Raw genomic sequence first — 72,089 nt, 5'->3', positions numbered from 1 at the left:
GGAAGGGTCTCAAGATTGGAATGGGAAGGAGTTGGCTATCACATCTCATGATAAAGGAAGGGTCTAAGGTTTGGAAGGGGAAGGATTTGGATATCACATCTCATGTTATAGGACGGGTCTCAGGTTTGGTATTAGAAGCATTGAGATATCAAGTCTCATGGTATAGGAAGGGTCTCAGAATTGGAATGGGAAGGAGTTGGATATCACATCTCAAGCTATAGGAAGGGTCTCAGGATTAGAATGGGAAGGAGTTTGATATCACATCTCATGCCATAGTATGGGTCTCAGGTTTGGTAGAAGCATTGGGATATCAGATTTCATGCTATCGGAAGGGTATCGGGATTGGATTTGGAAGGAGTTGGATATCCCATCTCATGCTATAGGAAGGGTCTCAGGTTGGAATGGGAAGGAGTTGGATATCACATCTCATGTTATAGGAAGGGTCTCAGGATTGGAATGGGAAGGACTTGGATATCACATCTCATGCTATAGGAAGGCTCTCAGGTTTGCAAGGGGAAAGAGTTGGATATCACATTTCATGTTAGAGGTAGGATCTCAGGTTTGGTATTAGAAGTATTGAGATATCACATCTCATGCTATCAGAAGGATCTCAGGTTTGGTATAGAAGCATTGAGATATCATATCTTATGCTATCAGAAGAGTCTCAGGATTGGAATGGGAAGGAGTTGGATATCACATCTCATGCTAAAGGGAGGGTCTCAGGTTTGGAAGATAAGGATTTGGATATCACATCTCATGTTATAGGAAGGATCTCAGGTTTGGTATTAGAAGTATTGAGATATCACATCTCATGCTATCGGAAGGATCTCAGGTTTGGTATAGAAGCATTGAGATATCATATCTTATGCTATCAGAAGGGTCTCAGGATTGGAATGGGAAGGAGTTGGATATCACATCTCATGCTAAAGGGAGGGTCTCAGGTTTGGAAGGGGAAGGATTTGGATATCACATCTCATGTTATAGGATGGATCTCAGGTTTGGTATTAGAAGTATTGAGATATCACATCTCATGTTATCGGAAGGATCTCAGGTTTGGTATTAGAAGTATTGAGATATCACCTCTCATGCTATAGGAAGGGTCTCAGGATTGGAATGGGAAGGAGTTGGATATCACATCTCATGCTAAAGGAAGGGTCTCAGGTTTGGTAGAAGCATTGAGATATCACATCTCATGCTATAGGAAGGGTCTCAGGATTGGAATGGGAAGGACTTAGATATCACATATCATGCTATAGGGAGGGTCTCAGTTTTGATATTAGAAGCATTGAGATATCACATCTCATGCTATCGGAAGTGTCTCAGGATTGGAATGGGAAGGAGCTGGATATCACATCTCATGCTAAAGGAAGGGTCTCAGGTTTGGAACGGGAAGGAGTTGGATATCACATCTCATGTTATAGGAAGGGTCTCAGGTTTGGTATAAACATTGAGATATCACATCTCTGCTATCGGAAGTGTCTCAGAATTGGAATGGGAAGGAGTTGGATATCCCATCTCATGTTATAGGACGGGTCTCAGGTTTTTTATTAGAATCATTGAGATATCATATTGCATGCTGTAGGAAGGGTCTAAGGATTGGAATGGGAAGGACTTGGATATCACATCTCATGCTATAGATAGGCTCTCAGGTTTGGAAAGTGAAGGAGTTGGATGTCACATTTCATGTTAGAGGAAGGATCTCAGGTTTGGTATTAGAGGCATTGAGATATCACATCTCAGGCTATAGGAAGGGTCTCAGGATTGGAATGGGAAGGAGTTGGATATCACATCTCATGCTATAGGAAGGGTCTCAGGTTTGGTATAAGCATTGAGATATCACATCTCATGCTATAGGAAGGGTCCAGGATTGGAATGGAAGGAGTTGGATATCACATCTCATGTTATAGGAAGGATCTCAGGTTTGGTATTAGAAGCATTGAGACATCACATCTCATGCTATAGGAAGGGTCTCATGATTGGAATGGGAAGGAGTTGGATATCACATCTCATGCTATAGGAAGGGTCTCAGGATTGGAATGGGAAGGAGTTGAATATGACATCTCATGCCGTAGGAAAGGTCTCAGGTTTGGTATAAACATTGAGATATCACATCTCTGCTATCGAAAAGGTCTCAGGATTGGAATGGAAAGGAGTTGGATATCCCATCTCATGTTATAGGAAGAGTCTCAGGTTTGGTATTAGAAGCATTGAGATATCACATCTCATGCTATAGGAAGTGTCTCAGGATTGGAATGGGAAGGACTTGGGTATCACATCTCATGCTATAGGGAGGGTCTCAAGTTTGATATTAGAAGCATTGAGATATCACCTCTCATGCTATAGGAAGGGTCTCAGGATTGGAATGGGAAGGAGTTGGATATCACATCTCATGCTATAGGAAGGGTCTCAGGTTTGGTATAAGCAGTGAGATATCACATCTCATGCTATAGGAAGTGTCTCAGGATTGGAATGGGAAGGAGTTGGATATCACATCTCATGTTATAGGAAGGATCTCAGGTTTGGTAAAAGCATTGAGATATCACATCTCTGCTATCGGAAGGGTCTAAGGTTTGGAAGGGGAAGGATTTGGATATCACATCTCATGTTATAGGACGGGTCTCAGGTTTGGTATTAGAAGCATTGAGATATCAAGTCTCATGGTATAGGAAGGGTCTCAGAATTGGAATGGGAAGGAGTTGGATATCACATCTCAAGCTATAGGAAGGGTCTCAGGATTAGAATGGGAAGGAGTTTGATATCACATCTCATGCCATAGTATAGGTCTCAGGTTTGGTAGAAGCATTGGGATATCAGATCTCATGCTATCGGAAGGGTATCGGGATTGGATTTGGAAGGAGTTGGATATCCCATCTCATGCTATAGGAAGGGTCTCAGGTTGGAATGGGAAGGAGTTGGATATCACATCTCATGTTATAGGAAGGGTCTCAGGATTGGAATGGGAAGGACTTGGATATCACATCTCATGCTATAGGAAGGCTCTCAGGTTTGCAAGGGGAAAGAGTTGGATATCACATTTCATGTTAGAGGTAGGATCTCAGGTTTGGTATTAGAAGTATTGAGATATCACATCTCATGCTATCAGAAGGATCTCAGGTTTGGTATAGAAGCATTGAGATATCATATCTTATGCTATCAGAAGAGTCTCAGGATTGGAATGGGAAGGAGTTGGATATCACATCTCATGCTAAAGGGAGGGTCTCAGGTTTGGAAGATAAGGATTTGGATATCACATCTCATGTTATAGGAAGGATCTCAGGTTTGGTATTAGAAGTATTGAGATATCACATCTCATGCTATCGGAAGGATCTCAGGTTTGGTATAGAAGCATTGAGATATCATATCTTATGCTATCAGAAGGGTCTCAGGATTGGAATGGGAAGGATTTGGATATCACATCTCATGCTAAAGGGAGGGTCTCAGGTTTGGAAGGGGAAGGATTTGGATATCACATCTCATGTTATAGGATGGATCTCAGGTTTGGTATTAGAAGTATTGAGATATCACATCTCATGTTATCGGAAGGATCTCAGGTTTGGTATTAGAAGTATTGAGATATCACCTCTCATGCTATAGGAAGGGTCTCAGGATTGGAATGGGAAGGAGTTGGATATCACATCTCATGCTAAAGGAAGGGTCTCAGGTTTGGTAGAAGCATTGAGATATCACATCTCATGCTATAGGAAGGGTCTCAGGATTGGAATGGGAAGGACTTAGATATCACATATCATGCTATAGGGAGGGTCTCAGTTTTGATATTAGAAGCATTGAGATATCACATCTCATGCTATCGGAAGTGTCTCAGGATTGGAATGGGAAGGAGCTGGATATCACATCTCATGCTAAAGGAAGGGTCTCAGGTTTGGAACGGGAAGGAGTTGGATATCACATCTCATGTTATAGGAAGGGTCTCAGGTTTGGTATAAACATTGAGATATCACATCTCTGCTATCGGAAGTGTCTCAGGATTGGAATGGGAAGGAGTTGGATATCCCATCTCATGTTATAGGACGGGTCTCAGGTTTTTTATTAGAATCATTGAGATATCATATTGCATGCTGTAGGAAGGGTCTAAGGATTGGAATGGGAAGGACTTGGATATCACATCTCATGCTATAGATAGGCTCTCAGGTTTGGAAAGTGAAGGAGTTGGATATCACATTTCATGTTAGAGGAAGGATCTCAGGTTTGGTATTAGAGGCATTCAGATATCACATCTCAGGCTATAGGAAGGGTCTCAGGATTGGAATGGGAAGGAGTTGGATATCACATCTCATGCTATAGGAAGGGTCTCAGGTTTGGTATAAGCATTGAGATATCACATCTCATGCTATAGGAAGGGTCCAGGATTGGAATGGAAGGAGTTGGATATCACATCTCATGTTATAGGAAGGATCTCAGGTTTGGTATTAGAAGCATTGAGACATCACATCTCATGCTATAGGAAGGGTCTCAGGATTGGAATGGGAAGGAGTTGGATATCACATCTCATGCTATAGGAAGGGTCTCAGGATTGGAATGGGAAGGAGTTGAATATGACATCTCATGCCGTAGGAAGGGTCTCAGGTTTGGTATAAACATTGAGATATCACATCTCTGCTATCAAAAGGGTCTCAGGATTGGAATGGGAAGGAGTTGGATATCCCATCTCATGTTATAGGAAGAGTCTCAGGTTTGGTATTAGAAGCATTGAGATATCACATCTCATGCTATAGGAAGTGTCTCAGGATTGGAATGGGAAGGACTTGGATATCACATCTCATGCTATAGGTAGGGTCTCAAGTTTGATATTAGAAGCATTGAGATATCACATCTCATGCTATAGGAAGGGTCTGAGGATTGGAATGGGAAGGAGTTGGATATCACATCTCATGCTATGGGAAGGGTCTCAGGTTTGGTATAAGCAGTGAGATATCACATCTCATGCTATAGGAAGTGTCTCAGGATTGGAATGGGAAGGAGTTGGATATCACATCTCATGTTATAGGAAGGATCTCAGGTTTGGTATAAGCATTGAGATATCACATCTCTGCTATCGGAAGGGTCTCAGGATTGGAATGGGAAGGAGTTGGATATTCCCATCTCATGTTATAAGAAGGGTCTCAGGTTTGGTATTAGAAGCATTGAGATATCACATCTCATGCTATAGGAAGGGTCTCAGGATTGGAATGGGAAGGACTTGGATATCACATCTCATGCTATAGGGAGGGTCTCAAGTTTGATATTAGAAGCATTGAGATATCAAGTCTCATAGTATAGGAAGGGTCTCAGAATTGGAATGGGAAGGAGTTGGATATCACATCTCAAGCTATAGGAAGGGTCTCAGGATTGGAATGGGAAAGAGTTGGATATCACATTTCATGTTAGAGGTAGGATCTCAGGTTTGGTATTAGAGGCATTGAGATATCACATCTCATGCTATCAGAAGGGTCTCAGGAATGGAATGGGAAGGAGTTGGATATCACATCTCATGCTAAAGGGAGGGTCTCAGGTTTGGAAGGGGAAGGATTTGGATATCACATCTCATGTTATAGGAAGGATCTCAGGTTTGGTATTAGAAGCATTGAGATATCACATCTCATGCTTGCTATCGGAAGGATCTCAGGTTTGGTATTAGAAGCATTGAGATATCACATCTCATGCTATCAGAAGAGTCTCAGGATTGGAATAGGAAGGAGTTGGATATCACATCTCATGCTAAAGGGAGGGTCTCAGGTTTGGAAGGGGAAGGATTTGGATATCACATCTCATGTTATCGGAAGGATCTCACGTTTGGTATTAGAAGAATTGAGATATCATATCTCATGCTATAGGAAGGGTCTCAGGATTGGAATGGGAAGGAGTTGGATATCACATCTCATGCTATAGGGAGGGTCTCAGGATTGGAATGGGAAGGACTTAGATATCACATATCATGCTATAGGGAGGGTCTCAGGTTTGGTATAAGCATTGAGATATCACATCTCTGCTATCGGAAGAGTCTCAGGATTGGAATGGGAAGGAGTTGAATATCCCATCTCATGTTATAGGACGGGTCTCAGGTTTGTTATTATAATCATTGAGATATCATATTGCATGCTGTAGGAAGGGTCTAAGGGTTGGAATGTGAAGGACTTGGATATCACATCTCATGCTATAGATAGGCTCTTAGGTTTGGAAAGGGAAGGAGTTGGATATCACATTTCATGTTAGAGGAAGGATCTCAGGTTTGGTATTAGAAGCATAGAGATATCACATCTCATGCTATAGGAAGGGTCTCAGGATTGGAATGGGAAGCAGTTGGATATCACATCTCATGCTATAGGAAGTGTCTCAGGATTGGAATGGGAAGGACTTGGGTATCACATCTCATGCTATAGGGAGGGTCTCAAGTTTGATATTAGAAGCATTGAGATATCACATCTCATGCTATAGGAAGGGTCTCAGGATTGGAATGGGAAGAAGTTGGATATCACATCTCATGCTATAGGAAGGGTCTCAGGTTTGGTATAAGCAGTGAGATATCACATCTCATGCTATAGGAAGTGTCTCAGGATTGGAATGGGAAGGAGTTGGATATCACATCTCATGTTATAGGAAGGATCTCAGGTTTGGTATAAGCATTGAGATATCACATCTGTGCTATCGGAAGGGTCTCAGGATTGGAATGGGAAGGAGTTGGATATTCCCATCTCATGTTATAGGGAGGGTCTCAAGTTTGATATTAGAAGCATTGAGATATCACATTTCATGATATCGGAAGGGTCTCAAGATTGGAATGGGAAGGAGTTGGCTATCACATCTCATGATAAAGGAAGGGTCTAAGGTTTGGAAGGGGAAGGATTTGGATATCACATCTCATGTTATAGGACGGGTCTCAGGTTTGGTATTAGAAGCATTGAGATATCAAGTCTCATGGTATAGGAAGGGTCTCAGAATTGGAATGGGAAGGAGTTGGATATCACATCTCAAGCTATAGGAAGGGTCTCAGGATTAGAATGGGAAGGAGTTTGATATCACATCTCATGCCATAGTATGGGTCTCAGGTTTGGTAGAAGCATTGGGATATCAGATCTCATGCTATCGGAAGGGTATCGGGATTGGATTTGGAAGGAGTTGGATATCCCATCTCATGCTATAGGAAGGGTCTCAGGTTGGAATGGGAAGGAGTTGGATATCACATCTCATGTTATAGGAAGGGTCTCAGGATTGGAATGGGAAGGACTTGGATATCACATCTCATGCTATAGGAAGGCTCTCAGGTTTGCAAGGGGAAAGAGTTGGATATCACATTTCATGTTAGAGGTAGGATCTCAGGTTTGGTATTAGAAGTATTGAGATATCACATCTCATGCTATCAGAAGGATCTCAGGTTTGGTATAGAAGCATTGAGATATCATATCTTATGCTATCAGAAGAGTCTCAGGATTGGAATGGGAAGGAGTTGGATATCACATCTCATGCTAAAGGGAGGGTCTCAGGTTTGGAAGATAAGGATTTGGATATCACATCTCATGTTATAGGAAGGATCTCAGGTTTGGTATTAGAAGTATTGAGATATCACATCTCATGCTATCGGAAGGATCTCAGGTTTGGTATAGAAGCATTGAGATATCATATCTTATGCTATCAGAAGGGTCTCAGGATTGGAATGGGAAGGAGTTGGATATCACATCTCATGCTAAAGGGAGGGTCTCAGGTTTGGAAGGGGAAGGATTTGGATATCACATCTCATGTTATAGGATGGATCTCAGGTTTGGTATTAGAAGTATTGAGATATCACCTCTCATGCTATAGGAAGGGTCTCAGGATTGGAATGGGAAGGAGTTGGATATCACATCTCATGCTAAAGGAAGGGTCTCAGGTTTGGTAGAAGCATTGAGATATCACATCTCATGCTATAGGAAGGGTCTCAGGATTGGAATGGGAAGGACTTAGATATCACATATCATGCTATAGGGAGGGTCTCAGTTTTGATATTAGAAGCATTGAGATATCACATCTCATGCTATCGGAAGTGTCTCAGGATTGGAATGGGAAGGAGCTGGATATCACATCTCATGCTAAAGGAAGGATCTCAGGTTTGGTATTAGAAGTATTGAGATATCACCTCTCATGCTATAGGAAGGGTCTCAGGATTGGAATGGGAAGGAGTTGGATATCACATCTCATGCTAAAGGAAGGGTCTCAGGTTTGGTAGAAGCATTGAGATATCACATCTCATGCTATAGGAAGGGTCTCAGGATTGGAATGGGAAGGACTTAGATATCACATATCATGCTATAGGGAGGGTCTCAGTTTTGATATTAGAAGCATTGAGATATCACATCTCATGCTATCGGAAGTGTCTCAGGATTGGAATGGGAAGGAGCTGGATATCACATCTCATGCTAAAGGAAGGGTCTCAGGTTTGGAACGGGAAGGAGTTGGATATCACATCTCATGTTATAGGAAGGGTCTCAGGTTTGGTATAAACATTGAGATATCACATCTCTGCTATCGGAAGTGTCTCAGAATTGGAATGGGAAGGAGTTGGATATCCCATCTCATGTTATAGGACGGGTCTCAGGTTTTTTATTAGAATCATTGAGATATCATATTGCATGCTGTAGGAAGGGTCTAAGGATTGGAATGGGAAGGACTTGGATATCACATCTCATGCTATAGATAGGCTCTCAGGTTTGGAAAGTGAAGGAGTTGGATATCACATTTCATGTTAGAGGAAGGATCTCAGGTTTGGTATTAGAGGCATTGAGATATCACATCTCAGGCTATAGGAAGGGTCTCAGGATTGGAATGGGAAGGAGTTGGATATCACATCTCATGCTATAGGAAGGGTCTCAGGTTTGGTATAAGCATTGAGATATCACATCTCATGCTATAGGAAGGGTCCAGGATTGGAATGGAAGGAGTTGGATATCACATCTCATGTTATAGGAAGGATCTCAGGTTTGGTATTAGGAGCATTGAGACATCACATCTCATGCTATAGGAAGGGTCTCATGATTGGAATGGGAAGGAGTTGGATATCACATCTCATGCTATAGGAAGGGTCTCAGGATTGGAATGGGAAGGAGTTGAATATGACATCTCATGCCGTAGGAAAGGTCTCAGGTTTGGTATAAACATTGAGATATCACATCTCTGCTATCGAAAAGGTCTCAGGATTGGAATGGAAAGGAGTTGGATATCCCATCTCATGTTATAGGAAGAGTCTCAGGTTTGGTATTAGAAGCATTGAGATATCACATCTCATGCTATAGGAAGTGTCTCAGGATTGGAATGGGAAGGACTTGGGTATCACATCTCATGCTATAGGGAGGGTCTCAAGTTTGATATTAGAAGCATTGAGATATCACCTCTCATGCTATAGGAAGGGTCTCAGGATTGGAATGGGAAGGAGTTGGATATCACATCTCATGCTATAGGAAGGGTCTCAGGTTTGGTATAAGCAGTGAGATATCACATCTCATGCTATAGGAAGTGTCTCAGGATTGGAATGGGAAGGAGTTGGATATCACATCTCATGTTATAGGAAGGATCTCAGGTTTGGTATAAGCATTGAGATATCACATCTCTGCTATCGGAAGGGTCTAAGGTTTGGAAGGGGAAGGATTTGGATATCACATCTCATGTTATAGGACGGGTCTCAGGTTTGGTATTAGAAGCATTGAGATATCAAGTCTCATGGTATAGGAAGGGTCTCAGAATTGGAATGGGAAGGAGTTGGATATCACATCTCAAGCTATAGGAAGGGTCTCAGGATTAGAATGGGAAGGAGTTTGATATCACATCTCATGCCATAGTATGGGTCTCAGGTTTGGTAGAAGCATTGGGATATCAGATCTCATGCTATCGGAAGGGTATCGGGATTGGATTTGGAAGGAGTTGGATATCCCATCTCATGCTATAGGAAGGGTCTCAGGTTGGAATGGGAAGGAGTTGGATATCACATCTCATGTTATAGGAAGGGTCTCAGGATTGGAATGGGAAGGACTTGGATATCACATCTCATGCTATAGGAAGGCTCTCAGGTTTGCAAGGGGAAAGAGTTGGATATCACATTTCATGTTAGAGGTAGGATCTCAGGTTTGGTATTAGAAGTATTGAGATATCACATCTCATGCTATCAGAAGGATCTCAGGTTTGGTATAGAAGCATCGAGATATCATATCTTATGCTATCAGAAGAGTCTCAGGATTGGAATGGGAAGGAGTTGGATATCACATCTCATGCTAAAGGGAGGGTCTCAGGTTTGGAAGATAAGGATTTGGATATCACATCTCATGTTATAGGAAGGATCTCAGGTTTGGTATTAGAAGTATTGAGATATCACATCTCATGCTATCGGAAGGATCTCAGGTTTGGTATAGAAGCATTGAGATATCATATCTTATGCTATCAGAAGGGTCTCAGGATTGGAATGGGAAGGATTTGGATATCACATCTCATGCTAAAGGGAGGGTCTCGGGTTTGGAAGGGGAAGGATTTGGATATCACATCTCATGTTATAGGATGGATCTCAGGTTTGGTATTAGAAGTATTGAGATATCACATCTCATGCTATAGGAAGGGTCTCAGGATTGGAATGGGAAGGACTTGGATATCACATCTCATGCTATAGGGAGGGTCTCAAGTTTGATATTAGAAGCATTGAGATATCAAGTCTCATAGTATAGGAAGGGTCTCAGAATTGGAATGGGAAGGAGTTGGATATCACATCTCAAGCTATAGGAAGGGTCTCAGGATTGGAATGGGAAAGAGTTGGATATCACATTTCATGTTAGAGGTAGGATCTCAGGTTTGGTATTAGAGGCATTGAGATATCACATCTCATGCTATCAGAAGGGTCTCAGGAATGGAATGGGAAGGAGTTGGATATCACATCTCATGCTAAAGGGAGGGTCTCAGGTTTGGAAGGGGAAGGATTTGGATATCACATCTCATGTTATAGGAAGGATCTCAGGTTTGGTATTAGAAGCATTGAGATATCACATCTCATGCTTGCTATCGGAAGGATCTCAGGTTTGGTATTAGAAGCATTGAGATATCACATCTCATGCTATCAGAAGAGTCTCAGGATTGGAATAGGAAGGAGTTGGATATCACATCTCATGCTAAAGGGAGGGTCTCAGGTTTGGAAGGGGAAGGATTTGGATATCACATCTCATGTTATCGGAAGGATCTCACGTTTGGTATTAGAAGAATTGAGATATCATATCTCATGCTATAGGAAGGGTCTCAGGATTGGAATGGGAAGGAGTTGGATATCACATCTCATGCTATAGGGAGGGTCTCAGGATTGGAATGGGAAGGACTTAGATATCACATATCATGCTATAGGGAGGGTCTCAGGTTTGGTATAAGCATTGAGATATCACATCTCTGCTATCGGAAGAGTCTCAGGATTGGAATGGGAAGGAGTTGAATATCCCATCTCATGTTATAGGACGGGTCTCAGGTTTGTTATTATAATCATTGAGATATCATATTGCATGCTGTAGGAAGGGTCTAAGGGTTGGAATGTGAAGGACTTGGATATCACATCTCATGCTATAGATAGGCTCTTAGGTTTGGAAAGGGAAGGAGTTGGATATCACATTTCATGTTAGAGGAAGGATCTCAGGTTTGGTATTAGAAGCATAGAGATATCACATCTCATGCTATAGGAAGGGTCTCAGGATTGGAATGGGAAGCAGTTGGATATCACATCTCATGCTATAGGAAGTGTCTCAGGATTGGAATGGGAAGGACTTGGGTATCACATCTCATGCTATAGGGAGGGTCTCAAGTTTGATATTAGAAGCATTGAGATATCACATCTCATGCTATAGGAAGGGTCTCAGGATTGGAATGGGAAGAAGTTGGATATCACATCTCATGCTATAGGAAGGGTCTCAGGTTTGGTATAAGCAGTGAGATATCACATCTCATGCTATAGGAAGTGTCTCAGGATTGGAATGGGAAGGAGTTGGATATCACATCTCATGTTATAGGAAGGATCTCAGGTTTGGTATAAGCATTGAGATATCACATCTGTGCTATCGGAAGGGTCTCAGGATTGGAATGGGAAGGAGTTGGATATTCCCATCTCATGTTATAGGGAGGGTCTCAAGTTTGATATTAGAAGCATTGAGATATCACATTTCATGATATCGGAAGGGTCTCAAGATTGGAATGGGAAGGAGTTGGCTATCACATCTCATGATAAAGGAAGGGTCTAAGGTTTGGAAGGGGAAGGATTTGGATATCACATCTCATGTTATAGGACGGGTCTCAGGTTTGGTATTAGAAGCATTGAGATATCAAGTCTCATGGTATAGGAAGGGTCTCAGAATTGGAATGGGAAGGAGTTGGATATCACATCTCAAGCTATAGGAAGGGTCTCAGGATTAGAATGGGAAGGAGTTTGATATCACATCTCATGCCATAGTATGGGTCTCAGGTTTGGTAGAAGCATTGGGATATCAGATCTCATGCTATCGGAAGGGTATCGGGATTGGATTTGGAAGGAGTTGGATATCCCATCTCATGCTATAGGAAGGGTCTCAGGTTGGAATGGGAAGGAGTTGGATATCACATCTCATGTTATAGGAAGGGTCTCAGGATTGGAATGGGAAGGACTTGGATATCACATCTCATGCTATAGGAAGGCTCTCAGGTTTGCAAGGGGAAAGAGTTGGATATCACATTTCATGTTAGAGGTAGGATCTCAGGTTTGGTATTAGAAGTATTGAGATATCACATCTCATGCTATCAGAAGGATCTCAGGTTTGGTATAGAAGCATTGAGATATCATATCTTATGCTATCAGAAGAGTCTCAGGATTGGAATGGGAAGGAGTTGGATATCACATCTCATGCTAAAGGGAGGGTCTCAGGTTTGGAAGATAAGGATTTGGATATCACATCTCATGTTATAGGAAGGATCTCAGGTTTGGTATTAGAAGTATTGAGATATCACATCTCATGCTATCGGAAGGATCTCAGGTTTGGTATAGAAGCATTGAGATATCATATCTTATGCTATCAGAAGGGTCTCAGGATTGGAATGGGAAGGAGTTGGATATCACATCTCATGCTAAAGGGAGGGTCTCAGGTTTGGAAGGGGAAGGATTTGGATATCACATCTCATGTTATAGGATGGATCTCAGGTTTGGTATTAGAAGTATTGAGATATCACCTCTCATGCTATAGGAAGGGTCTCAGGATTGGAATGGGAAGGAGTTGGATATCACATCTCATGCTAAAGGAAGGGTCTCAGGTTTGGTAGAAGCATTGAGATATCACATCTCATGCTATAGGAAGGGTCTCAGGATTGGAATGGGAAGGACTTAGATATCACATATCATGCTATAGGGAGGGTCTCAGTTTTGATATTAGAAGCATTGAGATATCACATCTCATGCTATCGGAAGTGTCTCAGGATTGGAATGGGAAGGAGCTGGATATCACATCTCATGCTAAAGGAAGGATCTCAGGTTTGGTATTAGAAGTATTGAGATATCACCTCTCATGCTATAGGAAGGGTCTCAGGATTGGAATGGGAAGGAGTTGGATATCACATCTCATGCTAAAGGAAGGGTCTCAGGTTTGGTAGAAGCATTGAGATATCACATCTCATGCTATAGGAAGGGTCTCAGGATTGGAATGGGAAGGACTTAGATATCACATATCATGCTATAGGGAGGGTCTCAGTTTTGATATTAGAAGCATTGAGATATCACATCTCATGCTATCGGAAGTGTCTCAGGATTGGAATGGGAAGGAGCTGGATATCACATCTCATGCTAAAGGAAGGGTCTCAGGTTTGGAACGGGAAGGAGTTGGATATCACATCTCATGTTATAGGAAGGGTCTCAGGTTTGGTATAAACATTGAGATATCACATCTCTGCTATCGGAAGTGTCTCAGAATTGGAATGGGAAGGAGTTGGATATCCCATCTCATGTTATAGGACGGGTCTCAGGTTTTTTATTAGAATCATTGAGATATCATATTGCATGCTGTAGGAAGGGTCTAAGGATTGGAATGGGAAGGACTTGGATATCACATCTCATGCTATAGATAGGCTCTCAGGTTTGGAAAGTGAAGGAGTTGGATATCACATTTCATGTTAGAGGAAGGATCTCAGGTTTGGTATTAGAGGCATTGAGATATCACATCTCAGGCTATAGGAAGGGTCTCAGGATTGGAATGGGAAGGAGTTGGATATCACATCTCATGCTATAGGAAGGGTCTCAGGTTTGGTATAAGCATTGAGATATCACATCTCATGCTATAGGAAGGGTCCAGGATTGGAATGGAAGGAGTTGGATATCACATCTCATGTTATAGGAAGGATCTCAGGTTTGGTATTAGGAGCATTGAGACATCACATCTCATGCTATAGGAAGGGTCTCATGATTGGAATGGGAAGGAGTTGGATATCACATCTCATGCTATAGGAAGGGTCTCAGGATTGGAATGGGAAGGAGTTGAATATGACATCTCATGCCGTAGGAAAGGTCTCAGGTTTGGTATAAACATTGAGATATCACATCTCTGCTATCGAAAAGGTCTCAGGATTGGAATGGAAAGGAGTTGGATATCCCATCTCATGTTATAGGAAGAGTCTCAGGTTTGGTATTAGAAGCATTGAGATATCACATCTCATGCTATAGGAAGTGTCTCAGGATTGGAATGGGAAGGACTTGGGTATCACATCTCATGCTATAGGGAGGGTCTCAAGTTTGATATTAGAAGCATTGAGATATCACCTCTCATGCTATAGGAAGGGTCTCAGGATTGGAATGGGAAGGAGTTGGATATCACATCTCATGCTATAGGAAGGGTCTCAGGTTTGGTATAAGCAGTGAGATATCACATCTCATGCTATAGGAAGTGTCTCAGGATTGGAATGGGAAGGAGTTGGATATCACATCTCATGTTATAGGAAGGATCTCAGGTTTGGTATAAGCATTGAGATATCACATCTCTGCTATCGGAAGGGTCTAAGGTTTGGAAGGGGAAGGATTTGGATATCACATCTCATGTTATAGGACGGGTCTCAGGTTTGGTATTAGAAGCATTGAGATATCAAGTCTCATGGTATAGGAAGGGTCTCAGAATTGGAATGGGAAGGAGTTGGATATCACATCTCAAGCTATAGGAAGGGTCTCAGGATTAGAATGGGAAGGAGTTTGATATCACATCTCATGCCATAGTATGGGTCTCAGGTTTGGTAGAAGCATTGGGATATCAGATCTCATGCTATCGGAAGGGTATCGGGATTGGATTTGGAAGGAGTTGGATATCCCATCTCATGCTATAGGAAGGGTCTCAGGTTGGAATGGGAAGGAGTTGGATATCACATCTCATGTTATAGGAAGGGTCTCAGGATTGGAATGGGAAGGACTTGGATATCACATCTCATGCTATAGGAAGGCTCTCAGGTTTGCAAGGGGAAAGAGTTGGATATCACATTTCATGTTAGAGGTAGGATCTCAGGTTTGGTATTAGAAGTATTGAGATATCACATCTCATGCTATCAGAAGGATCTCAGGTTTGGTATAGAAGCATCGAGATATCATATCTTATGCTATCAGAAGAGTCTCAGGATTGGAATGGGAAGGAGTTGGATATCACATCTCATGCTAAAGGGAGGGTCTCAGGTTTGGAAGATAAGGATTTGGATATCACATCTCATGTTATAGGAAGGATCTCAGGTTTGGTATTAGAAGTATTGAGATATCACATCTCATGCTATCGGAAGGATCTCAGGTTTGGTATAGAAGCATTGAGATATCATATCTTATGCTATCAGAAGGGTCTCAGGATTGGAATGGGAAGGATTTGGATATCACATCTCATGCTAAAGGGAGGGTCTCGGGTTTGGAAGGGGAAGGATTTGGATATCACATCTCATGTTATAGGATGGATCTCAGGTTTGGTATTAGAAGTATTGAGATATCACATCTCATGTTATCGGAAGGATCTCAGGTTTGGTATTAGAAGTATTGAGATATCACCTCTCATGCTATAGGAAGGGTCTCAGGATTGGAATGGGAAGGAGTTGGATATCACATCTCATGCTAAAGGAAGGGTCTCAGGTTTGGTAGAAGCATTGAGATATCACATCTCATGCTATAGGAAGGGTCTCAGGATTGGAATGGGAAGGACTTAGATATCACATATCATGCTATAGGGAGGGTCTCAGTTTTGATATTAGAAGCATTGAGATATCACATCTCATGCTATCGGAATTGTCTCAGGATTGGAATGGGAAGGAGCTGGATATCACATCTCATGCTAAAGGAAGGGTCTCAGGTTTGGAACGGGAAGGAGTTGGATATCACATCTCATGTTATAGGAAGGGTCTCAGGTTTGGTATAAACATTGAGATATCACATCTCTGCTATCGGAAGTGTCTCAGGATTGGAATGGGAAGGCGTTGGATATCCCATCTCATGTTATAGGACGGGTCTCAGGTTTTTTATTAGAATCATTGAGATATCATATTGCATGCTGTAGGAAGGGTCTAAGGATTGGAATGGGAAGGACTTGGATATCACATCTCATGCTATAGATAGGCTCTCAGGTTTGGAAAGTGAAGGAGTTGGATATCACATTTCATGTTAGAGGAAGGATCTCAGGTTTGGTATTAGAGGCATTCAGATATCACATCTCAGGCTATAGGAAGGGTCTCAGGATTGGAATGGGAAGGAGTTGGATATCACATCTCATGCTATAGGAAGGGTCTCAGGTTTGGTATAAGCATTGAGATATCACATCTCATGCTATAGGAAGGGTCCAGGATTGGAATGGAAGGAGTTGGATATCACATCTCATGTTATAGGAAGGATCTCAGGTTTGGTATTAGAAGCATTGAGACATCACATCTCATGCTATAGGAAGGGTCTCAGGATTGGAATGGGAAGGAGTTGGATATCACATCTCATGCTATAGGAAGGGTCTCAGGATTGGAATGGGAAGGAGTTGAATATGACATCTCATGCCGTAGGAAGGGTCTCAGGTTTGGTATAAACATTGAGATATCACATCTCTGCTATCAAAAGGGTCTCAGGATTGGAATGGGAAGGAGTTGGATATCACATCTCATGCTATAGGTAGGGTCTCAAGTTTGATATTAGAAGCATTGAGATATCACATCTCATGCTATAGGAAGGGTCTGAGGATTGGAATGGGAAGGAGTTGGATATCACATCTCATGCTATGGGAAGGGTCTCAGGTTTGGTATTAGAAGCATTGAGATATCACATCTCATGCTATAGGAAGTGTCTCAGGATTGGAATGGGAAGGACTTGGATATCACATCTCATGCTATAGGTAGGGTCTCAAGTTTGATATTAGAAGCATTGAGATATCACATCTCATGCTATAGGAAGGGTCTGAGGATTGGAATGGGAAGGAGTTGGATATCACATCTCATGCTATGGGAAGGGTCTCAGGTTTGGTATAAGCAGTGAGATATCACATTTCATGCTATAAGAAGTGTCTCAGGATTGGAATGGGAAGGAGTTGGATATCACATCTCATGTTATAGGAAGGATCTCAGGTTTGGTATAAGCATTGAGATATCACATCTCTGCTATCGGAAGGGTCTCAGGATTGGAATGGGAAGGAGTTGGATATTCCCATCTCATGTTATAAGAAGGGTCTCAGGTTTTGTATTAGAAGCATTGAGATATCACATCTCATGCTATAGGAAGGGTCTCAGGATTGGAATGGGAAGGACTTGGATATCACATCTCATGCTATAGGGAGGGTCTCAAGTTTGATATTAGAAGCTTTGAGATATCACATCTCATGATATCGGAAGGGTCTCAGGATTGGAATGGGAAGGAGTTGGATATCACATCTCATGATAAAGGAAGGGTCTAAGGTTTGGAAGGGGAAGGATTTGGATATCACATCTCATATTATATTACGGGTCTCAGGTTTGGTATTAGAAGCATTGAGATATCAAGTCTCATAGTATAGGAAGGGTCTCAGAATTGGAATGGGAAGGAGTTGGATATCACATCTCATGTTAGAGGAAGGATCTCAGGTTTGGTATAAGCATTGAGATATCACATCTCATGCTATAGGAAGGGTCCAGGATTGGAATGGAAGGAGTTGGATATCACATCTCATGTTATAGGAAGGATCTCAGGTTTGGTATTAGAAGCATTGAGACATCACATCTCATGCTATAGGAAGGGTCTCAGGATTGGAATGGGAAGGAGTTGGATATCACATCTCATGCTATAGGAAGGGTCTCAGGATTGGAATGGGAAGGAGTTGAATATGACATCTCATGCCGTAGGAAGGGTCTCAGGTTTGGTATAAACATTGAGATATCACATCTCTGCTATCAAAAGGGTCTCAGGATTGGAATGGGAAGGAGTTGGATATCACATCTCATGCTATAGGTAGGGTCTCAAGTTTGATATTAGAAGCATTGAGATATCACATCTCATGCTATAGGAAGGGTCTGAGGATTGGAATGGGAAGGAGTTGGATATCACATCTCATGCTATGGGAAGGGTCTCAGGTTTGGTATTAGAAGCATTGAGATATCACATCTCATGCTATAGGAAGTGTCTCAGGATTGGAATGGGAAGGACTTGGATATCACATCTCATGCTATAGGTAGGGTCTCAAGTTTGATATTAGAAGCATTGAGATATCACATCTCATGCTATAGGAAGGGTCTGAGGATTGGAATGGGAAGGAGTTGGATATCACATCTCATGCTATGGGAAGGGTCTCAGGTTTGGTATAAGCAGTGAGATATCACATTTCATGCTATAGGAAGTGTCTCAGGATTGGAATGGGAAGGAGTTGGATATCACATCTCATGTTATAGGAAGGATCTCAGGTTTGGTATAAGCATTGAGATATCACATCTCTGCTATCGGAAGGGTCTCAGGATTGGAATGGGAAGGAGTTGGATATTCCCATCTCATGTTATAAGAAGGGTCTCAGGTTTGGTATTAGAAGCATTGAGATATCACATCTCATGCTATAGGAAGGGTCTCAGGATTGGAATGGGAAGGACTTGGATATCACATCTCATGCTATAGGGAGGGTCTCAAGTTTGATATTAGAAGCTTTGAGATATCACATCTCATGATATCGGAAGGGTCTCAGGATTGGAATGGGAAGGAGTTGGATATCACATCTCATGATAAAGGAAGGGTCTAAGGTTTGGAAGGGGAAGGATTTGGATATCACATCTCATATTATATTACGGGTCTCAGGTTTGGTATTAGAAGCATTGAGATATCAAGTCTCATAGTATAGGAAGGGTCTCAGAATTGGAATGGGAAGGAGTTGGATATCACATCTCAAGCTATAGGAAGGGTCTCAGGATTGGAATGGGAAGGACTTGGATATCACATCTCATGCTATAGGAAGGCTCTCAGGTTTGGAAGGGGAAAGAGTTGGATATCACATTTCATGTTAGAGGTAGGATCTCAGGTTTGGTATTAGAGGCATTGAGATATCACATCTCATGCTATCAGAAGGGTCTCAGGAATGGAATGGGAAGGAGTTGGATATCACATCTCATGCTAAAGGGAGGGTCTCAGGTTTGGAAGGGGAAGGATTTGGATATCACATCTCATGTTATAGGAAGGATCTCAGGTTTGGTATTAGAAGCATTGAGATATCACATCTCATGCTATCGGAAGGATCTCAGGTTTGGTATTAGAAGCATTGAGATATCACATCTCATGCTATCAGAAGAGTCTCAGGATTGGAATAGGAAGGAGTTGGATATCACATCTCATGCTAAAGGGAGGGTCTCAGGTTTGGAAGGGGAAGGATTTGGATATCACATCTCATGTTATCGGAAGGATCTCACGTTTGGTATTAGAAGTATTGAGATATCATATCTCATGCTATAGGAAGGGTCTCAGGATTGGAATGGGAAGGAGTTGGATATCACATCTCATGCTATAGGGAGGGTCTCAGGATTGGAATGGGAAGGACTTAGATATCACATATCATGCTATAGGGAGGGTCTCAGTTTTGATATTAGAAGCATTGAGATATCATATCTCATGCTATCGGAAGTGTCTCAGGATTGGAATGGGAAGGAGCTGGATATCACATCTCATGCTAAAGGAAGGGTCTCAGGTTTGGAACGGGAAGGATTTGGATATCACATCTCATGTTATAGGAAGGGTCTCAGGTTTGGTATAAGCATTGAGATATCACATCTCTGCTATCGGAAGAGTCTCAGGATTGGAATGGGAAGGAGTTGAATATCCCATCTCATGTTATAGGACGGGTCTCAGGTTTGTTATTAGAATCATTGAGATATCATATTGCATGCTGTAGGAAGGGTCTAAGGGTTGGAATGTGAAGGACTTGGATATCACATCTCATGCTATAGATAGGCTCTTAGGTTTGGAAAGGGAAGGAGTTGGATATCACATTTCATGTTAGAGGAAGGATCTCAGGTTTGGTATTAGAAGCATAGAGATATCACATCTCATGCTATAGGAAGGGTCTCAGGATTGGAATGGGAAGCAGTTGGATATCACATCTCATGCTATAGGAAGTGTCTCAGGATTGGAATGGGAAGGACTTGGGTATCACATCTCATGCTATAGGGAGGGTCTCAAGTTTGATATTAGAAGCATTGAGATATCACATCTCATGCTATAGGAAGGGTCTCAGGATTGGAATGGGAAGGAGTTGGATATCACATCTCATGCTATAGGAAGGGTCTCAGGTTTGGTATAAGCAGTGAGATATCACATCTCATGCTATAGGAAGTGTCTCAGGATTGGAATGGGAAGGAGTTGGATATCACATCTCATGTTATAGGAAGGATCTCAGGTTTGGTATAAGCATTGAGATATCACATCTCTGCTATCGGAAGGGTCTAAGGTTTGGAAGGGGAAGGATTTGGATATCACATCTCATGTTATAGGACGGGTCTCAGGTTTGGTATTAGAAGCATTGAGATATCAAGTCTCATGGTATAGGAAGGGTCTCAGAATTGGAATGGGAAGGAGTTGGATATCACATCTCAAGCTATAGGAAGGGTCTCAGGATTAGAATGGGAAGGAGTTTGATATCACATCTCATGCCATAGTATGGGTCTCAGGTTTGGTAGAAGCATTGGGATATCAGATCTCATGCTATCGGAAGGGTATCGGGATTGGATTTGGAAGGAGTTGGATATCCCATCTCATGCTATAGGAAGGGTCTCAGGTTGGAATGGGAAGGAGTTGGATATCACATCTCATGTTATAGGAAGGGTCTCAGGATTGGAATGGGAAGGAGTTGGATATCACATCTCATGCTATAGGAAGGCTCTCAGGTTTGCAAGGGGAAAGAGTTGGATATCACATTTCATGTTAGAGGTAGGATCTCAGGATTGGTATTAGAAGTATTGAGATATCACATCTCATGCTATCAGAAGGATCTCAGGTTTGGTATAGAAGCATTGAGATATCATATCTTATGCTATCAGAAGGGTCTCAGGATTGGAATGGGAAGGATTTGGATATCACATCTCATGCTAAAGGGAGGGTCTCAGGTTTGGAAGGGGAAGGATTTGGATATCACATCTCATGTTATAGGATGGATCTCAGGTTTGGTATTAGAAGTATTGAGATATCACATCTCATGTTATCGGAAGGATCTCAGGTTTGGTATTAGAAGTATTGAGATATCACCTCTCATGCTATAGGAAGGGTCTCAGGATTGGAATGGGAAGGAGTTGGATATCACATCTCATGCTAAAGGAAGGGTCTCAGGTTTGGAACAGGAAGGAGTTGGATATCACATCTCATGTTATAGGAAGGGTCTCAGGTTTGGTATAAACATTGAGATATCACATCTCTGCTATCGGAAGTGTCTCAGGATTGGAATGGGAAGGAGTTGGATATCCCATCTCATGTTATAGGACGGGTCTCAGGTTTTTTATTAGAATCATTGAGATATCATATTGCATGCTGTAGGAAGGGTCTAAGGATTGGAATGGGAAGGACTTGGATATCACATCTCATGCTATAGATAGGCTCTCAGGTTTGGAAAGTGAAGGAGTTGGATATCACATTTCATGTTAGAGGAAGGATCTCAGGTTTGGTATTAGAGGCATTGAGATATCACATCTCAGGCTATAGGAAGGGTCTCAGGATTGGAATGGGAAGGAGTTGGATATCACATCTCATGCTATAGGAAGGGTCTCAGGTTTGGTATAAGCATTGAGATATCACATCTCATGCTATAGGAAGGGTCCAGGATTGGAATGGAAGGAGTTGGATATCACATCTCATGTTATAGGAAGGATCTCAGGTTTGGTATTAGAAGCATTGAGACATCACATCTCATGCTATAGGAAGGGTCTCAGGATTGGAATGGGAAGGAGTTGGATATCACATCTCATGCTATAGGAAGGGTCTCAGGATTGGAATGGGAAGGAGTTGAATATGACATCTCATGCCGTAGGAAAGGTCTCAGGTTTGGTATAAACATTGAGATATCACATCTCTGCTATCGAAAAGGTCTCAGGATTGGAATGGAAAGGAGTTGGATATCCCATCTCATGTTATAGGAAGAGTCTCAGGTTTGGTATTAGAAGCATTGAGATATCACATCTCATGCTATAGGAAGTGTCTCAGGATTGGAATGGGAAGGACTTGGGTATCACATCTCATGCTATAGGGAGGGTCTCAAGTTTGATATTAGAAGCATTGAGATATCACCTCTCATGCTATAGGAAGGGTCTCAGGATTGGAATGGGAAGGAGTTGGATATCACATCTCATGCTATAGGAAGGGTCTCAGGATTGGAATGGGAAGGACTTAGATATCACATATCATGCTATAGGGAGGGTCTCAGTTTTGATATTAGAAGCATTGAGATATCACATCTCATGCTATCGGAAGTGTCTCAGGATTGGAATGGGAAGGAGCTGGATATCACATCTCATGCTAAAGGAAGGATCTCAGGTTTGGTATTAGAAGTATTGAGATATCACCTCTCATGCTATAGGAAGGGTCTCAGGATTGGAATGGGAAGGAGTTGGATATCACATCTCATGCTAAAGGAAGGGTCTCAGGTTTGGTAGAAGCATTGAGATATCACATCTCATGCTATAGGAAGGGTCTCAGGATTGGAATGGGAAGGACTTAGATATCACATATCATGCTATAGGGAGGGTCTCAGTTTTGATATTAGAAGCATTGAGATATCACATCTCATGCTATCGGAAGTGTCTCAGGATTGGAATGGGAAGGAGCTGGATATCACATCTCATGCTAAAGGAAGGGTCTCAGGTTTGGAACGGGAAGGAGTTGGATATCACATCTCATGTTATAGGAAGGGTCTCAGGTTTGGTATAAACATTGAGATATCACATCTCTGCTATCGGAAGTGTCTCAGAATTGGAATGGGAAGGAGTTGGATATCCCATCTCATGTTATAGGACGGGTCTCAGGTTTTTTATTAGAATCATTGAGATATCATATTGCATGCTGTAGGAAGGGTCTAAGGATTGGAATGGGAAGGACTTGGATATCACATCTCATGCTATAGATAGGCTCTCAGGTTTGGAAAGTGAAGGAGTTGGATATCACATTTCATGTTAGAGGAAGGATCTCAGGTTTGGTATTAGAGGCATTGAGATATCACATCTCAGGCTATAGGAAGGGTCTCAGGATTGGAATGGGAAGGAGTTGGATATCACATCTCATGCTATAGGAAGGGTCTCAGGTTTGGTATAAGCATTGAGATATCACATCTCATGCTATAGGAAGGGTCCAGGATTGGAATGGAAGGAGTTGGATATCACATCTCATGTTATAGGAAGGATCTCAGGTTTGGTATTAGGAGCATTGAGACATCACATCTCATGCTATAGGAAGGGTCTCATGATTGGAATGGGAAGGAGTTGGATATCACATCTCATGCTATAGGAAGGGTCTCAGGATTGGAATGGGAAGGAGTTGAATATGACATCTCATGCCGTAGGAAAGGTCTCAGGTTTGGTATAAACATTGAGATATCACATCTCTGCTATCGAAAAGGTCTCAGGATTGGAATGGAAAGGAGTTGGATATCCCATCTCATGTTATAGGAAGAGTCTCAGGTTTGGTATTAGAAGCATTGAGATATCACATCTCATGCTATAGGAAGTGTCTCAGGATTGGAATGGGAAGGACTTGGGTATCACATCTCATGCTATAGGGAGGGTCTCAAGTTTGATATTAGAAGCATTGAGATATCACCTCTCATGCTATAGGAAGGGTCTCAGGATTGGAATGGGAAGGAGTTGGATATCACATCTCATGCTATAGGAAGGGTCTCAGGTTTGGTATAAGCAGTGAGATATCACATCTCATGCTATAGGAAGTGTCTCAGGATTGGAATGGGAAGGAGTTGGATATCACATCTCATGTTATAGGAAGGATCTCAGGTTTGGTATAAGCATTGAGATATCACATCTCTGCTATCGGAAGGGTCTAAGGTTTGGAAGGGGAAGGATTTGGATATCACATCTCATGTTATAGGACGGGTCTCAGGTTTGGTATTAGAAGCATTGAGATATCAAGTCTCATGGTATAGGAAGGGTCTCAGAATTGGAATGGGAAGGAGTTGGATATCACATCTCAAGCTATAGGAAGGGTCTCAGGATTAGAATGGGAAGGAGTTTGATATCACATCTCATGCCATAGTATGGGTCTCAGGTTTGGTAGAAGCATTGGGATATCAGATCTCATGCTATCGGAAGGGTATCGGGATTGGATTTGGAAGGAGTTGGATATCCCATCTCATGCTATAGGAAGGGTCTCAGGTTGGAATGGGAAGGAGTTGGATATCACATCTCATGTTATAGGAAGGGTCTCAGGATTGGAATGGGAAGGACTTGGATATCACATCTCATGCTATAGGAAGGCTCTCAGGTTTGCAAGGGGAAAGAGTTGGATATCACATTTCATGTTAGAGGTAGGATCTCAGGTTTGGTATTAGAAGTATTGAGATATCACATCTCATGCTATCAGAAGGATCTCAGGTTTGGTATAGAAGCATCGAGATATCATATCTTATGCTATCAGAAGAGTCTCAGGATTGGAATGGGAAGGAGTTGGATATCACATCTCATGCTAAAGGGAGGGTCTCAGGTTTGGAAGATAAGGATTTGGATATCACATCTCATGTTATAGGAAGGATCTCAGGTTTGGTATTAGAAGTATTGAGATATCACATCTCATGCTATCGGAAGGATCTCAGGTTTGGTATAGAAGCATTGAGATATCATATCTTATGCTATCAGAAGGGTCTCAGGATTGGAATGGGAAGGATTTGGATATCACATCTCATGCTAAAGGGAGGGTCTCGGGTTTGGAAGGGGAAGGATTTGGATATCACATCTCATGTTATAGGATGGATCTCAGGTTTGGTATTAGAAGTATTGAGATATCACATCTCATGCTATAGGAAGGGTCTCAGGATTGGAATGGGAAGGACTTGGATATCACATCTCATGCTATAGGGAGGGTCTCAAGTTTGATATTAGAAGCATTGAGATATCAAGTCTCATAGTATAGGAAGGGTCTCAGAATTGGAATGGGAAGGAGTTGGATATCACATCTCAAGCTATAGGAAGGGTCTCAGGATTGGAATGGGAAAGAGTTGGATATCACATTTCATGTTAGAGGTAGGATCTCAGGTTTGGTATTAGAGGCATTGAGATATCACATCTCATGCTATCAGAAGGGTCTCAGGAATGGAATGGGAAGGAGTTGGATATCACATCTCATGCTAAAGGGAGGGTCTCAGGTTTGGAAGGGGAAGGATTTGGATATCACATCTCATGTTATAGGAAGGATCTCAGGTTTGGTATTAGAAGCATTGAGATATCACATCTCATGCTTGCTATCGGAAGGATCTCAGGTTTGGTATTAGAAGCATTGAGATATCACATCTCATGCTATCAGAAGAGTCTCAGGATTGGAATAGGAAGGAGTTGGATATCACATCTCATGCTAAAGGGAGGGTCTCAGGTTTGGAAGGGGAAGGATTTGGATATCACATCTCATGTTATCGGAAGGATCTCACGTTTGGTATTAGAAGAATTGAGATATCATATCTCATGCTATAGGAAGGGTCTCAGGATTGGAATGGGAAGGAGTTGGATATCACATCTCATGCTATAGGGAGGGTCTCAGGATTGGAATGGGAAGGACTTAGATATCACATATCATGCTATAGGGAGGGTCTCAGGTTTGGTATAAGCATTGAGATATCACATCTCTGCTATCGGAAGAGTCTCAGGATTGGAATGGGAAGGAGTTGAATATCCCATCTCATGTTATAGGACGGGTCTCAGGTTTGTTATTATAATCATTGAGATATCATATTGCATGCTGTAGGAAGGGTCTAAGGGTTGGAATGTGAAGGACTTGGATATCACATCTCATGCTATAGATAGGCTCTTAGGTTTGGAAAGGGAAGGAGTTGGATATCACATTTCATGTTAGAGGAAGGATCTCAGGTTTGGTATTAGAAGCATAGAGATATCACATCTCATGCTATAGGAAGGGTCTCAGGATTGGAATGGGAAGCAGTTGGATATCACATCTCATGCTATAGGAAGTGTCTCAGGATTGGAATGGGAAGGACTTGGGTATCACATCTCATGCTATAGGGAGGGTCTCAAGTTTGATATTAGAAGCATTGAGATATCACATCTCATGCTATAGGAAGGGTCTCAGGATTGGAATGGGAAGAAGTTGGATATCACATCTCATGCTATAGGAAGGGTCTCAGGTTTGGTATAAGCAGTGAGATATCACATCTCATGCTATAGGAAGTGTCTCAGGATTGGAATGGGAAGGAGTTGGATATCACATCTCATGTTATAGGAAGGATCTCAGGTTTGGTATAAGCATTGAGATATCACATCTGTGCTATCGGAAGGGTCTCAGGATTGGAATGGGAAGGAGTTGGATATTCCCATCTCATGTTATAGGGAGGGTCTCAAGTTTGATATTAGAAGCATTGAGATATCACATTTCATGATATCGGAAGGGTCTCAAGATTGGAATGGGAAGGAGTTGGCTATCACATCTCATGATAAAGGAAGGGTCTAAGGTTTGGAAGGGGAAGGATTTGGATATCACATCTCATGTTATAGGACGGGTCTCAGGTTTGGTATTAGAAGCATTGAGATATCAAGTCTCATGGTATAGGAAGGGTCTCAGAATTGGAATGGGAAGGAGTTGGATATCACATCTCAAGCTATAGGAAGGGTCTCAGGATTAGAATGGGAAGGAGTTTGATATCACATCTCATGCCATAGTATGGGTCTCAGGTTTGGTAGAAGCATTGGGATATCAGATCTCATGCTATCGGAAGGGTATCGGGATTGGATTTGGAAGGAGTTGGATATCCCATCTCATGCTATAGGAAGGGTCTCAGGTTGGAATGGGAAGGAGTTGGATATCACATCTCATGTTATAGGAAGGGTCTCAGGATTGGAATGGGAAGGACTTGGATATCACATCTCATGCTATAGGAAGGCTCTCAGGTTTGCAAGGGGAAAGAGTTGGATATCACATTTCATGTTAGAGGTAGGATCTCAGGTTTGGTATTAGAAGTATTGAGATATCACATCTCATGCTATCAGAAGGATCTCAGGTTTGGTATAGAAGCATTGAGATATCATATCTTATGCTATCAGAAGAGTCTCAGGATTGGAATGGGAAGGAGTTGGATATCACATCTCATGCTAAAGGGAGGGTCTCAGGTTTGGAAGATAAGGATTTGGATATCACATCTCATGTTATAGGAAGGATCTCAGGTTTGGTATTAGAAGTATTGAGATATCACATCTCATGCTATCGGAAGGATCTCAGGTTTGGTATAGAAGCATTGAGATATCATATCTTATGCTATCAGAAGGGTCTCAGGATTGGAATGGGAAGGAGTTGGATATCACATCTCATGCTAAAGGGAGGGTCTCAGGTTTGGAAGGGGAAGGATTTGGATATCACATCTCATGTTATAGGATGGATCTCAGGTTTGGTATTAGAAGTATTGAGATATCACCTCTCATGCTATAGGAAGGGTCTCAGGATTGGAATGGGAAGGAGTTGGATATCACATCTCATGCTAAAGGAAGGGTCTCAGGTTTGGTAGAAGCATTGAGATATCACATCTCATGCTATAGGAAGGGTCTCAGGATTGGAATGGGAAGGACTTAGATATCACATATCATGCTATAGGGAGGGTCTCAGTTTTGATATTAGAAGCATTGAGATATCACATCTCATGCTATCGGAAGTGTCTCAGGATTGGAATGGGAAGGAGCTGGATATCACATCTCATGCTAAAGGAAGGATCTCAGGTTTGGTATTAGAAGTATTGAGATATCACCTCTCATGCTATAGGAAGGGTCTCAGGATTGGAATGGGAAGGAGTTGGATATCACATCTCATGCTAAAGGAAGGGTCTCAGGTTTGGTAGAAGCATTGAGATATCACATCTCATGCTATAGGAAGGGTCTCAGGATTGGAATGGGAAGGACTTAGATATCACATATCATGCTATAGGGAGGGTCTCAGTTTTGATATTAGAAGCATTGAGATATCACATCTCATGCTATCGGAAGTGTCTCAGGATTGGAATGGGAAGGAGCTGGATATCACATCTCATGCTAAAGGAAGGGTCTCAGGTTTGGAACGGGAAGGAGTTGGATATCACATCTCATGTTATAGGAAGGGTCTCAGGTTTGGTATAAACATTGAGATATCACATCTCTGCTATCGGAAGTGTCTCAGAATTGGAATGGGAAGGAGTTGGATATCCCATCTCATGTTATAGGACGGGTCTCAGGTTTTTTATTAGAATCATTGAGATATCATATTGCATGCTGTAGGAAGGGTCTAAGGATTGGAATGGGAAGGACTTGGATATCACATCTCATGCTATAGATAGGCTCTCAGGTTTGGAAAGTGAAGGAGTTGGATATCACATTTCATGTTAGAGGAAGGATCTCAGGTTTGGTATTAGAGGCATTGAGATATCACATCTCAGGCTATAGGAAGGGTCTCAGGATTGGAATGGGAAGGAGTTGGATATCACATCTCATGCTATAGGAAGGGTCTCAGGTTTGGTATAAGCATTGAGATATCACATCTCATGCTATAGGAAGGGTCCAGGATTGGAATGGAAGGAGTTGGATATCACATCTCATGTTATAGGAAGGATCTCAGGTTTGGTATTAGGAGCATTGAGACATCACATCTCATGCTATAGGAAGGGTCTCATGATTGGAATGGGAAGGAGTTGGATATCACATCTCATGCTATAGGAAGGGTCTCAGGATTGGAATGGGAAGGAGTTGAATATGACATCTCATGCCGTAGGAAAGGTCTCAGGTTTGGTATAAACATTGAGATATCACATCTCTGCTATCGAAAAGGTCTCAGGATTGGAATGGAAAGGAGTTGGATATCCCATCTCATGTTATAGGAAGAGTCTCAGGTTTGGTATTAGAAGCATTGAGATATCACATCTCATGCTATAGGAAGTGTCTCAGGATTGGAATGGGAAGGACTTGGGTATCACATCTCATGCTATAGGGAGGGTCTCAAGTTTGATATTAGAAGCATTGAGATATCACCTCTCATGCTATAGGAAGGGTCTCAGGATTGGAATGGGAAGGAGTTGGATATCACATCTCATGCTATAGGAAGGGTCTCAGGTTTGGTATAAGCAGTGAGATATCACATCTCATGCTATAGGAAGTGTCTCAGGATTGGAATGGGAAGGAGTTGGATATCACATCTCATGTTATAGGAAGGATCTCAGGTTTGGTATAAGCATTGAGATATCACATCTCTGCTATCGGAAGGGTCTAAGGTTTGGAAGGGGAAGGATTTGGATATCACATCTCATGTTATAGGACGGGTCTCAGGTTTGGTATTAGAAGCATTGAGATATCAAGTCTCATGGTATAGGAAGGGTCTCAGAATTGGAATGGGAAGGAGTTGGATATCACATCTCAAGCTATAGGAAGGGTCTCAGGATTAGAATGGGAAGGAGTTTGATATCACATCTCATGCCATAGTATGGGTCTCAGGTTTGGTAGAAGCATTGGGATATCAGATCTCATGCTATCGGAAGGGTATCGGGATTGGATTTGGAAGAAGTTGGATATCCCATCTCATGCTATAGGAAGGGTCTCAGGTTGGAATGGGAAGGAGTTGGATATCACATCTCATGTTATAGGAAGGGTCTCAGGATTGGAATGGGAAGGACTTGGATATCACATCTCATGCTATAGGAAGGCTCTCAGGTTTGCAAGGGGAAAGAGTTGGATATCACATTTCATGTTAGAGGTAGGATCTCAGGTTTGGTATTAGAAGTATTGAGATATCACATCTCATGCTATCAGAAGGATCTCAGGTTTGGTATAGAAGCATCGAGATATCATATCTTATGCTATCAGAAGAGTCTCAGGATTGGAATGGGAAGGAGTTGGATATCACATCTCATGCTAAAGGGAGGGTCTCAGGTTTGGAAGATAAGGATTTGGATATCACATCTCATGTTATAGGAAGGATCTCAGGTTTGGTATTAGAAGTATTGAGATATCACATCTCATGCTATCGGAAGGATCTCAGGTTTGGTATAGAAGCATTGAGATATCATATCTTATGCTATCAGAAGGGTCTCAGGATTGGAATGGGAAGGATTTGGATATCACATCTCATGCTAAAGGGAGGGTCTCGGGTTTGGAAGGGGAAGGATTTGGATATCACATCTCATGTTATAGGATGGATCTCAGGTTTGGTATTAGAAGTATTGAGATATCACATCTCATGTTATCGGAAGGATCTCAGGTTTGGTATTAGAAGTATTGAGATATCACCTCTCATGCTATAGGAAGGGTCTCAGGATTGGAATGGGAAGGAGTTGGATATCACATCTCATGCTAAAGGAAGGGTCTCAGGTTTGGTAGAAGCATTGAGATATCACATCTCATGCTATAGGAAGGGTCTCAGGATTGGAATGGGAAGGACTTAGATATCACATATCATGCTATAGGGAGGGTCTCAGTTTTGATATTAGAAGCATTGAGATATCACATCTCATGCTATCGGAATTGTCTCAGGATTGGAATGGGAAGGAGCTGGATATCACATCTCATGCTAAAGGAAGGGTCTCAGGTTTGGAACGGGAAGGAGTTGGATATCACATCTCATGTTATAGGAAGGGTCTCAGGTTTGGTATAAACATTGAGATATCACATCTCTGCTATCGGAAGTGTCTCAGGATTGGAATGGGAAGGCGTTGGATATCCCATCTCATGTTATAGGACGGGTCTCAGGTTTTTTATTAGAATCATTGAGATATCATATTGCATGCTGTAGGAAGGGTCTAAGGATTGGAATGGGAAGGACTTGGATATCACATCTCATGCTATAGATAGGCTCTCAGGTTTGGAAAGTGAAGGAGTTGGATATCACATTTCATGTTAGAGGAAGGATCTCAGGTTTGGTATTAGAGGCATTCAGATATCACATCTCAGGCTATAGGAAGGGTCTCAGGATTGGAATGGGAAGGAGTTGGATATCACATCTCATGCTATAGGAAGGGTCTCAGGTTTGGTATAAGCATTGAGATATCACATCTCATGCTATAGGAAGGGTCCAGGATTGGAATGGAAGGAGTTGGATATCACATCTCATGTTATAGGAAGGATCTCAGGTTTGGTATTAGAAGCATTGAGACATCACATCTCATGCTATAGGAAGGGTCTCAGGATTGGAATGGGAAGGAGTTGGATATCACATCTCATGCTATAGGAAGGGTCTCAGGATTGGAATGGGAAGGAGTTGAATATGACATCTCATGCCGTAGGAAGGGTCTCAGGTTTGGTATAAACATTGAGATATCACATCTCTGCTATCAAAAGGGTCTCAGGATTGGAATGGGAAGGAGTTGGATATCACATCTCATGCTATAGGTAGGGTCTCAAGTTTGATATTAGAAGCATTGAGATATCACATCTCATGCTATAGGAAGGGTCTGAGGATTGGAATGGGAAGGAGTTGGATATCACATCTCATGCTATGGGAAGGGTCTCAGGTTTGGTATTAGAAGCATTGAGATATCACATCTCATGCTATAGGAAGTGTCTCAGGATTGGAATGGGAAGGACTTGGATATCACATCTCATGCTATAGGTAGGGTCTCAAGTTTGATATTAGAAGCATTGAGATATCACATCTCATGCTATAGGAAGGGTCTGAGGATTGGAATGGGAAGGAGTTGGATATCACATCTCATGCTATGGGAAGGGTCTCAGGTTTGGTATAAGCAGTGAGATATCACATTTCATGCTATAAGAAGTGTCTCAGGATTGGAATGGGAAGGAGTTGGATATCACATCTCATGTTATAGGAAGGATCTCAGGTTTGGTATAAGCATTGAGATATCACATCTCTGCTATCGGAAGGGTCTCAGGATTGGAATGGGAAGGAGTTGGATATTCCCATCTCATGTTATAAGAAGGGTCTCAGGTTTTGTATTAGAAGCATTGAGATATCACATCTCATGCTATAGGAAGGGTCTCAGGATTGGAATGGGAAGGACTTGGATATCACATCTCATGCTATAGGGAGGGTCTCAAGTTTGATATTAGAAGCTTTGAGATATCACATCTCATGATATCGGAAGGGTCTCAGGATTGGAATGGGAAGGAGTTGGATATCACATCTCATGATAAAGGAAGGGTCTAAGGTTTGGAAGGGGAAGGATTTGGATATCACATCTCATATTATATTACGGGTCTCAGGTTTGGTATTAGAAGCATTGAGATATCAAGTCTCATAGTATAGGAAGGGTCTCAGAATTGGAATGGGAAGGAGTTGGATATCACATCTCATGTTAGAGGAAGGATCTCAGGTTTGGTATAAGCATTGAGATATCACATCTCATGCTATAGGAAGGGTCCAGGATTGGAATGGAAGGAGTTGGATATCACATCTCATGTTATAGGAAGGATCTCAGGTTTGGTATTAGAAGCATTGAGACATCACATCTCATGCTATAGGAAGGGTCTCAGGATTGGAATGGGAAGGAGTTGGATATCACATCTCATGCTATAGGAAGGGTCTCAGGATTGGAATGGGAAGGAGTTGAATATGACATCTCATGCCGTAGGAAGGGTCTCAGGTTTGGTATAAACATTGAGATATCACATCTCTGCTATCAAAAGGGTCTCAGGATTGGAATGGGAAGGAGTTGGATATCACATCTCATGCTATAGGTAGGGTCTCAAGTTTGATATTAGAAGCATTGAGATATCACATCTCATGCTATAGGAAGGGTCTGAGGATTGGAATGGGAAGGAGTTGGATATCACATCTCATGCTATGGGAAGGGTCTCAGGTTTGGTATTAGAAGCATTGAGATATCACATCTCATGCTATAGGAAGTGTCTCAGGATTGGAATGGGAAGGACTTGGATATCACATCTCATGCTATAGGTAGGGTCTCAAGTTTGATATTAGAAGCATTGAGATATCACATCTCATGCTATAGGAAGGGTCTGAGGATTGGAATGGGAAGGAGTTGGATATCACATCTCATGCTATGGGAAGGGTCTCAGGTTTGGTATAAGCAGTGAGATATCACATTTCATGCTATAGGAAGTGTCTCAGGATTGGAATGGGAAGGAGTTGGATATCACATCTCATGTTATAGGAAGGATCTCAGGTTTGGTATAAGCATTGAGATATCACATCTCTGCTATCGGAAGGGTCTCAGGATTGGAATGGGAAGGAGTTGGATATTCCCATCTCATGTTATAAGAAGGGTCTCAGGTTTGGTATTAGAAGCATTGAGATATCACATCTCATGCTATAGGAAGGGTCTCAGGATTGGAATGGGAAGGACTTGGATATCACATCTCATGCTATAGGGAGGGTCTCAAGTTTGATATTAGAAGCTTTGAGATATCACATCTCATGATATCGGAAGGGTCTCAGGATTGGAATGGGAAGGAGTTGGATATCACATCTCATGATAAAGGAAGGGTCTAAGGTTTGGAAGGGGAAGGATTTGGATATCACATCTCATATTATATTACGGGTCTCAGGTTTGGTATTAGAAGCATTGAGATATCAAGTCTCATAGTATAGGAAGGGTCTCAGAATTGGAATGGGAAGGAGTTGGATATCACATCTCAAGCTATAGGAAGGGTCTCAGGATTGGAATGGGAAGGACTTGGATATCACATCTCATGCTATAGGAAGGCTCTCAGGTTTGGAAGGGGAAAGAGTTGGATATCACATTTCATGTTAGAGGTAGGATCTCAGGTTTGGTATTAGAGGCATTGAGATATCACATCTCATGCTATCAGAAGGGTCTCAGGAATGGAATGGGAAGGAGTTGGATATCACATCTCATGCTAAAGGGAGGGTCTCAGGTTTGGAAGGGGAAGGATTTGGATATCACATCTCATGTTATAGGAAGGATCTCAGGTTTGGTATTAGAAGCATTGAGATATCACATCTCATGCTATCGGAAGGATCTCAGGTTTGGTATTAGAAGCATTGAGATATCACATCTCATGCTATCAGAAGAGTCTCAGGATTGGAATAGGAAGGAGTTGGATATCACATCTCATGCTAAAGGGAGGGTCTCAGGTTTGGAAGGGGAAGGATTTGGATATCACATCTCATGTTATCGGAAGGATCTCACGTTTGGTATTAGAAGTATTGAGATATCATATCTCATGCTATAGGAAGGGTCTCAGGATTGGAATGGGAAGGAGTTGGATATCACATCTCATGCTATAGGGAGGGTCTCAGGATTGGAATGGGAAGGACTTAGATATCACATATCATGCTATAGGGAGGGTCTCAGTTTTGATATTAGAAGCATTGAGATATCATATCTCATGCTATCGGAAGTGTCTCAGGATTGGAATGGGAAGGAGCTGGATATCACATCTCATGCTAAAGGAAGGGTCTCAGGTTTGGAACGGGAAGGATTTGGATATCACATCTCATGTTATAGGAAGGGTCTCAGGTTTGGTATAAGCATTGAGATATCACATCTCTGCTATCGGAAGAGTCTCAGGATTGGAATGGGAAGGAGTTGAATATCCCATCTCATGTTATAGGACGGGTCTCAGGTTTGTTATTAGAATCATTGAGATATCATATTGCATGCTGTAGGAAGGGTCTAAGGGTTGGAATGTGAAGGACTTGGATATCACATCTCATGCTATAGATAGGCTCTTAGGTTTGGAAAGGGAAGGAGTTGGATATCACATTTCATGTTAGAGGAAGGATCTCAGGTTTGGTATTAGAAGCATAGAGATATCACATCTCATGCTATAGGAAGGGTCTCAGGATTGGAATGGGAAGCAGTTGGATATCACATCTCATGCTATAGGAAGTGTCTCAGGATTGGAATGGGAAGGACTTGGGTATCACATCTCATGCTATAGGGAGGGTCTCAAGTTTGATATTAGAAGCATTGAGATATCACATCTCATGCTATAGGAAGGGTCTCAGGATTGGAATGGGAAGGAGTTGGATATCACATCTCATGCTATAGGAAGGGTCTCAGGTTTGGTATAAGCAGTGAGATATCACATCTCATGCTATAGGAAGTGTCTCAGGATTGGAATGGGAAGGAGTTGGATATCACATCTCATGTTATAGGAAGGATCTCAGGTTTGGTATAAGCATTGAGATATCACATCTCTGCTATCGGAAGGGTCTAAGGTTTGGAAGGGGAAGGATTTGGATATCACATCTCATGTTATAGGACGGGTCTCAGGTTTGGTATTAGAAGCATTGAGATATCAAGTCTCATGGTATAGGAAGGGTCTCAGAATTGGAATGGGAAGGAGTTGGATATCACATCTCAAGCTATAGGAAGGGTCTCAGGATTAGAATGGGAAGGAGTTTGATATCACATCTCATGCCATAGTATGGGTCTCAGGTTTGGTAGAAGCATTGGGATATCAGATCTCATGCTATCGGAAGGGTATCGGGATTGGATTTGGAAGGAGTTGGATATCCCATCTCATGCTATAGGAAGGGTCTCAGGTTGGAATGGGAAGGAGTTGGATATCACATCTCATGTTATAGGAAGGGTCTCAGGATTGGAATGGGAAGGAGTTGGATATCACATCTCATGCTATAGGAAGGCTCTCAGGTTTGCAAGGGGAAAGAGTTGGATATCACATTTCATGTTAGAGGTAGGATCTCAGGATTGGTATTAGAAGTATTGAGATATCACATCTCATGCTATCAGAAGGATCTCAGGTTTGGTATAGAAGCATTGAGATATCATATCTTATGCTATCAGAAGGGTCTCAGGATTGGAATGGGAAGGATTTGGATATCACATCTCATGCTAAAGGGAGGGTCTCAGGTTTGGAAGGGGAAGGATTTGGATATCACATCTCATGTTATAGGATGGATCTCAGGTTTGGTATTAGAAGTATTGAGATATCACATCTCATGTTATCGGAAGGATCTCAGGTTTGGTATTAGAAGTATTGAGATATCACCTCTCATGCTATAGGAAGGGTCTCAGGATTGGAATGGGAAGGAGTTGGATATCACATCTCATGCTAAAGGAAGGGTCTCAGGTTTGGAACAGGAAGGAGTTGGATATCACATCTCATGTTATAGGAAGGGTCTCAGGTTTGGTATAAACATTGAGATATCACATCTCTGCTATCGGAAGTGTCTCAGGATTGGAATGGGAAGGAGTTGGATATCCCATCTCATGTTATAGGACGGGTCTCAGGTTTTTTATTAGAATCATTGAGATATCATATTGCATGCTGTAGGAAGGGTCTAAGGATTGGAATGGGAAGGACTTGGATATCACATCTCATGCTATAGATAGGCTCTCAGGTTTGGAAAGTGAAGGAGTTGGATATCACATTTCATGTTAGAGGAAGGATCTCAGGTTTGGTATTAGAGGCATTGAGATATCACATCTCAGGCTATAGGAAGGGTCTCAGGATTGGAATGGGAAGGAGTTGGATATCACATCTCATGCTATAGGAAGGGTCTCAGGTTTGGTATAAGCATTGAGATATCACATCTCATGCTATAGGAAGGGTCCAGGATTGGAATGGAAGGAGTTGGATATCACATCTCATGTTATAGGAAGGATCTCAGGTTTGGTATTAGAAGCATTGAGACATCACATCTCATGCTATAGGAAGGGTCTCAGGATTGGAATGGGAAGGAGTTGGATATCACATCTCATGCTATAGGAAGGGTCTCAGGATTGGAATGGGAAGGAGTTGAATATGACATCTCATGCCGTAGGAAAGGTCTCAGGTTTGGTATAAACATTGAGATATCACATCTCTGCTATCGAAAAGGTCTCAGGATTGGAATGGAAAGGAGTTGGATATCCCATCTCATGTTATAGGAAGAGTCTCAGGTTTGGTATTAGAAGCATTGAGATATCACATCTCATGCTATAGGAAGTGTCTCAGGATTGGAATGGGAAGGACTTGGGTATCACATCTCATGCTATAGGGAGGGTCTCAAGTTTGATATTAGAAGCATTGAGATATCACCTCTCATGCTATAGGAAGGGTCTCAGGATTGGAATGGGAAGGAGTTGGATATCACATCTCATGCTATAGGAAGGGTCTCAGGTTTGGTATAAGCAGTGAGATATCACATCTCATGCTATAGGAAGTGTCTCAGGATTGGAATGGGAAGGAGTTGGATATCACATCTCATGTTATAGGAAGGATCTCAGGTTTGGTAAAAGCATTGAGATATCACATCTCTGCTATCGGAAGGGTCTAAGGTTTGGAAGGGGAAGGATTTGGATATCACATCTCATGTTATAGGACGGGTCTCAGGTTTGGTATTAGAAGCATTGAGATATCAAGTCTCATGGTATAGGAAGGGTCTCAGAATTGGAATGGGAAGGAGTTGGATATCACATCTCAAGCTATAGGAAGGGTCTCAGGATTAGAATGGGAAGGAGTTTGATATCACATCTCATGCCATAGTATAGGTCTCAGGTTTGGTAGAAGCATTGGGATATCAGATCTCATGCTATCGGAAGGGTATCGGGATTGGATTTGGAAGGAGTTGGATATCCCATCTCATGCTATAGGAAGGGTCTCAGGTTGGAATGGGAAGGAGTTGGATATCACATCTCATGTTATAGGAAGGGTCTCAGGATTGGAATGGGAAGGACTTGGATATCACATCTCATGCTATAGGAAGGCTCTCAGGTTTGCAAGGGGAAAGAGTTGGATATCACATTTCATGTTAGAGGTAGGATCTCAGGTTTGGTATTAGAAGTATTGAGATATCACATCTCATGCTATCAGAAGGATCTCAGGTTTGGTATAGAAGCATTGAGATATCATATCTTATGCTATCAGAAGAGTCTCAGGATTGGAATGGGAAGGAGTTGGATATCACATCTCATGCTAAAGGGAGGGTCTCAGGTTTGGAAGATAAGGATTTGGATATCACATCTCATGTTATAGGAAGGATCTCAGGTTTGGTATTAGAAGTATTGAGATATCACATCTCATGCTATCGGAAGGATCTCAGGTTTGGTATAGAAGCATTGAGATATCATATCTTATGCTATCAGAAGGGTCTCAGGATTGGAATGGGAAGGATTTGGATATCACATCTCATGCTAAAGGGAGGGTCTCAGGTTTGGAAGGGGAAGGATTTGGATATCACATCTCATGTTATAGGATGGATCTCAGGTTTGGTATTAGAAGTATTGAGATATCACATCTCATGTTATCGGAAGGATCTCAGGTTTGGTATTAGAAGTATTGAGATATCACCTCTCATGCTATAGGAAGGGTCTCAGGATTGGAATGGGAAGGAGTTGGATATCACATCTCATGCTAAAGGAAGGGTCTCAGGTTTGGTAGAAGCATTGAGATATCACATCTCATGCTATAGGAAGGGTCTCAGGATTGGAATGGGAAGGACTTAGATATCACATATCATGCTATAGGGAGGGTCTCAGTTTTGATATTAGAAGCATTGAGATATCACATCTCATGCTATCAGAAGTGTCTCAGGATTGGAATGGGAAGGAGCTGGATATCACATCTCATGCTAAAGGAAGGGTCTCAGGTTTGGAACGGGAAGGAGTTGGATATCACATCTCATGTTATAGGAAGGGTCTCAGGTTTGGTATAAACATTGAGATATCACATCTCTGCTATCGGAAGTGTCTCAGAATTGGAATGGGAAGGAGTTGGATATCCCATCTCATGTTATAGGACGGGTCTCAGGTTTTTTATTAGAATCATTGAGATATCATATTGCATGCTGTAGGAAGGGTCTAAGGATTGGAATGGGAAGGACTTGGATATCACATCTCATGCTATAGATAGGCTCTCAGGTTTGGAAAGTGAAGGAGTTGGATATCACATTTCATGTTAGAGGAAGGATCTCAGGTTTGGTATTAGAGGCATTCAGATATCACATCTCAGGCTATAGGAAGGGTCTCAGGATTGGAATGGGAAGGAGTTGGATATCACATCTCATGCTATAGGAAGGGTCTCAGGTTTGGTATAAGCATTGAGATATCACATCTCATGCTATAGGAAGGGTCCAGGATTGGAATGGAAGGAGTTGGATATCACATCTCATGTTATAGGAAGGATCTCAGGTTTGGTATTAGAAGCATTGAGACATCACATCTCATGCTATAGGAAGGGTCTCAGGATTGGAATGGGAAGGAGTTGGATATCACATCTCATGCTATAGGAAGGGTCTCAGGATTGGAATGGGAAGGAGTTGAATATGACATCTCATGCCGTAGGAAGGGTCTCAGGTTTGGTATAAACATTGAGATATCACATCTCTGCTATCAAAAGGGTCTCAGGATTGGAATGGGAAGGAGTTGGATATCCCATCTCATGTTATAGGAAGAGTCTCAGGTTTGGTATTAGAAGCATTGAGATATCACATCTCATGCTATAGGAAGTGTCTCAGGATTGGAATGGGAAGGACTTGGATATCACATCTCATGCTATAGGTAGGGTCTCAAGTTTGATATTAGAAGCATTGAGATATCACATCTCATGCTATAGGAAGGGTCTGAGGATTGGAATGGGAAGGAGTTGGATATCACATCTCATGCTATGGGAAGGGTCTCAGGTTTGGTATAAGCAGTGAGATATCACATCTCATGCTATAGGAAGTGTCTCAGGATTGGAATGGGAAGGAGTTGGATATCACATCTCATGTTATAGGAAGGATCTCAGGTTTGGTATAAGCATTGAGATATCACATCTCTGCTATCGGAAGGGTCTCAGGATTGGAATGGGAAGGAGTTGGATATTCCCATCTCATGTTATAAGAAGGGTCTCAGGTTTGGTATTAGAAGCATTGAGATATCACATCTCATGCTATAGGAAGGGTCTCAGGATTGGAATGGGAAGGACTTGGATATCACATCTCATGCTATAGGGAGGGTCTCAAGTTTGATATTAGAAGCATTGAGATATCAAGTCTCATAGTATAGGAAGGGTCTCGGAATTGGAATGGGAAGGAGTTGGATATCACATCTCAAGCTATAGGAAGGGTCTCAGGATTGGAATGGGAAAGAGTTGGATATCACATTTCATGTTAGAGGTAGGATCTCAGGTTTGGTATTAGAGGCATTGAGATATCACATCTCATGCTATCAGAAGGGTCTCAGGAATGGAATGGGAAGGAGTTGGATATCACATCTCATGCTAAAGGGAGGGTCTCAGGTTTGGAAGGGGAAGGATTTGGATATCACATCTCATGTTATAGGAAGGATCTCAGGTTTGGTATTAGAAGCATTGAGATATCACATCTCATGCTATCGGAAGGATCTCAGGTTTGGTATTAGAAGCATTGAGATATCACATCTCATGCTATCAGAAGAGTCTCAGGATTGGAATAGGAAGGAGTTGGATATCACATCTCATGCTAAAGGGAGGGTCTCAGGTTTGGAAGGGGAAGGATTTGGATATCACATCTCATGTTATCGGAAGGATCTCACGTTTGGTATTAGAAGAATTGAGATATCATATCTCATGCTATAGGAAGGGTCTCAGGATTGGAATGGGAAGGAGTTGGATATCAGATCTCATGCTATAGGGAGGGTCTCAGGATTGGAATGGGAAGGACTTAGATATCACATATCATGCTATAGGGAGGGTCTCAGGTTTGGTATAAGCATTGAGATATCACATCTCTGCTATCGGAAGAGTCTCAGGATTGGAATGGGAAGGAGTTGAATATCCCATCTCATGTTATAGGACGGGTCTCAGGTTTGTTATTATAATCATTGAGATATCATATTGCATGCTGTAGGAAGGGTCTAAGGGTTGGAATGTGAAGGACTTGGATATCACATCTCATGCTATAGATAGGCTCTTAGGTTTGGAAAGGGAAGGAGTTGGATATCACATTTCATGTTAGAGGAAGGATCTCAGGTTTGGTATTAGAAGCATAGAGATATCACATCTCATGCTATAGGAAGGGTCTCAGGATTGGAATGGGAAGCAGTTGGATATCACATCTCATGCTATAGGAAGTGTCTCAGGATTGGAATGGGAAGGACTTGGGTATCACATCTCATGCTATAGGGAGGGTCTCAAGTTTGATATTAGAAGCATTGAGATATCACATCTCATGCTATAGGAAGGGTCTCAGGATTGGAATGGGAAGAAGTTGGATATCACATCTCATGCTATAGGAAGGGTCTCAGGTTTGGTATAAGCAGTGAGATATCACATCTCATGCTATAGGAAGTGTCTCAGGATTGGAATGGGAAGGAGTTGGATATCACATCTCATGTTATAGGAAGGATCTCAGGTTTGGTATAAGCATTGAGATATCACATCTGTGCTATCGGAAGGGTCTCAGGATTGGAATGGGAAGGAGTTGGATATTCCCATCTCATGTTATAGGGAGGGTCTCAAGTTTGATATTAGAAGCATTGAGATATCACATTTCATGATATCGGAAGGGTCTCAAGATTGGAATGGGAAGGAGTTGGCTATCACATCTCATGATAAAGGAAGGGTCTAAGGTTTGGAAGGGGAAGGATTTGGATATCACATCTCATGTTATAGGACGGGTCTCAGGTTTGGTATTAGAAGCATTGAGATATCAAGTCTCATGGTATAGGAAGGGTCTCAGAATTGGAATGGGAAGGAGTTGGATATCACATCTCAAGCTATAGGAAGGGTCTCAGGATTAGAATGGGAAGGAGTTTGATATCACATCTCATGCCATAGTATGGGTCTCAGGTTTGGTAGAAGCATTGGGATATCAGATCTCATGCTATCGGAAGGGTATCGGGATTGGATTTGGAAGGAGTTGGATATCCCATCTCATGCTATAGGAAGGGTCTCAGGTTGGAATGGGAAGGAGTTGGATATCACATCTCATGTTATAGGAAGGGTCTCAGGATTGGAATGGGAAGGACTTGGATATCACATCTCATGCTATAGGAAGGCTCTCAGGTTTGCAAGGGGAAAGAGTTGGATATCACATTTCATGTTAGAGGTAGGATCTCAGGTTTGGTATTAGAAGTATTGAGATATCACATCTCATGCTATCAGAAGGATCTCAGGTTTGGTATAGAAGCATTGAGATATCATATCTTATGCTATCAGAAGAGTCTCAGGATTGGAATGGGAAGGAGTTGGATATCACATCTCATGCTAAAGGGAGGGTCTCAGGTTTGGAAGATAAGGATTTGGATATCACATCTCATGTTATAGGAAGGATCTCAGGTTTGGTATTAGAAGTATTGAGATATCACATCTCATGCTATCGGAAGGATCTCAGGTTTGGTATAGAAGCATTGAGATATCATATCTTATGCTATCAGAAGGGTCTCAGGATTGGAATGGGAAGGAGTTGGATATCACATCTCATGCTAAAGGGAGGGTCTCAGGTTTGGAAGGGGAAGGATTTGGATATCACATCTCATGTTATAGGATGGATCTCAGGTTTGGTATTAGAAGTATTGAGATATCACCTCTCATGCTATAGGAAGGGTCTCAGGATTGGAATGGGAAGGAGTTGGATATCACATCTCATGCTAAAGGAAGGGTCTCGGGTTTGGTAGAAGCATTGAGATATCACATCTCATGCTATAGGAAGGGTCTCAGGATTGGAATGGGAAGGACTTAGATATCACATATCATGCTATAGGGAGGGTCTCAGTTTTGATATTAGAAGCATTGAGATATCACATCTCATGCTATCGGAAGTGTCTCAGGATTGGAATGGGAAGGAGCTGGATATCACATCTCATGCTAAAGGAAGGATCTCAGGTTTGGTATTAGAAGTATTGAGATATCACCTCTCATGCTATAGGAAGGGTCTCAGGATTGGAATGGGAAGGAGTTGGATATCACATCTCATGCTAAAGGAAGGGTCTCAGGTTTGGTAGAAGCATTGAGATATCACATCTCATGCTATAGGAAGGGTCTCAGGATTGGAATGGGAAGGACTTAGATATCACATATCATGCTATAGGGAGGGTCTCAGTTTTGATATTAGAAGCATTGAGATATCACATCTCATGCTATCGGAAGTGTCTCAGGATTGGAATGGGAAGGAGCTGGATATCACATCTCATGCTAAAGGAAGGGTCTCAGGTTTGGAACGGGAAGGAGTTGGATATCACATCTCATGTTATAGGAAGGGTCTCAGGTTTGGTATAAACATTGAGATATCACATCTCTGCTATCGGAAGTGTCTCAGAATTGGAATGGGAAGGAGTTGGATATCCCATCTCATGTTATAGGACGGGTCTCAGGTTTTTTATTAGAATCATTGAGATATCATATTGCATGCTGTAGGAAGGGTCTAAGGATTGGAATGGGAAGGACTTGGATATCACATCTCATGCTATAGATAGGCTCTCAGGTTTGGAAAGTGAAGGAGTTGGATATCACATTTCATGTTAGAGGAAGGATCTCAGGTTTGGTATTAGAGGCATTGAGATATCACATCTCAGGCTATAGGAAGGGTCTCAGGATTGGAATGGGAAGGAGTTGGATATCACATCTCATGCTATAGGAAGGGTCTCAGGTTTGGTATAAGCATTGAGATATCACATCTCATGCTATAGGAAGGGTCCAGGATTGGAATGGAAGGAGTTGGATATCACATCTCATGTTATAGGAAGGATCTCAGGTTTGGTATTAGGAGCATTGAGACATCACATCTCATGCTATAGGAAGGGTCTCATGATTGGAATGGGAAGGAGTTGGATATCACATCTCATGCTATAGGAAGGGTCTCAGGATTGGAATGGGAAGGAGTTGAATATGACATCTCATGCCGTAGGAAAGGTCTCAGGTTTGGTATAAACATTGAGATATCACATCTCTGCTATCGAAAAGGTCTCAGGATTGGAATGGAAAGGAGTTGGATATCCCATCTCATGTTATAGGAAGAGTCTCAGGTTTGGTATTAGAAGCATTGAGATATCACATCTCATGCTATAGGAAGTGTCTCAGGATTGGAATGGGAAGGACTTGGGTATCACATCTCATGCTATAGGGAGGGTCTCAAGTTTGATATTAGAAGCATTGAGATATCACCTCTCATGCTATAGGAAGGGTCTCAGGATTGGAATGGGAAGGAGTTGGATATCACATCTCATGCTATAGGAAGGGTCTCAGGTTTGGTATAAGCAGTGAGATATCACATCTCATGCTATAGGAAGTGTCTCAGGATTGGAATGGGAAGGAGTTGGATATCACATCTCATGTTATAGGAAGGATCTCAGGTTTGGTATAAGCATTGAGATATCACATCTCTGCTATCGGAAGGGTCTAAGGTTTGGAAGGGGAAGGATTTGGATATCACATCTCATGTTATAGGACGGGTCTCAGGTTTGGTATTAGAAGCATTGAGATATCAAGTCTCATGGTATAGGAAGGGTCTCAGAATTGGAATGGGAAGGAGTTGGATATCACATCTCAAGCTATAGGAAGGGTCTCAGGATTAGAATGGGAAGGAGTTTGATATCACATCTCATGCCATAGTATGGGTCTCAGGTTTGGTAGAAGCATTGGGATATCAGATCTCATGCTATCGGAAGGGTATCGGGATTGGATTTGGAAGGAGTTGGATATCCCATCTCATGCTATAGGAAGGGTCTCAGGTTGGAATGGGAAGGAGTTGGATATCACATCTCATGTTATAGGAAGGGTCTCAGGATTGGAATGGGAAGGACTTGGATATCACATCTCATGCTATAGGAAGGCTCTCAGGTTTGCAAGGGGAAAGAGTTGGATATCACATTTCATGTTAGAGGTAGGATCTCAGGTTTGGTATTAGAAGTATTGAGATATCACATCTCATGCTATCAGAAGGATCTCAGGTTTGGTATAGAAGCATTGAGATATCATATCTTATGCTATCAGAAGAGTCTCAGGATTGGAATGGGAAGGAGTTGGATATCACATCTCATGCTAAAGGGAGGGTCTCAGGTTTGGAAGATAAGGATTTGGATATCACATCTCATGTTATAGGAAGGATCTCAGGTTTGGTATTAGAAGTATTGAGATATCACATCTCATGCTATCGGAAGGATCTCAGGTTTGGTATAGAAGCATTGAGATATCATATCTTATGCTATCAGAAGGGTCTCAGGATTGGAATGGGAAGGATTTGGATATCACATCTCATGCTAAAGGGAGGGTCTCGGGTTTGGAAGGGGAAGGATTTGGATATCACATCTCATGTTATAGGATGGATCTCAGGTTTGGTATTAGAAGTATTGAGATATCACATCTCATGTTATCGGAAGGATCTCAGGTTTGGTATTAGAAGTATTGAGATATCACCTCTCATGCTATAGGAAGGGTCTCAGGATTGGAATGGGAAGGAGTTGGATATCACATCTCATGCTAAAGGAAGGGTCTCAGGTTTGGTAGAAGCATTGAGATATCACATCTCATGCTATAGGAAGGGTCTCAGGATTGGAATGGGAAGGACTTAGATATCACATATCATGCTATAGGGAGGGTCTCAGTTTTGATATTAGAAGCATTGAGATATCACATCTCATGCTATCGGAATTGTCTCAGGATTGGAATGGGAAGGAGCTGGATATCACATCTCATGCTAAAGGAAGGGTCTCAGGTTTGGAACGGGAAGGAGTTGGATATCACATCTCATGTTATAGGAAGGGTCTCAGGTTTGGTATAAACATTGAGATATCACATCTCTGCTATCGGAAGTGTCTCAGGATTGGAATGGGAAGGCGTTGGATATCCCATCTCATGTTATAGGACGGGTCTCAGGTTTTTTATTAGAATCATTGAGATATCATATTGCATGCTGTAGGAAGGGTCTAAGGATTGGAATGGGAAGGACTTGGATATCACATCTCATGCTATAGATAGGCTCTCAGGTTTGGAAAGTGAAGGAGTTGGATATCACATTTCATGTTAGAGGAAGGATCTCAGGTTTGGTATTAGAGGCATTCAGATATCACATCTCAGGCTATAGGAAGGGTCTCAGGATTGGAATGGGAAGGAGTTGGATATCACATCTCATGCTATAGGAAGGGTCTCAGGTTTGGTATAAGCATTGAGATATCACATCTCATGCTATAGGAAGGGTCCAGGATTGGAATGGAAGGAGTTGGATATCACATCTCATGTTATAGGAAGGATCTCAGGTTTGGTATTAGAAGCATTGAGACATCACATCTCATGCTATAGGAAGGGTCTCAGGATTGGAATGGGAAGGAGTTGGATATCACATCTCATGCTATAGGAAGGGTCTCAGGATTGGAATGGGAAGGAGTTGAATATCACATCTCATGCCGTAGGAAGGGTCTCAGGTTTGGTATAAACATTGAGATATCACATCTCTGCTATCAAAAGGGTCTCAGGATTGGAATGGGAAGGAGTTGGATATCACATCTCATGCTATAGGTAGGGTCTCAAGTTTGATATTAGAAGCATTGAGATATCACATCTCATGCTATAGGAAGGGTCTGAGGATTGGAATGGGAAGGAGTTGGATATCACATCTCATGCTATGGGAAGGGTCTCAGGTTTGGTATTAGAAGCATTGAGATATCACATCTCATGCTATAGGAAGTGTCTCAGGATTGGAATGGGAAGGACTTGGATATCACATCTCATGCTATAGGTAGGGTCTCAAGTTTGATATTAGAAGCATTGAGATATCACATCTCATGCTATAGGAAGGGTCTGAGGATTGGAATGGGAAGGAGTTGGATATCACATCTCATGCTATGGGAAGGGTCTCAGGTTTGGTATAAGCAGTGAGATATCACATTTCATGCTATAAGAAGTGTCTCAGGATTGGAATGGGAAGGAGTTGGATATCACATCTCATGTTATAGGAAGGATCTCAGGTTTGGTATAAGCATTGAGATATCACATCTCTGCTATCGGAAGGGTCTCAGGATTGGAATGGGAAGGAGTTGGATATTCCCATCTCATGTTATAAGAAGGGTCTCAGGTTTTGTATTAGAAGCATTGAGATATCACATCTCATGCTATAGGAAGGGTCTCAGGATTGGAATGGGAAGGACTTGGATATCACATCTCATGCTATAGGGAGGGTCTCAAGTTTGATATTAGAAGCTTTGAGATATCACATCTCATGATATCGGAAGGGTCTCAGGATTGGAATGGGAAGGAGTTGGATATCACATCTCATGATAAAGGAAGGGTCTAAGGTTTGGAAGGGGAAGGATTTGGATATCACATCTCATATTATATTACGGGTCTCAGGTTTGGTATTAGAAGCATTGAGATATCAAGTCTCATAGTATAGGAAGGGTCTCAGAATTGGAATGGGAAGGAGTTGGATATCACATCTCATGTTAGAGGAAGGATCTCAGGCTTGGTATAAGCATTGAGATATCACATCTCATGCTATAGGAAGGGTCCAGGATTGGAATGGAAGGAGTTGGATATCACATCTCATGTTATAGGAAGGATCTCAGGTTTGGTATTAGAAGCATTGAGACATCACATCTCATGCTATAGGAAGGGTCTCAGGATTGGAATGGGAAGGAGTTGGATATCACATCTCATGCTATAGGAAGGGTCTCAGGATTGGAATGGGAAGGAGTTGAATATGACATCTCATGCCGTAGGAAGGGTCTCAGGTTTGGTATAAACATTGAGATATCACATCTCTGCTATCAAAAGGGTCTCAGGATTGGAATGGGAAGGAGTTGGATATCACATCTCATGCTATAGGTAGGGTCTCAAGTTTGATATTAGAAGCATTGAGATATCACATCTCATGCTATAGGAAGGGTCTGAGGATTGGAATGGGAAGGAGTTGGATATCACATCTCATGCTATGGGAAGGGTCTCAGGTTTGGTATTAGAAGCATTGAGATATCACATCTCATGCTATAGGAAGTGTCTCAGGATTGGAATGGGAAGGACTTGGATATCACATCTCATGCTATAGGTAGGGTCTCAAGTTTGATATTAGAAGCATTGAGATATCACATCTCATGCTATAGGAAGGGTCTGAGGATTGGAATGGGAAGGAGTTGGATATCACATCTCATGCTATGGGAAGGGTCTCAGGTTTGGTATAAGCAGTGAGATATCACATTTCATGCTATAGGAAGTGTCTCAGGATTGGAATGGGAAGGAGTTGGATATCACATCTCATGTTATAGGAAGGATCTCAGGTTTGGTATAAGCATTGAGATATCACATCTCTGCTATCGGAAGGGTCTCAGGATTGGAATGGGAAGGAGTTGGATATTCCCATCTCATGTTATAAGAAGGGTCTCAGGTTTGGTATTAGAAGCATTGAGATATCACATCTCATGCTATAGGAAGGGTCTCAGGATTGGAATGGGAAGGACTTGGATATCACATCTCATGCTATAGGGAGGGTCTCAAGTTTGATATTAGAAGCTTTGAGATATCACATCTCATGATATCGGAAGGGTCTCAGGATTGGAATGGGAAGGAGTTGGATATCACATCTCATGATAAAGGAAGGGTCTAAGGTTTGGAAGGGGAAGGATTTGGATATCACATCTCATATTATATTACGGGTCTCAGGTTTGGTATTAGAAGCATTGAGATATCAAGTCTCATAGTATAGGAAGGGTCTCAGAATTGGAATGGGAAGGAGTTGGATATCACATCTCAAGCTATAGGAAGGGTCTCAGGATTGGAATGGGAAGGACTTGGATATCACATCTCATGCTATAGGAAGGCTCTCAGGTTTGGAAGGGGAAAGAGTTGGATATCACATTTCATGTTAGAGGTAGGATCTCAGGTTTGGTATTAGAGGCATTGAGATATCACATCTCATGCTATCAGAAGGGTCTCAGGAATGGAATGGGAAGGAGTTGGATATCACATCTCATGCTAAAGGGAGGGTCTCAGGTTTGGAAGGGGAAGGATTTGGATATCACATCTCATGTTATAGGAAGGATCTCAGGTTTGGTATTAGAAGCATTGAGATATCACATCTCATGCTATCGGAAGGATCTCAGGTTTGGTATTAGAAGCATTGAGATATCACATCTCATGCTATCAGAAGAGTCTCAGGATTGGAATAGGAAGGAGTTGGATATCACATCTCATGCTAAAGGGAGGGTCTCAGGTTTGGAAGGGGAAGGATTTGGATATCACATCTCATGTTATCGGAAGGATCTCACGTTTGGTATTAGAAGTATTGAGATATCATATCTCATGCTATAGGAAGGGTCTCAGGATTGGAATGGGAAGGAGTTGGATATCACATCTCATGCTATAGGGAGGGTCTCAGGATTGGAATGGGAAGGACTTAGATATCACATATCATGCTATAGGGAGGGTCTCAGTTTTGATATTAGAAGCATTGAGATATCATATCTCATGCTATCGGAAGTGTCTCAGGATTGGAATGGGAAGGAGCTGGATATCACATCTCATGCTAAAGGAAGGGTCTCAGGTTTGGAACGGGAAGGATTTGGATATCACATCTCATGTTATAGGAAGGGTCTCAGGTTTGGTATAAGCATTGAGATATCACATCTCTGCTATCGGAAGAGTCTCAGGATTGGAATGGGAAGGAGTTGAATATCCCATCTCATGTTATAGGACGGGTCTCAGGTTTGTTATTAGAATCATTGAGATATCATATTGCATGCTGTAGGAAGGGTCTAAGGGTTGGAATGTGAAGGACTTGGATATCACATCTCATGCTATAGATAGGCTCTTAGGTTTGGAAAGGGAAGGAGTTGGATATCACATTTCATGTTAGAGGAAGGATCTCAGGTTTGGTATTAGAAGCATAGAGATATCACATCTCATGCTATAGGAAGGGTCTCAGGATTGGAATGGGAAGCAGTTGGATATCACATCTCATGCTATAGGAAGTGTCTCAGGATTGGAATGGGAAGGACTTGGGTATCACATCTCATGCTATAGGGAGGGTCTCAAGTTTGATATTAGAAGCATTGAGATATCACATCTCATGCTATAGGAAGGGTCTCAGGATTGGAATGGGAAGGAGTTGGATATCACATCTCATGCTATAGGAAGGGTCTCAGGTTTGGTATAAGCAGTGAGATATCACATCTCATGCTATAGGAAGTGTCTCAGGAATGGAATGGGAAGGAGTTGGATATCACATCTCATGTTATAGGAAGGATCTCAGGTTTGGTATAAGCATTGAGATATCACATCTCTGCTATCGGAAGGGTCTAAGGTTTGGAAGGGGAAGGATTTGGATATCACATCTCATGTTATAGGACGGGTCTCAGGTTTGGTATTAGAAGCATTGAGATATCAAGTCTCATGGTATAGGAAGGGTCTCAGAATTGGAATGGGAAGGAGTTGGATATCACATCTCAAGCTATAGGAAGGGTCTCAGGATTAGAATGGGAAGGAGTTTGATATCACATCTCATGCCATAGTATGGGTCTCAGGTTTGGTAGAAGCATTGGGATATCAGATCTCATGCTATCGGAAGGGTATCGGGATTGGATTTGGAAGGAGTTGGATATCCCATCTCATGCTATAGGAAGGGTCTCAGGTTGGAATGGGAAGGAGTTGGATATCACATCTCATGTTATAGGAAGGGTCTCAGGATTGGAATGGGAAGGAGTTGGATATCACATCTCATGCTATAGGAAGGCTCTCAGGTTTGCAAGGGGAAAGAGTTGGATATCACATTTCATGTTAGAGGTAGGATCTCAGGATTGGTATTAGAAGTATTGAGATATCACATCTCATGCTATCAGAAGGATCTCAGGTTTGGTATAGAAGCATTGAGATATCATATCTTATGCTATCAGAAGGGTCTCAGGATTGGAATGGGAAGGATTTGGATATCACATCTCATGCTAAAGGGAGGGTCTCAGGTTTGGAAGGGGAAGGATTTGGATATCACATCTCATGTTATAGGATGGATCTCAGGTTTGGTATTAGAAGTATTGAGATATCACATCTCATGTTATCGGAAGGATCTCAGGTTTGGTATTAGAAGTATTGAGATATCACCTCTCATGCTATAGGAAGGGTCTCAGGATTGGAATGGGAAGGAGTTGGATATCACATCTCATGCTAAAGGAAGGGTCTCAGGTTTGGTAAAAGCATTGAGATATCACATCTCATGCTATATGAAGGGTCTCAGGATTGGAATGGGAAGGACTTAGATATCACATATCATGCTATAGGGAGGGTCTCAGTTTTGATATTAGAAGCATTGAGATATCACATCTCATGCTATCGGAAGTGTCTCAGGATTGGAATGGGAAGGAGCTGGATATCACATCTCATGCTAAAGGAAGGGTCTCAGGTTTGGAACGGGAAGGAGTTGGATATCACATCTCATGTTATAGGAAGGGTCTCAGGTTTGGTATAAACATTGAGATATCACATCTCTGCTATCGGAAGTGTCTCAGGATTGGAATGGGAAGGAGTTGGATATCCCATCTCATGTTATAGGACGGGTCTCAGGTTTTTTATTAGAATCATTGAGATATCATATTGCATGCTGTAGGAAGGGTCTAAGGATTGGAATGGGAAGGACTTGGATATCACATCTCATGCTATAGATAGGCTCTCAGGTTTGGAAAGTGAAGGAGTTGGATATCACATTTCATGTTAGAGGAAGGATCTCAGGTTTGGTATTAGAGGCATTGAGATATCACATCTCAGGCTATAGGAAGGGTCTCAGGATTGGAATGGGAAGGAGTTGGATATCACATCTCATGCTATAGGAAGGGTCTCAGGTTTGGTATAAGCATTGAGATATCACATCTCATGCTATAGGAAGGGTCCAGGATTGGAATGGAAGGAGTTGGATATCACATCTCATGTTATAGGAAGGATCTCAGGTTTGGTATTAGAAGCATTGAGACATCACATCTCATGCTATAGGAAGGGTCTCAGGATTGGAATGGGAAGGAGTTGGATATCACATCTCATGCTATAGGAAGGGTCTCAGGATTGGAATGGGAAGGAGTTGAATATGACATCTCATGCCGTAGGAAGGGTCTCAGGTTTGGTATAAACATTGAGATATCACATCTCTGCTATCAAAAGGGTCTCAGGATTGGAATGGGAAGGAGTTGGATATCCCATCTCATGTTATAGGAAGAGTCTCAGGTTTGGTATTAGAAGCATTGAGATATCACATCTCATGCTATAGGAAGTGTCTCAGGATTGGAATGGGAAGGACTTGGATATCACATCTCATGCTATAGGTAGGGTCTCAAGTTTGATATTAGAAGCATTGAGATATCACATCTCATGCTATAGGAAGGGTCTGAGGATTGGAATGGGAAGGAGTTGGATATCACATCTCATGCTATGGGAAGGGTCTCAGGTTTGGTATAAGCAGTGAGATATCACATCTCATGCTATAGGAAGTGTCTCAGGATTGGAATGGGAAGGAGTTGGATATCACATCTCATGTTATAGGAAGGATCTCAGGTTTGGTATAAGCATTGAGATATCACATCTCTGCTATCGGAAGGGTCTCAGGATTGGAATGGGAAGGAGTTGGATATTCCCATCTCATGTTATAAGAAGGGTCTCAGGTTTGGTATTAGAAGCATTGAGATATCACATCTCATGCTATAGGAAGGGTCTCAGGATTGGAATGGGAAGGACTTGGATATCACATCTCATGCTATAGGGAGGGTCTCAAGTTTGATATTAGAAGCTTTGAGATATCACATCTCATGATATCGGAAGGGTCTCAGGATTGGAATGTGAAGGAGTTGGATATCACATCTCATGATAAAGGAAGGGTCTAAGGTTTGGAAGGGGAAGGATTTGGATATCACATCTCATGTTATATTACGGGTCTCAGGTTTGGTATTAGAAGCATTGAGATATCAAGTCTCATAGTATAGGAAGGGTCTCAGAATTGGAATGGGAAGGAGTTGGATATCACATCTCAAGCTATAGGAAGGGTCTCAGGATTGGAATGGGAAGGACTTGGATATCACATCTCATGCTATAGGAAGGCTCTCAGGTTTGGAAGGGGAAAGAGTTGGATATCACATTTCATGTTAGAGGTAGGATCTCAGGTTTGGTATTAGAGGCATTGAGATATCACATCTCATGCTATCAGAAGGGTCTCAGGAATGGAATGGGAAGGAGTTGGATATCACATCTCATGCTAAAGGGAGGGTCTCAGGTTTGGAAGGGGAAGGATTTGGATATCACATCTCATGTTATAGGAAGGATCTCAGGTTTGGTATTAGAAGCATTGAGATATCACATCTCATGCTATCGGAAGGATCTCAGGTTTGGTATTAGAAGCATTGAGATATCACATCTCATGCTATCAGAAGAGTCTCAGGATTGGAATAGGAAGGAGTTGGATATCACATCTCATGCTAAAGGGAGGGTCTCAGGTTTGGAAGGGGAAGGATTTGGATATCACATCTCATGTTATCGGAAGGATCTCACGTTTGGTATTAGAAGTATTGAGATATCATATCTCATGCTATAGGAAGGGTCTCAGGATTGGAATGGGAAGGAGTTGGATATCACATCTCATGCTATAGGGAGGGTCTCAGGATTGGAATGGGAAGGACTTAGATATCACATATCATGCTATAGGGAGGGTCTCAGTTTTGATATTAGAAGCATTGAGATATCACATCTCATGCTATCGGAAGTGTCTCAGGATTGGAATGGGAAGGAGTTGGATATTCCCATCTCATGTTATAAGAAGGGTCTCAGGTTTGGTATTAGAAGCATTGAGATATCACATCTCATGCTATAGGAAGGGTCTCAGGATTGGAATGGGAAGGACTTGGATATCACATCTCATGCTATAGGGAGGGTCTCAAGTTTGATATTAGAAGCTTTGAGATATCACATCTCATGATATCGGAAGGGTCTCAGGATTGGAATGGGAAGGAGTTGGATATCACATCTCATGATAAAGGAAGGGTCTAAGGTTTGGAAGGGGAAGGATTTGGATATCACATCTCATATTATATTACGGGTCTCAGGTTTGGTATTAGAAGCATTGAGATATCAAGTCTCATAGTATAGGAAGGGTCTCAGAATTGGAATGGGAAGGAGTTGGATATCACATCTCAAGCTATAGGAAGGGTCTCAGGATTGGAATGGGAAGGACTTGGATATCACATCTCATGCTATAGGAAGGCTCTCAGGTTTGGAAGGGGAAAGAGTTGGATATCACATTTCATGTTAGAGGTAGGATCTCAGGTTTGGTATTAGAGGCATTGAGATATCACATCTCATGCTATCAGAAGGGTCTCAGGAATGGAATGGGAAGGAGTTGGATATCACATCTCATGCTAAAGGGAGGGTCTCAGGTTTGGAAGGGGAAGGATTTGGATATCACATCTCATGTTATAGGAAGGATCTCAGGTTTGGTATTAGAAGCATTGAGATATCACATCTCATGCTATCGGAAGGATCTCAGGTTTGGTATTAGAAGCATTGAGATATCACATCTCATGCTATCAGAAGAGTCTCAGGATTGGAATAGGAAGGAGTTGGATATCACATCTCATGCTAAAGGGAGGGTCTCAGGTTTGGAAGGGGAAGGATTTGGATATCACATCTCATGTTATCGGAAGGATCTCACGTTTGGTATTAGAAGTATTGAGATATCATATCTCATGCTATAGGAAGGGTCTCAGGATTGGAATGGGAAGGAGTTGGATATCACATCTCATGCTATAGGGAGGGTCTCAGGATTGGAATGGGAAGGACTTAGATATCACATATCATGCTATAGGGAGGGTCTCAGTTTTGATATTAGAAGCATTGAGATATCATATCTCATGCTATCGGAAGTGTCTCAGGATTGGAATGGGAAGGAGCTGGATATCACATCTCATGCTAAAGGAAGGGTCTCAGGTTTGGAACGGGAAGGATTTGGATATCACATCTCATGTTATAGGAAGGGTCTCAGGTTTGGTATAAGCATTGAGATATCACATCTCTGCTATCGGAAGAGTCTCAGGATTGGAATGGGAAGGAGTTGAATATCCCATCTCATGTTATAGGACGGGTCTCAGGTTTGTTATTAGAATCATTGAGATATCATATTGCATGCTGTAGGAAGGGTCTAAGGGTTGGAATGTGAAGGACTTGGATATCACATCTCATGCTATAGATAGGCTCTTAGGTTTGGAAAGGGAAGGAGTTGGATATCACATTTCATGTTAGAGGAAGGATCTCAGGTTTGGTATTAGAAGCATAGAGATATCACATCTCATGCTATAGGAAGGGTCTCAGGATTGGAATGGGAAGCAGTTGGATATCACATCTCATGCTATAGGAAGTGTCTCAGGATTGGAATGGGAAGGACTTGGGTATCACATCTCATGCTATAGGGAGGGTCTCAAGTTTGATATTAGAAGCATTGAGATATCACATCTCATGCTATAGGAAGGGTCTCAGGATTGGAATGGGAAGGAGTTGGATATCACATCTCATGCTATAGGAAGGGTCTCAGGTTTGGTATAAGCAGTGAGATATCACATCTCATGCTATAGGAAGTGTCTCAGGAATGGAATGGGAAGGAGTTGGATATCACATCTCATGTTATAGGAAGGATCTCAGGTTTGGTATAAGCATTGAGATATCACATCTCTGCTATCGGAAGGGTCTAAGGTTTGGAAGGGGAAGGATTTGGATATCACATCTCATGTTATAGGACGGGTCTCAGGTTTGGTATTAGAAGCATTGAGATATCAAGTCTCATGGTATAGGAAGGGTCTCAGAATTGGAATGGGAAGGAGTTGGATATCACATCTCAAGCTATAGGAAGGGTCTCAGGATTAGAATGGGAAGGAGTTTGATATCACATCTCATGCCATAGTATGGGTCTCAGGTTTGGTAGAAGCATTGGGATATCAGATCTCATGCTATCGGAAGGGTATCGGGATTGGATTTGGAAGGAGTTGGATATCCCATCTCATGCTATAGGAAGGGTCTCAGGTTGGAATGGGAAGGAGTTGGATATCACATCTCATGTTATAGGAAGGGTCTCAGGATTGGAATGGGAAGGAGTTGGATATCACATCTCATGCTATAGGAAGGCTCTCAGGTTTGCAAGGGGAAAGAGTTGGATATCACATTTCATGTTAGAGGTAGGATCTCAGGATTGGTATTAGAAGTATTGAGATATCACATCTCATGCTATCAGAAGGATCTCAGGTTTGGTATAGAAGCATTGAGATATCATATCTTATGCTATCAGAAGGGTCTCAGGATTGGAATGGGAAGGATTTGGATATCACATCTCATGCTAAAGGGAGGGTCTCAGGTTTGGAAGGGGAAGGATTTGGATATCACATCTCATGTTATAGGATGGATCTCAGGTTTGGTATTAGAAGTATTGAGATATCACATCTCATGTTATCGGAAGGATCTCAGGTTTGGTATTAGAAGTATTGAGATATCACCTCTCATGCTATAGGAAGGGTCTCAGGATTGGAATGGGAAGGAGTTGGATATCACATCTCATGCTAAAGGAAGGGTCTCAGGTTTGGTAGAAGCATTGAGATATCACATCTCATGCTATATGAAGGGTCTCAGGATTGGAATGGGAAGGACTTAGATATCACATATCATGCTATAGGGAGGGTCTCAGTTTTGATATTAGAAGCATTGAGATATCACATCTCATGCTATCGGAAGTGTCTCAGGATTGGAATGGGAAGGAGCTGGATATCACATCTCATGCTAAAGGAAGGGTCTCAGGTTTGGAACGGGAAGGAGTTGGATATCACATCTCATGTTATAGGAAGGGTCTCAGGTTTGGTATAAACATTGAGATATCACATCTCTGCTATCGGAAGTGTCTCAGGATTGGAATGGGAAGGAGTTGGATATCCCATCTCATGTTATAGGACGGGTCTCAGGTTTTTTATTAGAATCATTGAGATATCATATTGCATGCTGTAGGAAGGGTCTAAGGATTGGAATGGGAAGGACTTGGATATCACATCTCATGCTATAGATAGGCTCTCAGGTTTGGAAAGTGAAGGAGTTGGATATCACATTTCATGTTAGAGGAAGGATCTCAGGTTTGGTATTAGAGGCATTGAGATATCACATCTCAGGCTATAGGAAGGGTCTCAGGATTGGAATGGGAAGGAGTTGGATATCACATCTCATGCTATAGGAAGGGTCTCAGGTTTGGTATAAGCATTGAGATATCACATCTCATGCTATAGGAAGGGTCCAGGATTGGAATGGAAGGAGTTGGATATCACATCTCATGTTATAGGAAGGATCTCAGGTTTGGTATTAGAAGCATTGAGACATCACATCTCATGCTATAGGAAGGGTCTCAGGATTGGAATGGGAAGGAGTTGGATATCACATCTCATGCTATAGGAAGGGTCTCAGGATTGGAATGGGAAGGAGTTGAATATGACATCTCATGCCGTAGGAAGGGTCTCAGGTTTGGTATAAACATTGAGATATCACATCTCTGCTATCAAAAGGGTCTCAGGATTGGAATGGGAAGGAGTTGGATATCCCATCTCATGTTATAGGAAGAGTCTCAGGTTTGGTATTAGAAGCATTGAGATATCACATCTCATGCTATAGGAAGTGTCTCAGGATTGGAATGGGAAGGACTTGGATATCACATCTCATGCTATAGGTAGGGTCTCAAGTTTGATATTAGAAGCATTGAGATATCACATCTCATGCTATAGGAAGGGTCTGAGGATTGGAATGGGAAGGAGTTGGATATCACATCTCATGCTATGGGAAGGGTCTCAGGTTTGGTATAAGCAGTGAGATATCACATCTCATGCTATAGGAAGTGTCTCAGGATTGGAATGGGAAGGAGTTGGATATCACATCTCATGTTATAGGAAGGATCTCAGGTTTGGTATAAGCATTGAGATATCACATCTCTGCTATCGGAAGGGTCTCAGGATTGGAATGGGAAGGAGTTGGATATTCCCATCTCATGTTATAAGAAGGGTCTCAGGTTTGGTATTAGAAGCATTGAGATATCACATCTCATGCTATAGGAAGGGTCTCAGGATTGGAATGGGAAGGACTTGGATATCACATCTCATGCTATAGGGAGGGTCTCAAGTTTGATATTAGAAGCTTTGAGATATCACATCTCATGATATCGGAAGGGTCTCAGGATTGGAATGGGAAGGAGTTGGATATCACATCTCATGATAAAGGAAGGGTCTAAGGTTTGGAAGGGGAAGGATTTGGATATCACATCTCATGTTATATTACGGGTCTCAGGTTTGGTATTAGAAGCATTGAGATATCATGTCTCATAGTATAGGAAGGGTCTCAGAATTGGAATGGGAAGGAGTTGGATATCACATCTCAAGCTATAGGAAGGGTCTCAGGATTGGAATGGGAAGGACTTGGATATCACATCTCATGCTATAGGAAGGCTCTCAGGTTTGGAAGGGGAAAGAGTTGGATATCACATTTCATGTTAGAGGTAGGATCTCAGGTTTGGTATTAGAGGCATTGAGATATCACATCTCATGCTATCAGAAGGGTCTCAGGAATGGAATGGGAAGGAGTTGGATATCACATCTCATGCTAAAGGGAGGGTCTCAGGTTTGGAAGGGGAAGGATTTGGATATCACATCTCATGTTATAGGAAGGATCTCAGGTTTGGTATTAGAAGCATTGAGATATCACATCTCATGCTATCGGAAGGATCTCAGGTTTGGTATTAGAAGCATTGAGATATCACATCTCATGCTATCAGAAGAGTCTCAGGATTGGAATAGGAAGGAGTTGGATATCACATCTCATGCTAAAGGGAGGGTCTCAGGTTTGGAAGGGGAAGGATTTGGATATCACATCTCATGTTATCGGAAGGATCTCACGTTTGGTATTAGAAGTATTGAGATATCATATCTCATGCTATAGGAAGGGTCTCAGGATTGGAATGGGAAGGAGTTGGATATCACATCTCATGCTATAGGGAGGGTCTCAGGATTGGAATGGGAAGGACTTAGATATCACATATCATGCTATAGGGAGGGTCTCAGTTTTGATATTAGAAGCATTGAGATATCACATCTCATGCTATCGGAAGTGTCTCAGGATTGGAATGGGAAGGAGCTGGATATCACATCTCATGCTAAAGGAAGGGTCTCAGGTTTGGAACGGGAAGGATTTGGATATCACATCTCATGTTATAGGAAGGGTCTCAGGTTTGGTATAAGCATTGAGATATCACATCTCTGCTATCGGAAGAGTCTCAGGATTGGAATGGGAAGGAGTTGAATATCCCATCTCATGTTATAGGACGGGTCTCAGGTTTGTTATTAGAATCATTGAGATATCATATTGCATGCTGTAGGAAGGGTCTAAGGGTTGGAATGTGAAGGACTTGGATATCACATCTCATGCTATAGATAGGCTCTTAGGTTTGGAAAGGGAAGGAGTTGGATATCACATTTCATGTTAGAGGAAGGATCTCAGGTTTGGTATTAGAAGCATAGAGATATCACATCTCATGCTATAGGAAGGGTCTCAGGATTGGAATGGGAAGCAGTTGGATATCACATCTCATGCTATAGGAAGTGTCTCAGGATTGGAATGGGAAGGACTTGGGTATCACATCTCATGCTATAGGGAGGGTCTCAAGTTTGATATTAGAAGCATTGAGATATCACATCTCATGCTATAGGAAGGGTCTCAGGATTGGAATGGGAAGGAGTTGGATATCACATCTCATGCTATAGGAAGGGTCTCAGGTTTGGTATAAGCAGTGAGATATCACATCTCATGCTATAGGAAGTGTCTCAGGATTGGAATGGGAAGGAGTTGGATATCACATCTCATGTTATAGGAAGGATCTCAGGTTTGGTATAAGCATTGAGATATCACATCTGTGCTATCGGAAGGGTCTCAGGATTGGAATGGGAAGGAGTTGGATATTCCCATCTCATTTTATAGGGAGGGTCTCAAGTTTGATATTAGAAGCATTGAGATATCACATTTCATGATATCGGAAGGGTCTCAAGATTGGAATGTGAAGGAGTTGGCTATCACATCTCATGATAAAGGAAGGGTCTAAGGTTTGGAAGGGGAAGGATTTGGATATCACATCTCATGTTATAGGACGGGTCTCAGGTTTGGTATTAGAAGCATTGAGATATCAAGTCTCATGGTATAGGAAGGGTCTCAGAATTGGAATGGGAAGGAGTTGGATATCACATCTCAAGCTATAGGAAGGGTCTCAGGATTAGAATGGGAAGGAGTTTGATATCACATCTCATGCCATAGTATGGGTCTCAGGTTTGGTAGAAGCATTGGGATATCAGATCTCATGCTATCGGAAGGGTATCGGGATTGGATTTGGAAGGAGTTGGATATCCCATCTCATGCTATAGGAAGGGTCTCAGGTTGGAATGGGAAGGAGTTGGATATCACATCTCATGTTATAGGAAGGGTGTCAGGATTGGAATGGGAAGGACTTGGATATCACATCTCATGCTATGGGAAGGCTCTCAGGTTTGCAAGGGGAAAGAGTTGGATATCACATTTCATGTTAGAGGTAGGATCTCAGGTTTGGTATTAGAAGTATTGAGATATCACATCTCATGCTATCAGAAGGATCTCAGGTTTGGTATAGAAGCATTGAGATATCATATCTTATGCTATCAGAAGAGTCTCAGGATTGGAATGGGAAGGAGTTGGATATCACATCTCATGCTAAAGGGAGGGTCTCAGGTTTGGAAGATAAGGATTTGGATATCACATCTCATGTTATAGGAAGGATCTCAGGTTTGGTATTAGAAGTATTGAGATATCACATCTCATGCTATCGGAAGGATCTCAGGTTTGGTATAGAAGCATTGAGATATCATATCTTATGCTATCAGAAGGGTCTCAGGATTGGAATGGGAAGGAGTTGGATATCACATCTCATGCTAAAGGGAGGGTCTCAGGTTTGGAAGGGGAAGGATTTGGATATCACATCTCATGTTATAGGATGGATCTCAGGTTTGGTATTAGAAGTATTGAGATATCACATCTCATGTTATCGGAAGGATCTCAGGTTTGGTATTAGAAGTATTGAGATATCACCTCTCATGCTATAGGAAGGGTCTCAGGATTGGAATGGGAAGGAGTTGGATATCACATCTCATGCTAAAGGAAGGGTCTCAGGTTTGGTAGAAGCATTGAGATATCACATCTCATGCTATAGGAAGGGTCTCAGGATTGGAATGGGAAGGACTTAGATATCACATATCATGCTATAGGGAGGGTCTCAGTTTTGATATTAGAAGCATTGAGATATCACATCTCATGCTATCGGAAGTGTCTCAGGATTGGAATGGGAAGGAGCTGGATATCACATCTCATGCTAAAGGAAGGGTCTCAGGTTTGGAACGGGAAGGAGTTGGATATCACATCTCATGTTATAGGAAGGGTCTCAGGTTTGGTATAAACATTGAGATATCACATCTCTGCTATCGGAAGTGTCTCAGAATTGGAATGGGAAGGAGTTGGATATCCCATCTCATGTTATAGGACGGGTCTCAGGTTTTTTATTAGAATCATTGAGATATCATATTGCATGCTGTAGGAAGGGTCTAAGGATTGGAATGGGAAGGACTTGGATATCACATCTCATGCTATAGATAGGCTCTCAGGTTTGGAAAGTGAAGGAGTTGGATATCACATTTCATGTTAGAGGAAGGATCTCAGGTTTGGTATTAGAGGCATTGAGATATCACATCTCAGGCTATAGGAAGGGTCTCAGGATTCGAATGGGAAGGAGTTGGATATCACATCTCATGCTATAGGAAGGGTCTCAGGTTTGGTATAAGCATTGAGATATCACATCTCATGCTATAGGAAGGGTCCAGGATTGGAATGGAAGGAGTTGGATATCACATCTCATGTTATAGGAAAGATCTCAGGTTTGGTATTAGAAGCATTGAGACATCACATCTCATGCTATAGGAAGGGTCTCATGATTGGAATGGGAAGGAGTTGGATATCACATCTCATGCTATAGGAAGGGTCTCAGGATTGGAATGGGAAGGAGTTGAATATGACATCTCATGCCGTAGGAAGGGTCTCAGGTTTGGTATAAACATTGAGATATCACATCTCTGCTATCGAAAGGGTCTCAGGATTGGAATGGAAAGGAGTTGGATATCCCATCTCATGTTATAGGAAGAGTCTCAGGTTTGGTATTAGAAGCATTGAGATATCACATCTCATGCTATAGGAAGTGTCTCAGGATTGGAATGGGAAGGACTTGGGTATCACATCTCATGCTATAGGGAGGGTCTCAAGTTTGATATTAGAAGCATTGAGATATCACCTCTCATGCTATAGGAAGGGTCTCAGGATTGGAATGGGAAGGAGTTGGATATCACATCTCATGCTATAGGAAGGGTCTCAGGTTTGGTATAAGCAGTGAGATATCACATCTCATGCTATAGGAAGTGTCTCAGGATTGGAATGGGAAGGAGTTGGATATCACATCTCATGTTATAGGAAGGATCTCAGGTTTGGTATAAGCATTGAGATATCACATCTCTGCTATCGGAAGGGTCTAAGGTTTGGAAGGGGAAGGATTTGGATATCACATCTCATGTTATAGGACGGGTCTCAGGTTTGGTATTAGAAGCATTGAGTTATCAAGTCTCATGGTATAGGAAGGGTCTCAGAATTGGAATGGGAAGGAGTTGGATATCACATCTCAAGCTATAGGAAGGGTCTCAGGATTAGAATGGGAAGGAGTTTGATATCACATCTCATGCCATAGTATGGGTCTCAGGTTTGGTAGAAGCATTGGGATATCAGATCTCATGCTATCGGAAGGGTATCGGGATTGGATTTGGCAGGAGTTGGATATCCCATCTCATGCTATAGGAAGGGTCTCAGGTTGGAATGGGAAGGAGTTGGATATCACATCTCATGCTATAGGAAGGCTCTCAGGTTTGCAAGGGGAAAGAGTTGGATATCACATTTCATGTTAGAGGTAGGATCTCAGGATTGGTATTAGAAGTATTGAGATATCACATCTCATGCTATCAGAAGGATCTCAGGTTTGGTATAGAAGCATTGAGATATCATATCTTATGCTATCAGAAGGGTCTCAGGATTGGAATGGGAAGGATTTGGATATCACATCTCATGCTAAAGGGAGGGTCTCAGGTTTGGAAGGGGAAGGATTTGGATATCACATCTCATGTTATAGGATGGATCTCAGGTTTGGTATTAGAAGTATTGAGATATCACATCTCATGTTATCGGAAGGATCTCAGGTTTGGTATTAGAAGTATTGAGATATCACCTCTCATGCTATAGGAAGGGTCTCAGGATTGGAATGGGAAGGAGTTGGATATCATATCTCATGCTAAAGGAAGGGTCTCAGGTTTGGTAGAAGCATTGAGATATCACATCTCATGCTATATGAAGGGTCTCAGGATTGGAATGGGAAGGACTTAGATATCACATATCATGCTATAGGGAGGGTCTCAGTTTTGATATTAGAAGCATTGAGATATCACATCTCATGCTATCGGAAGTGTCTCAGGATTGGAATGGGAAGGAGCTGGATATCACATCTCATGCTAAAGGAAGGGTCTCAGGTTTGGAACGGGAAGGAGTTGGATATCACATCTCATGTTATAGGAAGGGTCTCAGGTTTGGTATAAACATTGAGATATCACATCTCTGCTATCGGAAGTGTCTCAGGATTGGAATGGGAAGGAGTTGGATATCCCATCTCATGTTATAGGACGGGTCTCAGGTTTTTTATTAGAATCATTGAGATATCATATTGCATGCTGTAGGAAGGGTCTAAGTATTGGAATGGGAAGGACTTGGATATCACATCTCATGCTATAGATAGGCTCTCAGGTTTGGAAAGTGAAGGAGTTGGATATCACATTTCATGTTAGAGGAAGGATCTCAGGTTTGGTATTAGAGGCATTGAGATATCACATCTCAGGCTATAGGAAGGGTCTCAGGATTGGAATGGGAAGGAGTTGGATATCACATCTCATGCTATAGGAAGGGTCTCAGGTTTGGTATAAGCATTGAGATATCACATCTCATGCTATAGGAAGGGTCCAGGATTGGAATGGAAGGAGTTGGATATCACATCTCATGTTATAGGAAGGATCTCAGGTTTGGTATTAGAAGCATTGAGACATCACATCTCATGCTATAGGAAGGGTCTCAGGATTGGAATGGGAAGGAGTTGGATATCACATCTCATGCTATAGGAAGGGTCTCAGGATTGGAATGGGAAGGAGTTGAATATGACATCTCATGCCGTAGGAAGGGTCTCAGGTTTGGTATAAACATTGAGATATCACATCTCTGCTATCAAAAGGGTCTCAGGATTGGAATGGGAAGGAGTTGGATATCCCATCTCATGTTATAGGAAGAGTCTCAGGTTTGGTATTAGAAGCATTGAGATATCACATCTCATGCTATAGGAAGTGTCTCAGGATTGGAATGGGAAGGACTTGGATATCACATCTCATGCTATAGGTAGGGTCTCAAGTTTGATATTAGAAGCATTGAGATATCACAGGAAGGGTCTGAGGATTGGAATGGGAAGGAGTTGGATATCACATCTCATGCTATGGGAAGGGTCTCAGGTTTGGTATAAGCAGTGAGATATCACATCTCATGCTATAGGAAGTGTCTCAGGATTGGAATGGGAAGGAGTTGGATATCACATCTCATGTTATAGGAAGGATCTCAGGTTTGGTATAAGCATTGAGATATCACATCTCTGCTATCGGAAGGGTCTCAGGATTGGAATGGGAAGGAGTTGGATATTCCCATCTCATGTTATAAGAAGGGTCTCAGGTTTGGTATTAGAAGCATTGAGATATCACATCTCATGCTATAGGAAGGGTCTCAGGATTGGAATGGGAAGGACTTGGATATCACATCTCATGCTATAGGGAGGGTCTCAAGTTTGATATTAGAAGCTTTGAGATATCACATCTCATGATATCGGAAGGGTCTCAGGATTGGAATGGGAAGGAGTTGGATATCACATCTCATGATAAAGGAAGGGTCTAAGGTTTGGAAGGGGAAGGATTTGGATATCACATCTCATGTTATATTACGGGTCTCAGGTTTGGTATTAGAAGCATTGAGATATCAAGTCTCATAGTATAGGAAGGGTCTCAGAATTGGAATGGGAAGGAGTTGGATATCACATCTCAAGCTATAGGAAGGGTCTCAGGATTGGAATGGGAAGGACTTGGATATCACATCTCATGCTATAGGAAGGCTCTCAGGTTTGGAAGGGGAAAGAGTTGGATATCACATTTCATGTTAGAGGTAGGATCTCAGGTTTGGTATTAGAGGCATTGAGATATCACATCTCATGCTATCAGAAGGGTCTCAGGAATGGAATGGGAAGGAGTTGGATATCACATCTCATGCTAAAGGGAGGGTCTCAGGTTTGGAAGGGGAAGGATTTGGATATCACATCTCATGTTATAGGAAGGATCTCAGGTTTGGTATTAGAAGCATTGAGATATCACATCTCATGCTATCGGAAGGATCTCAGGTTTGGTATTAGAAGCATTGAGATATCACATCTCATGCTATCAGAAGAGTCTCAGGATTGGAATAGGAAGGAGTTGGATATCACATCTCATGCTAAAGGGAGGGTCTCAGGTTTGGAAGGGGAAGGATTTGGATATCACATCTCATGTTATCGGAAGGATCTCACGTTTGGTATTAGAAGTATTGAGATATCATATCTCATGCTATAGGAAGGGTCTCAGGATTGGAATGGGAAGGAGTTGGATATCACATCTCATGCTATAGGGAGGGTCTCAGGATTGGAATGGGAAGGACTTAGATATCACATATCATGCTATAGGGAGGGTCTCAGTTTTGATATTAGAAGCATTGAGATATCACATCTCATGCTATCGGAAGTGTCTCAGGATTGGAATGGGAAGGAGCTGGATATCACATCTCATGCTAAAGGAAGGGTCTCAGGTTTGGAACGGGAAGGATTTGGATATCACATCTCATGTTATAGGAAGGGTCTCAGGTTTGGTATAAGCATTGAGATATCACATCTCTGCTATCGGAAGAGTCTCAGGATTGGAATGGGAAGGAGTTGAATATCCCATCTCATGTTATAGGACGGGTCTCAGGTTTGTTATTAGAATCATTGAGATATCATATTGCATGCTGTAGGAAGGGTCTAAGGGTTGGAATGTGAAGGACTTGGATATCACATCTCATGCTATAGATAGGCTCTTAGGTTTGGAAAGGGAAGGAGTTGGATATCACATTTCATGTTAGAGGAAGGATCTCAGGTTTGGTATTAGAAGCATAGAGATATCACATCTCATGCTATAGGAAGGGTCTCAGGATTGGAATGGGAAGCAGTTGGATATCACATCTCATGCTATAGGAAGTGTCTCAGGATTGGAATGGGAAGGACTTGGGTATCACATGTCATGCTATAGGGAGGGTCTCAAGTTTGATATTAGAAGCATTGAGATATCACATCTCATGCTATAGGAAGGGTCTCAGGATTGGAATGGGAAGGAGTTGGATATCACATCTCATGCTATAGGAAGGGTCTCAGGTTTGGTATAAGCAGTGAGATATCACATCTCATGCTATAGGAAGTGTCTCAGGATTGGAATGGGAAGGAGTTGGATATCACATCTCATGTTATAGGAAGGATCTCAGGTTTGGTATAAGCATTGAGATATCACATCTGTGCTATCGGAAGGGTCTCAGGATTGGAATGGGAAGGAGTTGGATATTCCCATCTCATGTTATAGGGAGGGTCTCAAGTTTGATATTAGAAGCATTGAGATATCACATTTCATGATATCGGAAGGGTCTCAAGATTGGAATGGGAAGGAGTTGGCTATCACATCTCATGATAAAGGAAGGGTCTAAGGTTTGGAAGGGGAAGGATTTGGATATCACATCTCATGTTATAGGACGGGTCTCAGGTTTGGTATTAGAAGCATTGAGATATCAAGTCTCATGGTATAGGAAGGGTCTCAGAATTGGAATGGGAAGGAGTTGGATATCACATCTCAAGCTATAGGAAGGGTCTCAGGATTAGAATGGGAAGGAGTTTGATATCACATCTCATGCCATAGTATGGGTCTCAGGTTTGGTAGAAGCATTGGGATATCAGATCTCATGCTATCGGAAGGGTATAGGGATTGGATTTGGAAGGAGTTGGATATCCCATCTCATGCTATAGGAAGGGTCTCAGGTTGGAATGGGAAGGAGTTGGATATCACATCTCATGTTATAGGAAGGGTGTCAGGATTGGAATGGGAAGGACTTGGATATCACATCTCATGCAATGGGAAGGCTCTCAGGTTTGCAAGGGGAAAGAGTTGGATATCACATTTCATGTTAGAGGTAGGATCTCAGGTTTGGTATTAGAAGTATTGAGATATCACATCTCATGCTATCAGAAGGATCTCAGGTTTGGTATAGAAGCATTGAGATATCATATCTTATGCTATCAGAAGAGTCTCAGGATTGGAATGGGAAGGAGTTGGATATCACATCTCATGCTAAAGGGAGGGTCTCAGGTTTGGAAGATAAGGATTTGGATATCACATCTCATGTTATAGGAAGGATCTCAGGTTTGGTATTAGAAGTATTGAGATATCACATCTCATGATATCGGAAGGGTCTCAGGATTGGAATGGGAAGGAGTTGGATATCACATCTCATGATAAAGGAAGGGTCTAAGGTTTGGAAGGGGAAGGATTTGGATATCACATCTCATGTTATATTACGGGTCTCAGGTTTGGTATTAGAAGCATTGAGATATCAAGTCTCATAGTATAGGAAGGGTCTCAGAATTGGAATGGGAAGGAGTTGGATATCACATCTCAAGCTATAGGAAGGGTCTCAGGATTGGAATGGGAAGGACTTGGATATCACATCTCATGCTATAGGAAGGCTCTCAGGTTTGGAAGGGGAAAGAGTTGGATATCACATTTCATGTTATCGGAAGGATCTCACGTTTGGTATTAGAAGTATTGAGATATCATATCTCAGGCTATAGGAAGGGTCTCAGGATTGGAATGGGAAGGAGTTGGATATCACATCTCATGCTATAGGGAGGGTCTCAGGATTGGAATGGGAAGGACTTAGATATCACATATCATGCTATAGGGAGGGTCTCAGTTTTGATATTAGAAGCATTGAGATATCACATCTCATGCTATCGGAAGTGTCTCAGGATTGGAATGGGAAGGAGCTGGATATCACATCTCATGCTAAAGGAAGGGTCTCAGGTTTGGAACGGGAAGGATTTGGATATCACATCTCATGTTATAGGAAGGGTCTCAGGTTTGGTATAAGCATTGAGATATCACATCTCTGCTATCGGAAGAGTCTCAGGATTGGAATGGGAAGGAGTTGAATATCCCATCTCATGTTATAGGACGGGTCTCAGGTTTGTTATTAGAATCATTGAGATATCATATTGCATGCTGTAGGAAGGGTCTAAGGGTTGGAATGTGAAGGACTTGGATATCACATCTCATGCTATAGATAGGCTCTTAGGTTTGGAAAGGGAAGGAGTTGGATATCACATTTCATGTTAGAGGAAGGATCTCAGGTTTGGTATTAGAAGCATAGAGATATCACATCTCATGCTATAGGAAGGGTCTCAGGATTGGAATGGGAAGCAGTTGGATATCACATCTCATGCTATAGGAAGTGTCTCAGGATTGGAATGGGAAGGACTTGGGTATCACATCTCATGCTATAGGGAGGGTCTCAAGTTTGATATTAGAAGCATTGAGATATCACATCTCATGCTATAGGAAGGGTCTCAGGATTGGAATGGGAAGGAGTTGGATATCACATCTCATGCTATAGGAAGGGTCTCAGGTTTGGTATAAGCAGTGAGATATCACATCTCATGCTATAGGAAGTGTCTCAGGATTGGAATGGGAAGGAGTTGGATATCACATCTCATGTTATAGGAAGGATCTCAGGTTTGGTATAAGCATTGAGATATCACATCTGTGCTATCGGAAGGGTCTCAGGATTGGAATGGGAAGGAGTTGGATATTCCCATCTCATGTTATAGGGAGGGTCTCAAGTTTGATATTAGAAGCATTGAGATATCACATTTCATGATATCGGAAGGGTCTCAAGATTGGAATGGGAAGGAGTTGGCTATCACATCTCATGATAAAGGAAGGGTCTAAGGTTTGGAAGGGGAAGGATTTGGATATCACATCTCATGTTATAGGACGGGTCTCAGGTTTGGTATTAGAAGCATTGAGATATCAAGTCTCATGGTATAGGAAGGGTCTCAGAATTGGAATGGGAAGGAGTTGGATATCACATCTCAAGCTATAGGAAGGGTCTCAGGATAAGAATGGGAAGGAGTTTGATATCACATCTCATGCCATAGTATGGGTCTCAGGTTTGGTAGAAGCATTGGGATATCAGATCTCATGCTATCGGAAGGGTATCGGGATTGGATTTGGAAGGAGTTGGATATCCCATCTCATGCTATAGGAAGGGTCTCAGGTTGGAATGGGAAGGAGTTGGATATCACATCTCATGTTATAGGAAGGGTGTCAGGATTGGAATGGGAAGGACGTGGATATCACATCTCATGCAATGGGAAGGCTCTCAGGTTTGCAAGGGGAAAGAGTTGGATATCACATTTCATGTTAGAGGTAGGATCTCAGGTTTGGTATTAGAAGTATTGAGATATCACATCTCATGCTATCAGAAGGATCTCAGGTTTGGTATAGAAGCATTGAGATATCATATCTTATGCTATCAGAAGAGTCTCAGGATTGGAATGGGAAGGAGTTGGATATCACATCTCATGCTAAAGGGAGGGTCTCAGGTTTGGAAGATAAGGATTTGGATATCACATCTCATGTTATAGGAAGGATCTCAGGTTTGGTATTAGAAGTATTGAGATATCACATCTCATGCTATCGGAAGGATCTCAGGTTTGGTATAGAAGCATTGAGATATCATATCTTATGCTATCAGAAGGGTCTCAGGATTGGAATGGGAAGGAGTTGGATATCACATCTCATGCTAAAGGGAGGGTCTCAGGTTTGGAAGGGGAAGGATTTGGATATCACATCTCATGTTATAGGATGGATCTCAGGTTTGGTATTAGAAGTATTGAGATATCACATCTCATGTTATCGGAAGGATCTCAGGTTTGGTATTAGAAGTATTGAGATATCACCTCTCATGCTATAGGAAGGGTCTCAGGATTGGAATGGGAAGGAGTTGGATATCACATCTCATGCTAAAGGAAGGGTCTCAGGTTTGGTAGAAGCATTGAGATATCACATCTCATGCTATAGGAAGGGTCTCAGGATTGGAATGGGAAGGACTTAGATATCACATATCATGCTATAGGGAGGGTCTCAGTTTTGATATTAGAAGCATTGAGATATCACATCTCATGCTATCGGAAGTGTCTCAGGATTGGAATGGGAAGGAGCTGGATATCACATCTCATGCTAAAGGAAGGGTCTCAGGTTTGGAACGGGAAGGAGTTGGATATCACATCTCATGTTATAGGAAGGGTCTCAGGTTTGGTATAAACATTGAGATATCACATCTCTGCTATCGGAAGTGTCTCAGAATTGGAATGGGAAGGAGTTGGATATCCCATCTCATGTTATAGGACGGGTCTCAGGTTTTTTATTAGAATCATTGAGATATCATATTGCATGCTGTAGGAAGGGTCTAAGGATTGGAATGGGAAGGACTTGGATATCACATCTCATGCTATAGATAGGCTCTCAGGTTTGGAAAGTGAAGGAGTTGGATATCACATTTCATGTTAGAGGAAGGATCTCAGGTTTGGTATTAGAGGCATTGAGATATCACATCTCAGGCTATAGGAAGGGTCTCAGGATTCGAATGGGAAGGAGTTGGATATCACATCTCATGCTATAGGAAGGGTCTCAGGTTTGGTATAAGCATTGAGATATCACATCTCGTGCTATAGGAAGGGTCCAGGATTGGAATGGAAGGAGTTGGATATCACATCTCATGTTATAGGAAAGATCTCAGGTTTGGTATTAGAAGCATTGAGACATCACATCTCATGCTATAGGAAGGGTCTCATGATTGGAATGGGAAGGAGTTGGATATCACATCTCATGCTATAGGAAGGGTCTCAGGATTGGAATGGGAAGGAGTTGAATATGACATCTCATGCCGTAGGAAGGGTCTCAGGTTTGGTATAAACATTGAGATATCACATCTCTGCTATCGAAAGGGTCTCAGGATTGGAATGGAAAGGAGTTGGATATCCCATCTCACGTTATAGGAAGAGTCTCAGGTTTGGTATTAGAAGCATTGAGATATCACATCTCATGCTATAGGAAGTGTCTCAGGATTGGAATGGGAAGGACTTGGGTATCACATCTCATGCTATAGGGAGGGTCTCAAGTTTGATATTAGAAGCATTGAGATATCACCTCTCATGCTATAGGAAGGGTCTCAGGATTGGAATGGGAAGGAGTTGGATATCACATCTCATGCTATAGGAAGGGTCTCAGGTTTGGTATAAGCAGTGAGATATCACATCTCATGCTATAGGAAGTGTCTCA

Source organism: Ambystoma mexicanum, unplaced genomic scaffold, assembly GCF_040938575.1.
Source record: "Ambystoma mexicanum isolate Mex_15411 unplaced genomic scaffold, UKY_AmexF1_1 Mex_scaf5, whole genome shotgun sequence".
In the NCBI taxonomy this organism is placed as follows: Eukaryota; Metazoa; Chordata; class Amphibia; order Caudata; family Ambystomatidae; genus Ambystoma; species Ambystoma mexicanum.
Note: the sequence above shows the minus strand (reverse complement) of the source record.